This window comes from Bombina bombina, chromosome 6 (assembly GCF_027579735.1).
Source record: "Bombina bombina isolate aBomBom1 chromosome 6, aBomBom1.pri, whole genome shotgun sequence".
In the NCBI taxonomy this organism is placed as follows: domain Eukaryota; kingdom Metazoa; phylum Chordata; class Amphibia; order Anura; family Bombinatoridae; genus Bombina; species Bombina bombina.
In genome coordinates, this window is record NC_069504.1 from 209063728 (window position 1) to 209135816 (window position 72089).

At 39.2% G+C, this 72089-nt stretch overlaps 1 long non-coding RNA gene across 1 annotated transcript; it reads left to right on the forward strand.

The window, feature by feature from the left end:
- The first annotated feature begins 24121 nt into the window (after window positions 1–24121).
- On the forward strand, window positions 24122–24974 carry LOC128665006 (uncharacterized). Its single transcript, XR_008402960.1, has 3 exons — window positions 24122–24171; window positions 24692–24748; window positions 24897–24974. It is a non-coding gene; the product is annotated as an uncharacterized LOC128665006 (long non-coding RNA).
- Window positions 24975–72089: the final 47115 nt, after the last annotated feature.

Here is a 72089-nt window from a genome sequence, read left to right on the forward strand (position 1 = left end):
ACCCTTTTATTAGGAACAAAGGAAAGCCCCATATTAAGTAGGCTCCTTTCATGCTCATTGAGGGTGTGCAAGCTCAAATTGATGATTATATCTGTTTGTTCCATTACCTGCCCCTGCATGGAGGTCTGTGACCGACCCTTTGGCCTCCTGAGAAAAGTTAGTTTCCACCTCCTCCCCCCGTGATCGGGTCTGAACCCCTAAAAAAGGTCTGTTATCATCATCAGTCCTACGATTAAAAGATTGTGTTTCAGGGCTATCAAATCTCACCGTACTGGTTTCCCTCTCTGTATCAGTGGAATCTGCCCCACTAGAGTCAACAGTATTGAAAGTCACCTGTCTGGCTCTATTCCTTCTTTGTGGTCATCCCTCGTTACTATTCATCAACCACCTATATACTCTCCCCTTGTCGTAATCAGTTTTCACAGTGTCAAGTTTTCTGTTTTTAAACACAATCAATTCGTTTTTATATGTGTCAATTTGCGTACCTAATTTGTGTATCCAATCTTCCCTGGTGTCTTCTATGAGTGTTTGTGTGATTCCTCAAAAGTTCTAATCTCAGTTCTCACTAATTAGTAATAAAGATGTCACCTCCTCTACCACCAACACTGGGGTCCATCCGATAAAAATCGTCGCCCGCAAAAGTCGGCGACGCCAAGAATTGCGCGGGTTTGGTATCCTATATACGGAGTAAGCTAGAAGTTACGCGCGTAGATTTCTGGCGTCGCCCGTAGTTTTTTGGCCCATAGACTGACATACAAAACACGCGCAATTTGCTATCCAATATACGGCGTAAGGACTTACGCGCGCAGATTTCACAAAATCTACTCCATTCTCAGCTCGCCACAAATTGAAGGCGCAGGAACACTTGCACTGACTTAGAAACCAACGTAACTCTCAGAAGGCCTAACAAATGCATGCCTAACAATATACATAGCAGCAGCTTGTTCACAAATAGTTAACCTCTTAAAAGCATTTATTATTCCTGCCCCTGCAAGTGTGTCAAACCAATCACAAACAGCACAACCTCTCACTTGCAGCCTTAAAACACCTGCAAATGCACACCCTCATTAGCCACCATGTTTCCCTTGCAGTATATTGCATTTAGAGTCAGACAGCGTCGTGGGGCACAAGGGGTGCTGGAACCCCTACAAGCCCCTGTTTTGGATGGTATCCCTGCTGCTGAGGTCCCTGGTCATGGTGCTGTAGCTGTCCCTGCTCCAGCTGCTGCTGCTGCCCTCCCTGCTCCTCCTGCTGTTGTCCCTGTTCCTGGTGCTCCCCATGCTGCTGTTGCTGCAGCTGCCCATAGGCCAGCAGGGCCTATAAGACGAAGGCATCAGCAGAGGGGAAGAGCACCAAGGGTACACAGGGTTAGGGTCACCCTGTTTGGGATGACAGAAGTGGAGGTCAGGGAAAAATATCGCTTGACATCTGCAAGCCTCATTAACCTATATGAGGTCTTGAAGGATGATATTGACCCTCAAGCGTATAGGAACCGAGCTCTGACTGGTATGCAGAAGCTGTTGTGTGTTGTACACTTCCTGGCAACTGGCTCATACCAGTCAACAGAGGGGCTTGTGTCTGGCCTAGCGCAGTCTACCTTCTCCAGGATTCTAGGGGAGGTTCTGACTGCTCTAGATAACCAGACACAACGATACATTCATTTCCCCCATACCCCCCAGGAATGGAACCGTCTTAAACAAGGCTTCTATCGACTGGGGGGTATTCCTAATGTCATGGGGGCAATTGATTGCACACATGTGCGTATTGTGGCCCCACATGAGGAGACAATCCTCTATATTAACAGGAAAGGGTTTCACTCATTGAATTGCCAGATGGTCTGCGATACCAATCTGAAATTCTTACATGTGTATGCAGGCTTCCCGGGGAGTGCACATGATTCCTACATCCTGCGCCAGACCTCCTTATTCAATATGTTTGAAAATGGAACACTTTCGGGAGGATGGCTGCTTGGTGAGTACCTTCATTCTGTCTGTATATTTCTAATAAAGGGACACTAAACACATATTTTAATCTCATGTTTCAGATAGAGAATACAATGTTAAACAGCATTACAATTCACTTCTATTATCTCATTGTATTTATTCTTTATATATCTTATTTTTAAAAAATAGAAATTCACATATATGAGCCAATCATATGAGGCTTCTATGTGCAGCCACCAATCAGCAGCTATTGAGCATATCTAATATGCTTGTCATCAAAAGTTATCTATAGAATGGAGAAAATGATCTAATCTAAGTAAATTATCAAGCTGCTAACAATTGCAGGTTCTTATTAAATGGACAGTCTAGTATAAATTGCACTTCCATTATTCAGATAGGCCTTTTAATTTTAATAAACTATCCTAATTACTTCCATTAACAAAATGTGCACATTATTTGTATACTTTATATTTTTGAGTCACCAGCTCCTACTGACCATGTGCAAGAATAAGTGTGTATGCATATGTGAATGGCTGATGGATGTCACATGCTACAGGTGGATTTTCAAAATACATAACACTTTAAATTGTAATAAAAAATAACTTTGATATTAGACTAAGTGCTATTGCATTGTCTTGTTATCTAGCATTTTTGGATAATGAAAATCTACTGTGTTGACTGGTCCTTTAAAATAGATTTTTGGTCTAGACTAATACTGGCATAAAAGTAGATTGCTTATAATGCACAAATTTAATGTTTTTATTAAATCTATCTTTTATATGAGATTCATGTTGTGTCCCTTTAAAGCACATGATGTACCTGTAGTAATCCAAACACATATGTTACATGACAGGTGACGCAGGGTACGGCTGCAGACCATGGCTATTAACCCCCTTGGTGCACCCCATTACAGAGCCACAACTCAGGTACCAGGAGGCACACATAAGAACAAGGAATGTCATTGAAAGGAGCTTTGGCCTATTAAAAACCAGGTTCAGGTGTCTGGATGTTACAGGCGGAGCACTACAGTATAACCCCAACAAAGTGTGTTCCATTGTCAATGCTTGCTGTATTCTACACAACATTGCTGTGGACACACGTTTGTTGGGGGACATTGACCCAGAGCAGCAACAGCAGCTGGTTCCTGTACCTGAGGATGTGGACAGGGGGACACTGAGGGGGAATGAAGTGAGGGATTATGTCATCCGGGAATACTTCACCTGTAAGTTACTTATTCATAAGTACAGTAAACCGTAACATTCACATGTATTATGATGTTTGACAGTACCTCACCAACCATTGCATGTGTATATATCATGTCTTGCAGAATTTCAAACTTTGGATTTCCACTGCATGTAAGTGAAACTACTACATCCCAACCCCCTTCCCTTAAAGGGACACTATACCCAAACATATTCTTTCATGATTAAGGATAGAGCATATAATTTGTAAAAACCTTAAAATTTAAATCAATTACCTATTTTCATTTATTCTTTAGATATACTTTAATGAAGACATAGCAATGCACACAGTGAAACAATCGCAGGAGGCATCTATATACAGCTACTAATCAGCAGCTACCAAGCATATCTAGATATGCTTTTCAGCAAAGAATATCAATAGAATGAAGCAACATAAATAATAGAAGCAAATTATTAAGTTTTTTATAATTGTCTTCTCTTTCAAAATCATGAAGGAAAAAAATTAGCTTTCATGTCCCTTTAACAACCCTAATTACTGTATATTTCTCATTTGTTTAATTCATGTTTAGTTCACTATCATTAAGAATGAGGATAATGGATATTTATACCTTATGTTCACACCTTCTTTAAATACATTATTAGTTATATATACCAACGTGTAAATTTATATTGGATGTGAGAAACCTTGATGTACATCTTAGAAGTGAATATTACTATATGTACCGTTGAGACACAACCATGTGATGTGGTTTATTGAGCAGGAATATGTCAGAAACATTATAATAATACCTTTTTTGTCCATTTCAACACAGGTATTATATGTTTTACCAATATTACTGTACTAAAACACACCTCACATGGATGTGGATGACAATTATATGGTAAATAACAGAGGACAAGATTTTTGATGAAATAGAATAATATTTATTTTCTTTTAGGCCTCTTAGATGAGGGGCCTGGAGTGGGTCTTCTGCCTCTCCTGGGTTGTGTGGATCCAGTAGGAGTGCTGGTCACAGACGAGATGCTTGAGGCGATGTCCTGCTGGTGGGTGAAATGCTCCACCAACACACCCAACAGTTGGTTCTGTTCCCTCCATCTGTGGTCACTCTGTATTTGCATGTCCGAAATGACTCGCAGCATTTGTGATTGGTTTTGTACCATAGCTGTTACAGATGCTGCCATGTCCCTTTGCAGCTCAATGGATCGCTGTTGTAAACGCTGTTGGCTCCTATGGAACCTGCGTTGGTCCCTCTGCATTCTTTCACAGGTTGACGTTAGACTCTCACACGTCAATGTTTGCCTCCTCTGTAGGGATATGTATTCCTCACCCATGGCGGAACTCAGTGGATCCATGGGCTCTTCCCCAGCAGGGACAATAGGCACTGGTTCCATTTCTTGATCCTCAGCTGGAGGTGCAGCCACCGGAATCTCAGCTGGAGGTGCAGCCACCGGAATCTCAGCTGGAGGTGCAGCCACCGGAATCTCAGCTGAAGGTGCAGCCACCGGAATCTCAGCTGAAGGTGCAGCCACCGGAATCTCAGCTGGAGGTGCAGCCACCGGAATCTCAGCTGGAGGTGCAGCCACCGGAATCTCAGCTGGAGGTGCAGCCACCGGAATCTCAGCTGGAGGTGCAGGCCCAGGAATATGAGCTGGAGGTGCAGGCCCAGGAATATGAGCTGGAGGTGCAGGCCCAGGAATATGAGCTGGAGGTGCAGGCCCAGGAATATGAGCTGGAGGTGCAGGGCGATGGATTTCAGTTGGTGGAGCTCTTCCAACTGCTGCCGATGGTACAGATGTCCGGATGGACTGATAGTCCCATTGGCTGCTGGTGTGCATCCACTCAGCCTGCTGGTATAATCCTTGAGTGGCATGATATTCTTGTGGGGGGGTAAAGACATCTACCCTTCGGGGCTGGCGTGGCTCCCCCTCCAAGCCAAAGGAATAATCCTCCGGCCAGGGCTCCTGCCAGGTATCCTCCTGTAATGCAGGCGGCATAATATTGGGATTCTCAATTGAGGCAGTCCAACCCATGTCATGCCTGGCATACTCCTGCTGGATTATCTGGACCGGTGGTTGAGGTGGAGATATACTTTGATCCGGTGTTGGGGGATTCATGGGAGTAGGCACCCTGGTGACTGGAGGTTCTGTGGAGGAGTCAAATGATGAGAGGGATTAGTACAGTCAGATATCTATCCATGTGGGCATACAATATACATGCTAGGGCCTATCCACATTCTCATGTCAAACTCTATAACATGCATGTGCACATTGAGATTTGTGATATGATGGGTTTTAATATGCAAAGTATACATGTATGTGCTTCATACAATAGTTCTGTGTACATGTCAGTGATGGAGAAAATGTGTTCTTTAAGTGACACTATGGTTTTGATGACTATGGTGTCCATTTACTGAAAAGTCTACATGTGGCTTGTGGCCTGTGTTACTCTGAGACATGTTAGTATTTCACTATTCCACCTCATATCATGATTTTCAATGTGTTAAATAGCATTAAATGGACATGCAACCCATATTTATTCTTTCATGATTCAGCTAGCCAAGCATGGAATTTTAAACAAACTTGTAATTTACTTCCATTAGCTAATATGCTTCATTATCTTGATATTCTTAGCTGAAATGCATTTCTAGATAGGCTCATAAGCTGCTGATTGGTGGCTGCACATCAATGCCTCATGTGATTGCCTCACCCATGTGCATTGATATTTAATAAACTAAGATTATGAAAATAATGATGAAAAATAGATAATAGAAGTAAATTGGGATGTTGTTTAAAACTGTATTCTCTATCTGAATAATGAAATAAACTTATTTGTGTTTCATGTCCCTTTAATGTTAAATCTCATTGTATATTTTGTTGTTAGTAAGCAAAATACCATGCTCCTCATTGTGTACATGAATGTGTGACAATATAGGATGTTATAACTCAAATACATATAATACTGGTGTGTGGGATGTTACTCACCAGCATGCTGTGCTGATGTTGCAGCCCCTGAGTCACGAGCCCCTGGAAGTCCACGGACTGCTGTGAGGCTCAGGGACCTACGAATGAGCTCCTGCCACTCATTGTATTCCGCCTCATAGTGAGGCCCACCTCCTGTTGCCCTCTGGGACATTGCTTCCTGGCCCATTTTCTCCTTGACTCTCCTCTTACAATCATTCCACCTCTTCTTTAGGCCATCCACATTCCTCCTCTGTTGGGACACACCATTGACGGCCTCCACCACCTTCTGCCAAGCATCTTTACGCCTACGGGCAACTCCTTTGCCCTTCTCTTGTCCAAAGAGGGCATTATGGTTCTCCAGGACAGCCTGGACTAGAGCGAGGTTTTCTGCAAAACTGAAATTAGGACACCTCATACGCTCCTCGTCCTGGGCCGCCTGGCTCCCTCCCTGGGATGTCCCTGGTGTGGGTTCCTCCCTATCCTCTCCCTCCTCCCCCCTTCTATCCCCATGTGCACCCTCTATCCCTCTTCTAAGTGTGCCTGGCCTTGGGGCAACCCCACTCCCATCCTCCCTTCTGGCTCTCCCTCTCCCCACTCCGCTCACTCCCTGACGGGGACCCTGCTGCTCCTCCTGTCCATAATCCTCTCCCTGCAACTCCCCTTCCCTCCTCCCCCCAGCCCTAGCTCTCCCTGACATCCTCACACTACACACACTCACACACTCACACACAATCACAACCAGACACTCAGCCTTTCAAACTGTAAAAGATAAATAAAATGTGTAAGGTGTTATCAAAAAAAAGTGTTGTGTATTTTGTATATGTGTGTATGCAAAATGTGTGCAATATGAAAAAAAGTGTAAGTAAATGTACAGGCTTAACAATCCAACAATCCGACCTAACTAACTTAATGAAATGCTCCTTTCTCACTACTCTTACCACTAATCTCTCTACTCACTGTAGTGTGCTGTAGCTCCAAGAACCAACCAAACACACTAAAGAAATGGCGGCTGCGCAGGTGTTTAAGTATGAATTTTGAATCTCGTCATTACGTGGCGCATCTCTTAGAACTGGCGTTATTTTTTACGAGTCGTAGGCTAATTTGCATAAAACTACACTTTATTGAGACTTTACGTGAACAAAATACAGGCGCAAGTACTTGCGACGACTAAAAGGTGTATTTGCGCACATTTTGCCTGCTGGTCGGTTTTTCAGACTTACGCCAGTTTAGCATCTGACGGCGCTGAATATTGGATTGTTCGAGTTGCGAGCTGAAACTGCGGGCGACGCGGGTTACCTCGCTTGCGCCGCAAACTACGATCTATTTCGGATGGCGCCCAATATAAGATCAAACAAACATTTATTAAGAATGTTACACCACTTTCTCTTAAATTCATTGTTATCTCTACCAAATGTTGGTACATTCCTAACTCTGAACCCCGTAGGTATCTAGTTGGTACGATAGTATTCGGAAATATAACTGCCATGTAATGACAAATCTACCGCCTTCTTTTTCAATTTTAATAGAGAGAAATATACATTTGTAGGGGTCTCATTTACTGTGCGCAAAATCGGTGCAAATAGAATCCTGGATGCATCCTCTGTAGTAAATGACACTATGCCTGATTGGGCTTGCTTCACTTGAACCGTTGTATCCCTCTGACATATTCACCTCTATTCCACAGACCTTTCCAGTATATATACAATAAAATGTGTGATGTTAGACACTGGTAATCTGCTGAAATAAGTTCCTCCTTGTCAAACAATAACACAAAATCCCAACAGTCCATGACAAATTGCCCAGGGACAGAAAGGAAGATGTCCTGTGAGTCCAAGCAAATGGAGGCTCTTCTCAAACTCTATTATCAAATAACTCTCAATGTGAATCCGCCCTCCATGGGTCAACCACCTGTTGGTTCCATGTAAATAAGTAAAATCGGTGGGTAGGGGTCTGCACATGTGTGGTTGTTGGAGGTTTAAGGGGATGATTTGGATCAGTGCCAGTTCATACCATCACCCTGCATCTCTGCCCGAGACCTGCATGTTGGTTCTGGTCATCACACCTGGGGCACAGGGGGTTACCATATGCGTTCGGACTACCACATCTAATACTTAGTATACTAGGTGACAAAATGAAAGTGAGATATGGATAACAAAGCATTTAAATGTGTGCAGAAATAATATGTACTACCATGTATTAATGCGCGAAACAGTAATTATACAAATAGGTAACAGACATATATTGTGATACAGATGCACATAATGTGAAGTTTAGATTGTCTGTATACCAGATACGAGCTGATATAAGCCTCGTTTGTCTATTTATCGTCTAACTGGTGTTAATCTTTTTATAAGTTGTTTGTGATTCACTGTGGCTGTATGATTAGCACAAAATTTCATTGTATATTTTATGAGTGGTTTTGAAGTAGATTACCTGTTCATGGTGTTATTATCAAGCATATAAAGAGTTTGTTATAATGAGGTGTGTATGTACATAGCACTTAGAGATTGTTGTAGGACGAAACATGTTATCATGTTAATATCACATTTAATGATGGTACTGGTTACACACCTAGTATTTTGTTAACACATACCAGAAGAGCTTGATTAACTTCCAGATTAGGCCACACGACACAAGTGGCAAGTTGATACTGCAAAATTGTATAATTATGGTTAAGTTGTGTGAATGGTTGGGACACAGTGTATAGGAACACAATGCTGGCATGTTAAGATATTTTGTTAGTTTGAACTATGAAGCATATTTCATTTTCACAAATATGTAAACACATACCGGAAGTGGTTGGTTTGTGTATTTCCGGGTGACAATAGAGGAACCAGAAATGATGCAATGTTGGCACTTTTTTTAACAGGATGTGGGAGGAAACTGTGTATTGGTCTGCTTATTTAAGGTGGTGTGTTAGTGTACACTTTATGTTCTGAGGAAGGGGAGGTTTACTCCCGAAACATCAATAAATTTTACCCTTTTTTGAAGAAATCCTGTCTGGTTGCTGTCATTTGAGAAGGTTATTTATTTACACGGCGGTTGACCCATGGAGGGTGGATTCACATTGAGAGTTATCATATATATATATATATATATATATATATATATATATGTATATATACACACAATTTTCATAACTCTGTACGCAATCTTTTTCCTTTAAACTTGTAATACTGAACGTGAACAAAAAAACTCTAGTTCTTGCGAAGTTATTGCTTGAGCGGGAGCACTAAATAGTGCTCTAATTGTAATCTTGCCCTATGTGGAGCTGGAAAATTTTACTTTTTTAAGTAAAAAAAATAACTTAAAGGACATTATACAGTAAAGATGTCTCACCTTTAATGTGTTCTCAATTACTCATTTTACCTGCAGGAGTATAAAAAAAGGGCAGATTGAGATTGCAATATAAAATGTTTAATTAAGTGTTGTATAAATTAATTATTTATTTTGTTCATTTTACTTTGAGATTGGTTTTCCTAATTCCTACTATGTTTTCACCAAGGTTTTCCTCTTGTCTATCACTTCTGCTGTGGAAAATTATGGACAAATATAAAATAGGCAATAAAAACCTTGTGTAAATAAGACTGTGTGAAAACCCTGTTACCACCAACATATTGGTTATGAGTGTAACAATCACTATATAACCCAAAAGACTATGGTGCACAGGACAAGTCCCAAATCACGGTCTGAGTTTTGCCAACATCATCACAAGGTGCCAGATACAATATACACGGCATGTAATACAGCAAGCAATAGCTAATACCACACATCACTTGGTATCTAGACATAGCAAGGAGACAGTGATTTATCATTGCAATGCTTTGTGTTGCGGAGTTAAGTTGTGTCTTTTTTAGTTCAGCTTTATGTGTGTGGTGGATATTCTCATTTTACTGCCTATGATATGGTAGGGGGTTCGTGAAGCTCTCTGGGAATAAAAAAAATGTTTTTATATACCTAAAGAGCTGTGTCATAATGACATTGAGTATCTGGACTAAGATTGTTTTTTACACCAATGTGATGACATACAGCTCCGCATTAGGGTTTTTTTAGCTAATTTTTTGTAGTATGATTGCTGGATGTATGGGTCAGTGAATATGTTGGGGCCCTTTCTTTTTCTAAATTTGCTTTGGGCTAGGTTTGGTATATTGTAATTTTTTTTTAAATTCATTTTTATTGAGGTTGTGAGAAATGTTACAGAAAAGAAGCATCCATAGACAATAATAACATGGTAATTAGACAAACATTATCAGTACACAAACATAGCTAAAGGCTACATCTCTAGAAACAAGCTCTGGGTGTCGCTATTTGAATATAGGAGCCATGACTATGAGGTATAGGGCTATGTCCTGCATACCAACTGCCTGTATGAAGATGAAGAAAAGAAAATCTAAAGCATGAAGTAAATAAATGAAAGTGACATTCTAGAACATATTTAGCTAGTGTGTCAGTAAGAAGTTAATACAGGATATAATGGAACCTCGTTTTTATTTTCTGCAAATAGGAAAATTGATCCCCAAAATGCAATAGAGAACATTCAAGGGGTTATCTAGTCTGATAAGATTGAGGCAATGGTGAGTTAGCTTTTTGCTTTGGTCACTCTTGGACCAAAGTGTATGAGGGAGAGAGAGTTCAATGGTCAAGAGCTGCTCTGAATAGAGTGTGGGAGGGGATGGGGAGCGGAGCCATCTAGGATGCCAGAGCGGTATAGTAGAAGGGAAGAGTGGACGTCATGTTAAATGGGTAAAGAAGTGGGTACCGGGGGGGATGACTTTCTATTTATCTGATGAAAGGGAGGGGAAGGGTCAAATCAAGGTATCATAACTAATATAATAGTACTTATCCATTGCATGTGATGGTCAAAAAGAGCCCAAGATTTGATGACAGTGATCTGGTATCAGTAGGGAATTGTAAGTAACGTTCCATATGATGTGCAATGACTAAGCTATTTCATTGGTACTAGTATCTAGTATTGGGTTGCATATGATGGGTGATGATACTCTGAGGTCCCGGCCACCTACCCAGTAGTATATCACTGTAATTGTTAGGTATGATGGGTATAAGTGATTCGCTGCTACAGCGAAAGATATCCCGAGTATATATAGTGTTATAGACTGCTATCTTGATAGATTATACCACTTACCGCTTTATTCTAGAGCCCAAACCCTTGTGGAGATGGAAAGAGTATCTATCTGACTAGGGGGATCCTATAAAGACTAGTAGGTGCGACACTTTATATATAATATATGGTAATGCTTTGCACTATGCAGATCTCTTACGTCTATTTGCCTTAACACATATAAGAATATGTGGGGGGGGGGGTCAGGTCCGTCTATTAAGAGTTAAATGGGTGTGTCTTAAATAGAAATCAAATTTAAGCGTCTAACTACCATATATATGAGAAATGTGGAGATGCAAGCACATCCATACCGAATGTATACACAGAAGATATCTGTAATATAGGTGATAGGACTATATGCGCTCCCTCTATCTCATAGGGCAATGGTAACATCTAATATAAGCATGATTACAGACTGAATAGTATATTCGCTAACAGAGGTACCTTAGTTAGGATCCCACCTATCTTACTGGTGTATATAGATACTATAGCGCCGTCTCTAGCTCTAACATATACATATGCCCACCCTTATCATAAGTGATACCATCCAGCAGTCAGGATCCACCAGTAAAGATAGCCCTATGAATATGATCTTCAGTATAGCCCTGAGCAGTAAAAGCAGTACTAGTATTGGGTGCTGGAGAGCAGAGGTTAGGTAAATGAGTTGGCTAATATTTTAAAAATTGTAAGTATGGAAATCCCTCTAAATATTTAATGGGCTAGCAGAGTCAACTTATATAGTGGTGGGTCTAGGTTTCTTCACGTACCTGCTGTGTGACATTATGTAGAATCTCTCTTAATTGGTATATGCAAATTTCTCTTATATGACTCTAAGCTTAAAGGAGAGCATTGCTAAAAACATAGAACTACAGACTAAATGGTGTTCTCAGTGTTCAAGAGACCTGAAAACATATATAAAAACAAATCCTTCCGGTCCCTAAGACACATGCTTTATGCTATTCAGGTTGAGGGTCAAGTGAAATCCTTGCTGCTAAGAGATGCAGGTATACCTGAAATATATTAGGTAAGGCAAGATAACAATAATGACTCTTAGAAAGATAGGTGCTTTGGTATGTAAGAATAGGAGCAAGCAATTTCAGATAACAAATACAATTTCAGTACAAAAAGTTCACATATATTAGCTGAGATAGGGCATAGTATATGGAACAGTTTTAAGTGGAATGTATAGATAAGTCTAGAGACATTTATCTAATATGCTCTACCGCAGGACCCGTCACATCCCTGACTTACCGCCCCCTGAAAAATTAAACTGATTCTGCGTTAGGTTAAAGGTACATAAGAGAATAGGTTAATGCATGACCAAGGATAGTAAGTCATGGAGGCAGTAAACAGGAATAGGCTGAGGTACTGCCGTATAACACATTATCTATGGAACAAGCTAACAGTGAAGGAAACGTGTAATAACTACTAGAAAAAGTATAATGAGTGTGAAGGTTCAACAAAACATCCAGGTTAGAGTGACTTTTGGGCAGTATCTGCCATAGCTGTTTGGAAATAGTTATTCACAAAGTAATCATAAATTAGCTTCTAGCAATAGTATAACAGCCGTGAGCATTCAACAGATCCTCTAAGGTACAGTCTCAAAACCAATAAGCCATTAAACACTGTGAAAACTGTAACGAACCTAATAGCAATATTCAGCAATAAGTACTGAGCAGGGGGGAAAAATGTCTAGGAGGAAATTAATGCTAACAGATAGTACTTTGCGGACACTATAGGATCTAGGCAAGTGGATTAGCAGGCTGATGTCTCACTACTTATGTGTTACAAGGTGAGGAGGATGTGTAATAAGCCATACAGACATCTAGGATATATTTGCAGTAGTGCAGCCTCTGTTCCATTTCAATACACCATGGTATAATATTAGCCCATCTATGTGCCCTTAAAAAAATAAAATCTATGCCTTATAGGCTAAGTGAAATGGTGATATATATGGAAAAATAGGTAACAATAAAATCATAATATATTGAACAATGCGGTATAAGATAATTTAACATACCCCTCAGGTGCTACAATCAGACCGAAAGGCCATCATTAAAACTATACGAGAGGGAAAAGATGTCACTAAGCAACAACATATAACCAGCTTGGAAGGAGGGTAACAAAAGTCCCACTAGGAATTATATTAGTGGTAGAGTATCTGTTAGATCTTTGTTAATATGATCAATCATAGAAATCCCACTTAAATGTAAACACCTCATTCTTACGTGGCAGATAGATATAGCAGACAGTCAGTAGTGTCTATTGTCCACTGATCCCAACAGCAGTACAATTCTCCACTTGGGTAAAGGGAGGGGAATTCCCCTTTAAATCAGACATGTTAAATGCACTCTTCACCCTACTCCGACTTTAAGACAGTGAGTAGAAAAAATTGAGTGCTTATCTGAAAGTCCATAGCATCTAGTGGAGATAGCGTGCTGCGAGTCAATATCGCATGTCCGACACGAGAGTGCCTGCAGACCAGAATCTCTCAGAAGGCTGTTTTGGGGTGAAGTATGAGAGGGGCCAGGGTTGACACCGCATAGGGTTTCCATTCCCCATCTCCCAGTACCAGCTTAGTGATCTGCGGTAGTAGAGTAGCTAATAGTTCAGCGGGGCATAGATCTGTCCGTCCACTCAACTTAGAGCAATTTGAAGCCAATGTAAGACCTGTGCATGCAGTATCAGTAGGCCGTGCTGATATAGGTAGGGTTAGTATATCGGACTCCATTATTTGTATAGACCAGGTTGTTGGGTATGTTCCATCCCCATGGTGCTCAACCACATAAGGCATATTAATCTGCAGTATTGCGGGAGTACTCAGGCTTTCTTCAGTGAGCTCCATTATAGGGGCCGCCATATTGACTGTGTCTGTGGCCATTTTAGAGTTTATGCTAGCCGCTCCTACCACCAGTGAAGTAGTTTCCCCTGTAAGCTCATCTCTGCATGCAAGCATTTGGTCCAAGTACTCTCTATCAGCCCTATTTGAAGAAATTGAACAATTTATCTTGAAGGAAAACAAATTGAAGTGGGGTGTTTGGACTTTACAAAGTTATTTAAAACTTAACCTTATACCCAGAGGACTGAGATTGAATAAGTTCCCTACCTTTAGAACTGAGGATAAAGCATTTATTTTTGCATGGAATAATACACTTTCTGAATGTTCCTATAAACTTATGAATTTGTTAGTTGACTATAAGCTAACACAGATACATGAAGTTTCAGCTAAAATTGTTTAAGTTCAAGATGAATTAAACAAAAGATGTACTAACACTGATTATCCAAAAATTTGATCAATTACTACACGATGCTGTCACTGAAGCTAAGTCACTACTTTTGGAGTTAAAACGCAATAAATATGTAAGGGATCAGTTAGATTACTCCAATAATGCAGTTTATGTATGGAATAGGAGAGAAAGATTTCAGAGAAGGAAGGAAGCAAATCAATTTCAGTACTCGGAGGGGAGAGGTAGGGGCAATAGAGGACTGCGTAGGGGCAGAGGAAGGGGCAGATCCAATAGGAGAATCCAATTCTCAGTTAGTGAAAATGAGCATCCGGTAATGATGATTTTGATTATTTAACATCTGAAACAAAAACTACACCTACTATTGACACAAATAAGACCCAACAAGTAGTGAGGCCCAAGGAACCCCCCACAGCCCCAGTGTCTATTTTAAAGAAACCAAATATGTCCACTAGATACATTTTGTAAACAATTACCAATGCACAGTCAAAAGAATCCCCTAGCACTTGTGAACAACTTGAACTGAATCAGGTTTTTTTCTCTTCCCCCCCACCCCGACATCAAGTGGGGGGGGGGTGCAAGGCACAAGAGGAGCCTTCAAGGGAGGATACCCTCTGAGAACGAACCTGTGACAGACACGTTACCAATAAATAGTATAATTAACTAAACCTCCTATAGATTAAGTACAGTTGAACATAAACTTTTAAGCTTGGGTTTGGGATTTGTACCAACCTACTCGTTCAATTTGTTTAATACTCTATTTGATGTTAATAAGCTTGTAAGAAAGTTAACATTGAAGAAACATTTTGCAAACACAGATGATTCCAGCACTAGCGCAATGGGGAGTACCTTGAATCCTATAAGAGAAAATAGATCAGACACAGAGACACTTGACTTTCAGGACCTGTGTGGTCTTTCAGTATTGGAGTCATTACACACAGAAAATACTACAGATCAGCCTCCAAGTAACATCTGTACTCCAAGACTCAAGTGTCCTTCTAATTTTTATCCTATTCACAGTAGGGGCCCTTTTATAGAAAAGAGGAGAGTAGAAAGTGATCTCACAAATTTGTTCTACCGCCAAAGAAAACCTACAAATAAATTATCAAAAATTGAAAGGGAAGCTCTTGAAAAATTGAGTTCTAACACCGAGTTAGTGATCCGTGCTGCTGACAAGGGGGGCGCAGTAGTGGTGATGACTAGAGAGAATTTTGTCGCTGAGGCTCTGAGACAGCTCACAAATCCACATGACTATAAAGTTTTGGTTTCAAATCCAACTAAGCTTTTTAGCATGAAACTGAGGAATTTGGTGGACGATGGGCTGCATCAGGGTTTCATTGATAAAAATACAAGCGATTATTTACTCGTCTCCCACCTGATAACACCTGTATTTAATCACCTCCCTAAGGTGCACAAGTCTATTGACAATGTAGTTGGCAGACCAATTGTCAGCGGCATCACTTCTTGAACACCTCTCTGAGTGGTTAGACCTAATTCTGCAACCAATGGTATTGGACCTTTGGAGCTATGTGCAGGATTCTAAGCACATTCTGAATCTAGTCTCCAAGATTGAATGGAGTACTTATCATAAATGGCTCACAGACGTGAAAGAACTTTACTCCTCGACTCCACACGATAAGGGTCTGTTGGCATTTGCCTATTTTTTGGAAAAATACTCCTGATTTTTGTGATTTCATACTGAGGGTAACAGAATTTCTGTTGCACCATAACTATTTTGAGTTTGAGGGGGTTTTCTACCTCCAGATGTGTGGTACCGCTATGGGGGTGAAATTCGCCCCCTCCTATGCCAACCTCTTTATGGGGTGGTGGGAGCAGGAACACATATTTGGGGGTGGGAACCCCTTTGGCTCTAAAATAGTTATGTACAAAAGATTCATAGATGATCTTTTGTTCATTTGGAGAGGTGACCAGATTGATATACAGTTGTTTGTTCAATATCTTAACACAAATGACTTTGGGATTAGCTTAACTTCTGAATGGGATCCAAGTAGTATTAACTATCTGGATTTAACATTAAGTGGTATATGTGGTCAGTACATCTCCACTTCAGTTTACAGAAAGTCAATTTCAGGTAATACCCTCTTGCACGCCTCAAGTTGCCATCCTGAGAGTGTCTTCAAGGGCATTGCGAAGGGACAATTCATTCGGTTAAAGCGAAATTGCTCAGAGTATACGAAATTCCAAAATGAATCAGCAGAACTTTCCAAAAGACTAGAGGAAAGAGGCTATCGAAAAAATGTAATAGACTCTACTAGGAAGTCAGTAAGCAAAATTAATAGGTCCGATTTACTCAGAAATAAGGGACACACAACTCAAAAACAGGGCTTTGGACAAAATAACATTTTGTTCATTACAGAATACTCTGAGCAGTATAATCAAATTTGTGACATAATTAGGAAACATTATCCAATTTTGAGAGCCGATAATGGGCTGGCCAGCTTATCAAATAAAGATTGCAAATTTGCTTATAAGAGAAGCAGGACTATTGGAAATTATGTCGCTCCCACTAAACTACAACCCATGGGACAAAGCAATTCATCTTGGCTGTCCTCTATAGGGATGTACAAATGCCACAACAGTTCATGTGTGGCTTGTGAAAAGGTTGAAACAGGAATTGTGTTCAGATCCTCAGTTACAGGACAGACGTATCAAAAACGCTCGTGCCTTAATTGTAGGTCCACTTTTGTTGTGTATATGATTAGTTGTGTAGCATGTGACAGGCAGTATGTAGGTCTCACTACACGTGAGGTGAGAACCAGGATTAGAGAGCATCTCTCTAGTATCAAATATGGTACTGCCAGTACTCCATTGGTACAACACTTTACTCATGAGCACAACAAAAGCGCGGATACTTTCAAGTGGTCATGCATAGAGAATATTCTTCCCATGAAGAGCGGGGCAACAGGGAAAAGATGTTGGGTAAAAGAGAGATCTTCTGGATCTTCAAGTTAAAATCTAGATTTCCAGAAGGATTCAACTCAGATTATGACTTAATTAATTTCTGGCAGTAATTTTCTCACTTTTGACCAGGAAAATATATGGTCATTGACACAATCTGATTTTGCTCATATAAAATTGTGTTTCCTGAACCTTTTGACCCATGAAATAAGCACACTCTAATCTGACAAGTTGTTAAAAACCATCATGTTTCAGGTTAGCACCACATTGAGAGTTTTATAACGATATATACCTTGATGTAATCTAATTAAAATTGACCATAAAAAGGCACAAATAATGATGATATTAATTCAGCTTTGTTTTTCTCTACATTTGTATTGAAACAAATGTTGTATTTACGGCATTTTGCAATGGTCTTTAATAAAGCTGAAGTAATCTCAATCATTTGGCTTTTTCTATTTTGTTCACAACTTTGTATTAAAATCCTTTGTTTATATAAAAAAAATCAACAATTGAGAAGTTGATGAAATTATGGAAAAGAAATGTTTTGGTTCACCATTTATCTGTGTATATTTTGTTATCATTTATTATTGTGTTTTTTTGCTAGCATCTCATATTCATTATATACAAAATACTGTAAGGTTTTGTGGTCTAATTCATCTGGTGTTATTAAGCACATATTATTATAAATGTATTCAAGTGTTTATGCAAATACTCATTGACCAATAGGAGGCAGCTTAGGGTTTTATAAGAATTTCCTAGGGAAAGTTTGTCAGCTTCGACTACGGCTCCATGCCGAAATGTGTCAGCTGTTTGCTTTGCTGACCTCTCTATTTTACTGGCCTGATATCCTTGCTTTTTAACGTATGTTGCAATAAAGTTTTGTTAATTTTTAACTCTATACTTGGCTGGTGCTCCTTTTCTTTGTGCTTTTAGGTCAGTAAAGCCATGTTGCATCTTCTCTGCAAAGTTGTCAAGTAGCACCTGCACCTGTGAATAAAATTCCTCCATACTTGGTGGCTTGGTAACGATTTCCGAATATATCAGGCTGCTTATGTGAGGCCCACTACCACCATGAAACAAGATCTCACCCTTTATATCTCTAAAGTCTGTTATCTTCTAGGAAAGCCAGATGTCGTGTGCTGTTTTGTGTGCAGGGTAGCGTAGATATCGTTGATCAGGGAGAAGGCGGCCATATGGGTCAGTTTCTCTTAAATGTCTCTGCTATGGATAACTTGTTCAGATAGCGGTTTTCTTAGGACCTACGCCTGTCAGTGTAATGCTCAGGCTTTCTGCTATCGGATGGTGCTATTTAGGAGCCAGTATCATGTTGGGGTCTCCAGTACTAGTGATCAATGTGCTTTGCAGCTACGGAGCATTAGGTTTCAGTGGCCATGTTGGTCGACGGCCGGCTAATATAATATTTTTCTGATGCTGGGAGTATTATGTCCTCTTAGACAGTTAGTTTACAATCCTATATTCCACACCGCCTTGTTTGCAAACTCTTCTATTGCCTGTTTTAAACGTGTTCCTAATTGTCTTCAAAAGAAGAAATAGATAAGAAAAACCCCTAGGTTTCAACCGGGGTTGCCCATTATTTTGTAGAAACTAAAGTACTTTTCAGAAATTAAACCTTTACACTTACATCTAAAAATTTGTATTTCTAAAAAATAAATCTACATATCCTCTAACTCATCTTTGCTTTCAATAAATAATTATATCTAACTTTTATTTACTGTTTAATATCCCTTTAAATTGTGTAGAAATAGCTTTTCTTATCTGTAAAACTGTACTTATACTGAAAATATAAATACTGCACTATTCTCTGTAGAAAAGCTGTGTAAACAAGAAGTAGCGGCAAAATCATCCTGCCAACTTCTTGCCTGATTACACTGGGCTTCATTTATTAAGCAGCAATAGCTGCTTTGGAGCACCGACGTTTTAGACTATACTGAAACGATAGTTAAGTAGCAGCAGTTTTAAGACCGCTGCTGCTTAATCTATCCACAACATACAAGGTGGAGGATTGAAATCATCCCGATCTGATCCAATCCGGAGGATTGAAAGCCCCTGCTAGCTGTTGATTGGCTGCCAGAGAGCAGGGGGCATCATTGCACAAGCGTTAAATGTGTACACAGTCCACTCACAGTGAAGTCTGGTAGACCTGATTCGCCACCACAAACCATGTCTGCCCAACCTATAATAAATGGAGCCCATTATCTTAATGACCTGCTATACCAGCTGCATAGCTAGAATAAACTTTTAGATTTATTTTAGCAATTAAAAATGGAAATTTCAATACCTAAGCATTGGTGTTTGCATTGCTTGTATTGGTATTTAAAGGCTAGCTTACGAGCGGCGCGCTAAGAGTTACGCACAAGCAATAAGGGGTTTATCCTGGCTGTTTGCACACATCGAATGTAGCAAGCATATTACAAGTTGAAAGTAAACACAATCGTTTGAGCGCAATTAAATTTAACGCGCGTTGCGATGGCCCGACCTCAGAGCTCTGGTTAACTGTTATGCTCAAATAAAAAGGGTCACATATTTTTTAAAATATATTGCATTAAAAAAGTTATAAGGGCTCAAAGGTCTCAGGTGTTGGAAAAAAGGGATTTAACATAGAGATACATACACATACATGTCAAAATATAAATATATATATTCATATATGTGTGTACATATGTATTTATGTGTTTATATGTGTATACATGTATTTACAGACATAAGTACACATATAATCCTATATATATATATATACATACACACACACACAAGTACTTTGCAGTTAAGTAGATGAAAACATGAAAAATCATATCTATATATATATATATATATATATATATATATATACATACACACTGTAGGTGTGTGTGTATTTATTAATAAATAAATAGAACATATTCTGCTATGTGAAGAACATTTGAATGGGAAATATTCATAGTTTCATGTTGGCAGCACAGAGGTAGGACCAGCACACCTGCTCTCATCAAATGTCCATAAGTAACAAACATATAGAGCCAAATCCCAGAAGCTCAAAGTAAATATCCAAAACAGAGAATGTTGCACTCTTGAATGTGAAAGAATGTTTATTAAGTGAACAGCTGTTCACTTAATAAAAGTTATTTCACATTCAAGAGTGCAACATTCTCTGTTTTGCATAGTTTCATGTTGGGTCAGCGCACTTGAGAAAATTCAATGCAGTGTTATTTTTTCCCCACTTTTTTCACTCCATTGACTTCTATGGGGGAGTACGTTAATGTGCTGGCGATATTCTGTCTTCGGCTTTTTGCGAGTATCAGGGTAGCGTACAAGCAAAAACTTTTTACTTTCAACTTGTAATACGAGCGCTACCCAACGAGCACAAAAAGCTTACTTCAAGCGAAGTAATCGCACAAGCAGGAGCACAAAATACTACTCTACTCGTAATCTGGCCCTATGAGAAAATTCTTTAGAACAATGAGTTGAGATTTCAATTAGCAAAAACAGCTTTTCAAATACAAAAATAAGTCTAAAGGAGCAAGTTCCCATACATTTAGTACCCTGCTGCTGGTATAAAAAGTCTTAGGAAACTAATTTTACAATATGGTGTCCCTTTATGAGTCCAGTAATTTATTTTTTTGTTATACTTTATAACCTGTCCATTAGCTAGCCTTGGTATTTTTTTTCCAGTGGTGTGGTATAATCTTTTCGTTTATGTCAGTAACAGAGAAGCTAAGCAGACACACATCCAAAATCAAAGAAAAAAACAGACTCCCTTAGAAAATCAAAACCATGAAACATCACCACATTTAATAAAATCAAGATCAAAGGTAAACAGTTCAGACAGCACTGTACATCTGTGTTTTTAACTATCATATTTAACAATCATTTCAAATAATTGCTTTAGATGTATTTAATATATCAACCACATAGAAACATGGAGCACTATTGTAAGGGATGCTTTTCATAGCAAAAGATTTTGTGTGTGATAAAAATAATTATTTAGAAGAATAATATGTACAAAATTCACTTCATAGTGCTGGATATCATAACTTGATAGATTCACAAAAGATGTTTCATTGATGGTCTGTCAAAGAACGCCACATTCAACAGAAATTGTCATAGGAAAACAAATACTTCATAAACTGCAGATTTACCTTTAAACTATGGAGTAATCCCATAGAAAATCTAATGAAATGATTTTCTACAGATAATCCCATACAATTCTATGGGGTGTATCACAGCATTGAATGGGATACATTTTTCTAAAGAATAGTGATCGAACCCTAAAATATGATTTGACCAATTCTAGTTTTTTTTCCATTTAAATTCAAATAGTGCAATACATGGCATTCTTAACTCCTTTAAGAATCAAGCACATAAATCTCATTTATACTGTTTGCCAAGAACATAACCAAAATATGCTGTGTTGAAATAGCTGATAAATTGTATTTAAATTTTTTTTAGCGGCTTCAATCTGATACTTCCATTACCTTTTTATCTGATTACCTCTAGTAAATAACTAAGTCAAGGCAAATACGGTCACTCATAGACCTGGGGCTCCATGTACTAAGCCGTCAATTCATCCGTCATTTTAGACGCGGCTAAACTCGCCGTTACTCGCCACGGGCGAAATGGTGTCCGCTGTAGCTATGTACTAATAATACCACAATAAATAGACACGTCTAGCCCGCCGCGAGCAGTGGCGGAATATTGATAAATTTGACGCCTCGCTCGCCGCGACTAAGCTGATGTACTTAACTTTCAGTTAAATTGTCTGGCCAATTGTTAACACGTGACATGTAAGGTGTCATGAACGTCATAGTAGTCGCGGGAATAGAATTTTGCTCCTATAAATGTACAACTTTTCTAAACAACTTTATTATTGTTCCAAAATTTTTGGAGAGTAATTACAGAGCGCTCGTTTTTGTGATCTTTATTTACAATTTCGATATGGCTTCATCTGGATCTGAAACCGCTTCAAACTCCAAGAATCCTCACTTTTCTCATCAGCAAAACGTCGTTTTGATTGACATGATTATTGACTCTTATGATTATTTGTTTGGATGTCGTGTCAAACAGACAAATTTTTCTAGGAGGAAGCAGATCTGGCAAAGGATCAGCGACGCTGTTAGTGCCCAGGGTCCAGGAAAAAAGGATGTCGATCAGCTGAAGAAGCGTTACAACGACATTAAACGCTTCACCAAAGCTAAATTGGCCAGAGAAAAAAATTCGGCACGTGCTACCGGAGGTGGACCAGCATATGTGGCAGACCTCAATGATTATGAGCAGAAGCTTGTTCAGCGTCTGGGACCAGAGATCATCACTGGCATAACGGATGATTGTGACAGTGATTTAAGAGGTAAATGTACAACATAGTTGACGTAAATGTTTTTTTTTTAAATTATGATAGGTCATTGTCTCCAATATATATTGCTTTAAAATAATATTATCTGACTTCTTACGCTTCAGTATCCGAATCTATATAGGCCATTTAGGCCCCAAATACTGTAATCATTTATGTCGCATATATGTATAAGGGATTGTACAAGCCATTTAGGCCCCAAATACTGTAATCATTTGTGTCGCATATATGTATAAGGGATTGTACAATAATAGGGTTGTTATACTGCCTTTTTTTTAAAGGTCTAACGGAACTAAAGATTTGTTGATTATTAATATAGTGATCCCTAAAGATAACACCCATGTGTTTATTTTAAAACCAGTATTGCATAGAAACCTTAAAGAGATAATGACAATAGAAATAATGTAATTGGAAACTATTAAAATAATATTGTTGTATGTCCGACATTAATCATGAGACTAACCCCAGATCACATGCCTTCTTACATTTCTGATCTATTGACTTCCATGTTGCGTTATTTGACTATACAATATTATTTTTAACATCTTTCAAAATTGTTCTCCGCTTTATAAACATATACTTTTTTCAGATATAGCTATGCACATAGTTGACGCAGTCACATGAACCATCTATGTGCATCAACCAATGATCATTTACTGTGCCTGTATAGATTTGCTTTTCATCAAAGTATAAAAATCCAATGAAGGCAAAAACATAATACAATTAAATATTTTTGAAAAAGCATTATCTTATGCAATTTGTAAAGGAAATTATATTTGTTCATGTCCCTTTAAAGGGCCACTAAACCCCAAATCTTTTTTTAATGATTCAGATAGAGAATTGAAATTTAAACAACATTACAAATTACTTCGATTATTTCTTTGGCTTCATTTTCTAGATATTCTTAGTTGAAGAAAAATAAATACACATGTTGAGCCAATCACACGAGGCTTCTTTGTGCAGCAATCAAATGCTTTTCAACAAAGAATATCAAGAGAATAAAACAAATTAGCTAATATAAGTAAATTATAAAGATGTTTATAACTGCATTCTCTTTCAAAATCATAAAAAAAGGTGGTTGGCATGTCCCTTTAATGATTGAGCCTGCATTCACTGCTGTAATTATTATTATTAACACTTTTAGCTTTCAGTTTCAACTAGAAATAAAAATAAACCTAACGTTTTTTTTTTTTTTTTAAAGCGACGCCAACAACACAAGCGGAGCCTGTGAGGAGTAACGAAGTGCCCACTTGTTCTACTTCATCTTCTGCGGTTTACAGACCACCCAGTTCAGCTGTTTCCAGACCTTCGGCCAGTTTTACACATGGACAATTAATACGCTCCACATCTAATGTTACACACACAGCTTCCTCGGTGGACACACTTCCTGATCTAAGGACCAGCACTCCAGAAACTGGTGTTGGTAGAGCAACTGGTAAGTACTTTACAAATGAATAATTTCAATGTTGTGTGTTTTATCTCTTTTATCTCTCAATTTTTTTTTTTTATTTTTTTTTTTTTTAAATGTCAAATGTCATTATTGACATATTCTAGTTCGAGATCTTTTACAGATGGAATGTAATTTGAAGGACAAATAGCAATGATCATAGATTTTCATGAAAGGGACACTGTACAAATTTTTTTTAAATGAGGATTCGTGTAGAGCATGCATGCAATTTTAAGCAACTTTCTAATGGTTTTAAAATTTATCATTATTTTCTTTTTGAGAATTGATCATAGTATTACATAAGAAAGTTGATTGAAATTCCATGCTATATATCTTATTCTCAAAAATATTAGTTTTACTTCAGTGTCCAGTTAATTGCAAAGTACATTTCCATTAATAATTTTCAAAATAGAAATTTCACTGAATGTAATAGCGTTTGAATATATGGTTACATTGACTAAAAAAACTTTTTTATTTATTTATTTTTATGTTATTTATTTTTTTATAGGTGATTTGGGACGTCTTTTCCAGCGATTGACTGGACATTCATCTCCATTATTTGATGGTATGTATCACATATGTATATATATATATAATATAACTTAAATTGGTGTATGACGGTTGTATCTGCTCTCTCCTTCTATTCTATTTCTACAAGTGTTTTTAGAACATTTTATTTTTATTTACTAACAATTTGTTATGTCTTGATCTAGAAGAAGAAAACTCATCAAGGGAGATCACTATCAATCTCATGCCGATAGTGGAAAATCCCATTCAAGATGAACCACCAGGAGGGCATGATGGAAGTGAGACTCCAGATATTCTTGAAGATTTTGGAGATGCGCAACCAGATGAAATTCACACACCGGAAAACCTTGAGGAACCTGTTGAAACACAGGCACCACCAATTGCACTGCAAACAGGTGGTCTAAATATTGACAATACACCGGCAGAAGGACTATTGGTCGATGTTGGATTGAGGGAAATGTTGACACTTGCAAGGCAATACAGAGAGGACCACAGAGAACTGCAAAATATGATTAACACTAATATTGACCGCTGGGCTGCTCTGTCCGAAAAAAATGTTGAAATAGAAATTCAAAGGAATGAGATTGAAATGCAGAAATTACAGCTGCAAAGAGAAATGTTCCAGTGGCAGAGGCGGATGGATGAAGAGAAAAACCAGCAAATTAACAGAGCTTTAACCATCAGTGAAAGGACATTACAATCTCTGTTGGCTATTGTCAGTGAAAGGAAGGGTACAACAGACCCAAAGAGGCCACGTCTGGAGTGAACATTTAATTTATTATTTATAACACTATATTAGTCACTGTTCATTTTTTTCATCGATATATTGTTTAATAAGTTATTTTTTGTGTTCTTTAAGTTTAAAATGTTATTATTTAATAAAGACAAATTTTTTTAAGCCCCCAAAAAAAGTTTATTTACATAAATTCAAAATAAGTTTTGATTCTTCAACACAAAAGTTTTTCTCAGTTATTAATTGTCATTCTTCTGACAATCATCATGACAAAACAAAAAATGAAATCAAATAACATATTTACGGTATAAAAAATCTACTTGCTCCATTAACATTCCCAAAGTTGCCCTAATTTTAGAAATTTTTTGTTTAACATGATCTTCAAGACAACTCTGAGTACTTTTGTCTGCAGTTTCAATAGTTGATGTTGAAGATAAATCTGTAGAAAAATAAATGCAAAGCAAATTTTAATTCAATTTTCATATACATATTCAATGTATGATAGGGTTTTTCATCACAAATATTACCTCCTGATGTGCTGTTATCTAGGTTATCTACTATATTAGCTTCTACACTTATGTCCACTCCTTTAAAGCTTTCATCTGAGCCAACTCCTATTTGAAATATACAATATGTATTAGTTAAAAATTTGATTTTCTTAGATTTAAGATTACTGAGTATGAAACATACCTTTATCTACCATCATTGTTGGTAAAACTTCTATCCTTGGTTGAGTGTCATCTGAAGTCAAGGCTTCAAATATTGGCACACTATCAGGATTTTGAAATTCTTCCATTTCCATACTATTTTCCATGGTAATATCTATGAACGTAATTACAAAGATAAAGATAGAAAACTATTAAATCAAAAACCTAGGATATATTATTTAAAACAATAATAATAATCATTAAAAGGGACATAGAACCCAATTTCTAAGTTTCATGATTCAGATAGTGCATGCAATTTAAATAAACTTTCTATTATACTTCATTCTTTTTGTATCTTTATTTGAAAAGCAAGAATGTAAGTTTAGATGCCAGCCCATTTTTGGTGAACCAACTGTGTTGTACTTGCTAATTGGACAGAACCAATCAAAAAGTGCTGTCCATGGTGCTCAACCAAAAATTGGCTGGCTCCTTAGCTTAGATGCCTTCTTTTTCAAATAAAGATAGAAAGATAATGAGGAAAAAAATGATAATAGAAGTAAATTAGCAACTTGATTAACATTGCATGCTAAAACTTTAAGCCAAAACCTAAAATATATGATTTAAAATTTAAATAATAAGTCATTACCTGTCTGTGTCTTTTTATGAAAAATTTCATATGGATTTGGAGATAATTCAATATCCAATAGTGTTATTGGCAAAGGTGGAGAAAGAGCTTCACTTCTGGGTGTTTGCACCAACATTGACCTTAGGTAGCGTGGTGGGTGTGCACACTTCATTCTCCTACGTCTCATATCTATAAACATATATATAAAAAAAAACATAATTTATGCTTACCTGATAAATTCCTTTCTTCTGTAGTGTGATCAGTCCACGGGTCATCATTACTTCTGGGATATTACTCCTCCCCAACAGGAAGTGCAAGAGGATTCACCCAGCAGAGCTGCATATAGCTCCTCCCCTCTACGTCACTCCCAGTCATTCGACCAAGGACCAACGAGAAAGGAAAAGCCAAGGGTGAAGTGGTGACTGGAGTATAAATTAAAAAATATTTACCTGCCTTAAAAACAGGGCGGGCCGTGGACTGATCACACTACAGAAGAAAGGAATTTATCAGGTAAGCATAAATTATTTTTTCTTCTGTTAAGTGTGATCAGTCCACGGGTCATCATTACTTCTGGGATACCAATACCAAAGCAAAAGTACACGGATGACGGGAGGGATAGGCAGGCTCTTTATACAGAAGGAACCACTGCCTGAAGAACCTTTCTCCCAAAAATAGCCTCCGATGAAGCAAAAGTGTCAAATTTGTAAAATTTGGAAAAAGTATGAAGCGAAGACCAAGTTGCAGCCTTGCAAATCTGTTCAACAGAGGCCTCATTCTTGAAGGCCCAAGTGGAAGCCACAGCTCTAGTAGAATGAGCTGTAATTCTTTCAGGAGGCTGCTGTCCAGCAGTCTCATAAGCTAAACGAATTATGCTACGAAGCCAAAAAGAAAGAGAGGTAGCGGAAGCTTTTTGACCTCTCCTCTGCCCAGAGTAAATGACAAACAGAGAAGACGTTTGTCGAAATTCCTTAGTTGCCTGTAAGTAAAATTTTAGAGCACGGACTACATCCAGGTTGTGCAGTAGACGTTCCTTCTTTGAAGAAGGATTTGGGCATAAAGAAGGAACAACAATCTCTTGATTGATATTCCTGTTAGTAACTACCTTAGGTAAGAACCCAGGTTTAGTATGCAGGACTACCTTATCCGAATGAAAAATCAAATAAGGAGAATCACAATGTAAGGCTGATAATTCAGAGGCTCTTCGAGCCGAGGAAATAGCCATTAAAAATAGAACTTTCCAAGATAACAACTTTATATCAATGGAATGAAGGGGTTCAAACGGAACGCCCTGTAAAACATTAAGAACAAGGTTTAAACTCCATGGTGGAGCAACAGTTTTAAACACAGGCTTAATCCTGGCCAAAGCCTGACAAAAAGCCTGGACGTCAGGAACTTCTGACAGACGTTTGTGTAACAGAATGGACAGAGCTGAGATCTGTCCCTTTAAAGAACTAGCAGATAAACCCTTTTCTAAACCTTCTTGTAGAAAAGACAATATCCTAGGAATCCTAACCTTACTCCAAGAGTAACCTTTGGATTCACACCAATATAGGTATTTACGCCATATCTTATGGTAAATCTTTCTGGTAACAGGTTTCCTAGCCTGTATTAAGGTATCAATAACTGACTCAGAAAACCCACGTCTTGATAAAATCAAGCGTTCAATTTCCAAGCAGTCAGCTTCAGAGAAGTTAGATTTTGATGTTTGAAGGGACCCTGTATCAGAAGGTCCTGTTTCAGAGGTAGAGACCAAGGTGGACAGGATGACATGTCCACCAGGTCTGCATACCAAGTCCTGCGTGGCCACGCAGGTGCTATTAGAATCACTGATGCTCTCTCTTGTTTGATTCTGGCAATCAATCGAGGAAGCAACGGGAAGGGTGGAAACACGTAAGCCATCCTGAAGTCCCAAGGTGCTGTCAGAGCATCTATCAGGACTGCTCCTGGATCCCTGGATCTGGACCCGTAACGAGGAAGCTTGGCGTTCTGTCGAGACGCCATGAGATCTATCTCTGGTTTGCCCCAACGTCGAAGTATTTGGGCAAAGACCTCCGGATGAAGTTCCCACTCCCCCGGATGAAAAGTCTGACGACTTAAGAAATCCGCCTCCCAGTTCTCCACTCCCGGGATGTGGATTGCTGACAGGTGGCAAGAGTGAGACTCTGCCCAGCGAATTATCTTTGATACTTCCATCATAGCTAGGGAGCTTCTTGTCCCTCCCTAATGGTTGATGTAAGCTACAGTCGTGATGTTGTCCGACTGAAACCTGATGAACCCCCGAGTTGTCAACTGGGGCCAAGCCAGGAGGGCATTGAGAACTGCTCTCAATTCCAGAATGTTTATTGGCAGGAGACTCTCCTCCTGACTCCATTGTCCCTGAGCCTTCAGAGAATTCCAGACGGCACCCCAACCTAGAAGGCTGGCGTCTGTTGTTACAATTGTCCAGTCTGGTCTGCTGAATGGCATCCCCCTGGACAGATGTGGCCGAGAAAGCCACCATAGAAGAGAATTTCTGGTCTCTTGATCCAGATTCAGAGAAGGGGATAAGTCTGAGTAATCCCCATTCCACTGACTTAGCATGCACAGTTGCAGTGGTCTGAGGTGTAAGCGTGCAAAGGGAACTATGTCCATTGCCGCTACCATTAAGCCGATTACCTCCATGCATTGAGCCACTGACGGGTGTTGAATGGAATGAAGGGTGCGGCAAGCACTTTGAAGTCTTGTTAGCCTGTCCTCTGTCAGGTAAATCTTCATTTCTACAGAATCTATAAGAGTCCCCAGGAAGGGAACTCTTGTGAGTGGAACGAGTGAACTTTTCTTTTCGTTCACCTTCCATCCATGTGACCTTAGAAATGCCAGCACTAACTCTGTATGAGACTTGGCAGTTTGAAAGCTTGAAGCTTGTATCAGAATGTCGTCTAGGTATGGAGCTACCGAGATTCCCCGCGGTCTTAGTACCGCCAGAAGAGCACCCAGAACCTTTGTGAAGATTCTTGGAGCTGTAGCCAATCCGAATGGAAGAGCCACAAACTGGTAATGCCTGTCTAGGAAGGCAAACCTTAGGTACCGATAATGATCTTTGTGAATCGGTATGTGAAGGTAAGCATCTTTTAAATCTACAGTGGTCATGTACTGACCCTCTTGGATCATAGGTAAAATTGTCCGAATAGTCTCCATCTTGAACGATGGAACTCTTAGGAATTTGTTTAGGATCTTTAAGTCCAGGATTGGTCTGAAAGTTCCCTCTTTTTTGGGAACCACAAACAGATTTGAGTAAAACCCCTGTCCCTGTTCCGATCGTGGAACTGGATGGATTACTCCCATTAACAAGAGCTCTTGTACGCAGCGTAGAAACGCCTCTTTCTTTGTCTGGATTGTTGACAATCTTGATAGATGAAATCTCTCTCTTAGGAGGAGAGTATTTGAAGTCCAGAAGGTATCCCTGAGATATTATCTCTAGCGCCCAGGGATCCTGAACATCTCTTGCCCAAGCCTGGGCGAAGAGAGAAAGTCTGCCCCCCACTAGATCCGATCCCGGATCGGGGGCCCTCAATTCATGCTGTTTTAGGGGCAGCAGCAGGTTTCCTAGTCTGCTTGCCCTTGTTCCAGGACTGGTTAGGTTTCCAGCCTTGTCTGTAGCGAGCAACAGCTCCTTCCTGTTTTGGTGCAGAGGAAGTTGATGCTGCTCCTGCTTTGAAATTACGAAAGGAACGAAAATTAGACTGTCTAGTCTTGGCTTTGGCTTTGTCCTGAGGCAGGGCATGGCCTTTACCTCCTGTAATGTCAGCGATAATCTCTTTCAACCCGGGCCCGAATAAGGTCTGCCCTTTGAAAGGTATATTAAGCAATTTAGACTTAGAAGTAACATCAGCTGACCAGGATTTTAGCCACAGCGCCCTGCGTGCCTGAATGGCGAATCCTGAATTCTTCGCCGTAAGTTTAGTAAGATGTACTACGGCCTCCGAAATGAATGAATTAGCTAGTTTAAGGACTCTAAGCCTGTCCATAATGTCGTCCAGAGTAGCTGAACCAATGTTCTCTTCCAGAGACTCAATCCAGAATGCCGCTGCAGCCGTGATCGGCGCAATGCATGCAAGGGGTTGCAATATAAAACCTTGTTGAACAAACATTTTCTTAAGGTAACCCTCTAACTTTTTATCCATTGGATCTGAAAAAGCACAGCTATCCTCCACCGGGATAGTGGTACGCTTAGCTAAGGTAGAAACTGCTCCCTCCACCTTAGGGACCGTTTGCCATAAGTCCCTTGTGGTGGCGTCTATTGGAAACATTTTTCTAAATATCGGAGGGGGTGAGAACGGCACACCGGGTCTATCCCACTCCTTAGTAACAATTTCAGTAAGTCTCTTAGGTATAGGAAAAACCTCAGTACTCATCGGTACCGCAAAATATTTATCCAACCTACACATTTTCTCTGGTATTGCAACTGTGTTACAATCATTCAGAGCCGCTAACACCTCCCCTAGTAATACACGGAGGTTTTCCAGTTTAAATTTAAAATTTGAAATATCTGAATCCAGTTTGTTTGGATCAGAACCGTCACCCACAGAATGAAGTTCTCCGTCCTCATGTTCTGCCACCTGTGACGCAGTGTCTGACATGGCCCTAATATTATCAGCGCACTCTGTTCTCACCCCAGAGTGATCACGCTTACCTCTTAGTTCTGGTAATTTAGCCAAAACCTCAGTCATAACAGTAGCCATATCCTGTAATGTGATTTGTAATGGCCGCCCAGATGTACTCGGCGCTACAATATCACGCACCTCCCTCTGAGCGGGAGATGTAGGTACTGACACATGAGGCGAGTTAGTCGGCATAACTCTCCCCTCGTTGTTTGGTGAAATTTGTTCAATTTGTACAGATTGATTTTTATTTAAAGTAGCATCAATACAGTTAGTACATAAATTTCTATTGGGCTCCACTTTGGCATTGCAACAAATGACACAGCTATCATCCTCTGAATCAGACATGTTTAACACACTAGCAAATAAACTTGCAACTTAGAAATACAATTCAATTAGAATAATATTAAAACGTACTGTGCCATTAAGAAGCACAGAAGATCTATGACAGTTGAAAATTAATAAATTGAAGCAGTTATAGCCTCAATCCTTGTAAACAACACAACTTTAGCAAAGGTTTAATCCCATTAGCAAAGATAACAAATTCTGAAAGCAGGAAACAAATTACAGAATAAACGTTTTTTATCTCAGTCAAACTATAATTCTCACAGCTCTGCTGAGAGAAATTACCTCCCTCAAAATAAGTTTTGAAGACCCCTGAGCTCTGTAGAGATGAACCGGATCATGCAGGGAATACAATGAGTTGCTGACTGAAATATTTGATGTGTAGTAAAAGCGCCAAAAAAACGGCCCCTCCCCCTCACACACAGCAGTGAGGGAGAACAGAAACTGTCAGAAAACAGATTAAGCAACTGCCAAGTGGAAAAATAGTGCCCAAACATTTATTCACTCAGTACCTCAGCAAATGAAAACGATTTTACATTCCAGCAAAAACGTTAAACATAATCTCTAGTTATTAAACAGCTTTATGTATTTCTTACAGTGTAATTCTAGTGAAGTACCATTCCCCAGAATACTGAAGTGTAAAGTATACATACATGACATTATATCGGTATGGCAGGATTTTCTCATCAATTCCATTGTCAGAAAATAAAAACTGCTACATACCTCTATGCAGATTCATCTGCCCGCTGTCCCCTGATCTGAAGTTTACCTCTCCTCAGATGGCCGAGAAACAGCAATATGATCTTAACTACTCCGGCTAAAATCATAACAAAAACTCTGGTAGATTCTTCTTCAAACTCTGCCAGAGAGATAATAACACACTCCGGTGCTATTTTAAAATAACAAACTTTTGATTGAAGATATAAAACTAAGTATTATCACCATAGTCCTCTCACACATCCTATCTAGTCGTTGGGTGCAAGAGAATGACTGGGAGTGACGTAGAGGGGAGGAGCTATATGCAGCTCTGCTGGGTGAATCCTCTTGCACTTCCTGTTGGGGAGGAGTAATATCCCAGAAGTAATGATGACCCGTGGACTGATCACACTTAACAGAAGAAATTGGGAATAAATTTTTTTTTTAATTATTCCAAGTAATTTTTTGTTTTCAAAACATTCAGTTCTGCATGCTTACTTTTCTAACATGTTTCAATGGTATATAGTAATATATTTATATTTTATCCTACTAACTCAGTTCTGCATGTTTCAATGGTATATACTAATATAGTTATATTTTACTCTACTAACTTTTTGTATGCTAAGTTTTCTAACCTTTCTAACCCTTTAAGTAGTTAAATTTTAATCTACTAACTCAGTTTTTTGTAACTTTTTGCAATTGTATATACTAATATAGTCAAAGTAACACTCAGAAAATAATATTGTCCTGGATTCGTCAATGATGACGCAGTTCAAAAATAAACCCTTTTTTTATATTATAAAAAATTATTTCATATATAATTTTGAAACTTACATGTCCTTATCAATCTTCGAATCGATTTATAGTACTTCGGTTCTCTTCAAATCACTATATTTTCTAAGACACTGTCGTCTTGTTCTTTTAATTTTTGAAATACGATGCATTCTTCTCAGCATCTCGTATATAATTTTGTCTCTGCATTCCTGTCTCACTCCCCTCACACCACCAATCCGTTTAGGGAAATATTTATCCATGGCATAAACTAATATCACCAATTCTCCAGCACCAAAAGGTTCAGGACGCGACATGTTTGACGATGACGTGATTAATCGTTATGTCAATCATTAGCGCATTGATATAGATATGTATCCCTGAAAAATAGAAAAAAATATAATGTATATGTAGATTAATGTATTTTATGAAGGTTTGTAAATATCGATGTTTATAGTTATTACAAATGATATTTGGTTTCTATACATTTTCTTTGTTTCAGATGTGTTGATATGTATTAAAATTTACTTTGCTTTACAATTGTTATTTTGTTTCTAAACATTTTCTTTGTTTCAGATGTGTTTATATGTATTAAAATTTATTTTGGTTTACAATTTTTAATTTGTTTCTAAACATTTAATTTTTTTAAGATGTGTTTATATGTATTAAAATGTACTTTGGTTTACAATTGTTATTTTTTTATAAACATTTTCTTTGTTTCATATGTGTTTATGTATTAAAATTTATTTTGGTTTACAATTGTTATTTTGTTTCTAAACAATTTCTTTTTTTTCAGATGTGTTTATATGTATTACAAGTTACTTTGGTTTACAATTGTTAATATATAATGTTTAAAGATTGTAATTTTGTAATAAAATAATTTATTTGCCATTATTTTCTATATGCCACTATTCTTTTAACAAATCTTGAATGGAAAAATATATTATAAAGGTTAAGAAAATAAGTGTTAAGAGTAAGCCCTTAAGGTATTTATTTGAATATGGGAAAACCTAGTAGCTGTTAAAAATTGAGGTTAGAATAAAACAAATCAAATTAGCAAGTCTTTTTTAACTCAAAAATCCTATCTGATAACATAAAGCACTGTTGAATATACTGTCGCTTGTTACAGCTACAATTCAATGAATTAGCATCAGCTATGGAGGGATTACATTACACTAATCACATTATGTAAAAGAGTGAGAGCAGCTGTAGACACTAGTGTGATGTCACAAAGACAATGTATTACCTATAATATATTGTCTGTAATAACTTTGATCATAAACTTTATTTATTTGAAACCTTTGATAATTGAAGAGCAACAACTGTTATGTATTTAACTGTTTATCATGAGTGATTTTTAATAACCTTAATTCTTAAAAAAAAATGGAGACAAGTTAATAAAGAAAGTTTTTTATTGATCAACTGAAACTTTAATCTTCAAAATATTGTTCTGAAACCATGTCCCTTGTTGCATTTCCACGCCTATTAGCTTGTTCTACACATATTTCTTCTGGTAAATCATCAGCATCTATTGGATCTTCATCTTCTAATGGACAGCCTCTTTTAATTGCAATATTGTGCAGTATGCAGCAAACCAATATAATTTTTGCAACTTTCTCTGGTGCATACTGCATAGCACCACCAGAACGATCAAGACATCGAAACCACATTTTCAAAATACCGAAAGTCCTCTCAATAATCCCCCTGGTAGATCGGTGAGCTTCATTGAAACGTACTTGACTTCTGGTCTGTGGGTTGTTATAGGGAGTCAACAGCCATTCTGTACATGAGTACCCTCCATCTCCTAATAGAAGATATAATAAATATAAATATTAATATAAGAATAATTATAAAGATTCAGAACTATACAATACAAATTTAAACTATACAGATTACAGTCGACAAATTGGGCGCAATTTTTGTACATTGAAATGAGAGACAAATTAGACGCCAGTTATGCTTACCTAGAAGCCATCCGTCAGGCATATTTCCGTCCTCGAACTTCCAGTATAACCCAGTCTGCCTTAAGATGTAAGAATCATGACAGGAGCCAGGAAAGTTAGAACGGACACTGATAATCCTCATGTTGGGGTCACAGACCATCTGGACATTCAAGGAATGGAAATGCTTTCTATTCCTATAGATCTCCTCATGAGCTTGAAGTGGTCTTACAGCAACATGGGGACAGTCTATGGCACCTAGGACATTGGGCATCCCAGCCATCCTATAGAAATTTGACTTGATAGATTGCCATTCTTCAGGGATAGATGGCAAACAAACATATCGATGAAAAATAACCATCATAGCCCCTATTACTTTGGATAAGTGGCGTGAAAAAGCAGATTGACTCATTCCAATAATGACGCTAGAAACTGCCTGAAAGGAGCCTGTTGCAAAAAAATGCAATGCAGCTAATAGTTTCAGAAGTCCCGGAATAGCTTGTGAACGAGCAGTCATCGGCTCCAAATGATCTTCAATCTCTCGATACAGGTGTAATATCGATTCACGATCAAGCCGGAATCTTTGTATGATCTCTCAGTCAGAAAGGCTGTGCAAACCAACCCGTGGAAGGAATACACGGGGGACACGAACTCTCCTTCTTCTAATGATAGGATTAGCTACATTTCCAGTATTCTGTCTTCTAGCCCGGATTTGCATCAAACGGAGAATAAACAAAAACAGAATTCTCTCCATAGCTGCTGAAATGAACAATGTAAGTACAATGCTGATATTACTTCCTTTTATATATGTATAAACTGGCGTCTAGTGTGGCTTTCCTATTGTTTTGTACCTTGCCCGCCACCTAAAAGGTGGCGAGGCAAAAATAACGAGGTGGGGGCGGAGATTGACGCAAGCGTACAAATAGATTTTTTAGTACATTCGTTTTTGGCGAGTTGGTGGTCAAATGTGTCTAATTACAGTAAAAAAATGGAGAGGTAGCGAGGTTTGGCGGATAAGTACGCTCGCAATTTTAAAGATGCGAGTTTTAACATAATTGACGGCTTTGTACATATCAGTTTGCGAGTTTTGACGCGAGATTTGTTGCGGGTAGCTCGCTGACTGCTTAGTACATGGAGCCCCTAGAATACTCCATAGAGGTATTTCTGACCTAGATTCATATAGTCAAAATAGGAAGAGTATACTGCAGCTGGCTTTCAAGATACAAAACCAGCAGAAATCCCTCAGCTTCTGTGGCTACTGGCATCTCTTTCTACTGTCATAAATAAAGGTTGAGTAAATATATTATAGGAGAGTATTCCTCAAAAATTGAAATATTATATTATTTGAGGAAGTGGGTTATTATCTCCAAAATAAGGTATGGGAACCTGAGCAGTCCTAGATGAAATACTAAACCATGACTATAGGATATTCTAGTAAATAAACCCTGTGAGGCAGTTTAACGAAGCTCAGTGGAAAGGTACTGTGACTATGCACAAACTGAGTAAAACTACTAAATTGTATAAATATTTTTACCATTAACAGTGGTATCTTGCATATAACAGACAAATAAGTATACAGGATTCTGTGTAGAAAAGCTTGATTAGGTTGACAAGTAACCATTAAAAACGTAACAGACTCCAGTTCTGCGAGATGGCCAAAACAGTATATATTTACAAAGGCAAGTCACTGACAATAGAATCTATGGGGGACCAGGATAGTGGAAGAGTAGTGAAAGACCCAAATTTGTAAGTAATCAAATAAAACAGGGGATTATAGGAGCAGCACGGTAGTTCTGATTGCCCCGCTTCTGTATAATGGAGATACCGGCAGAGGAAACACTCACTCCTACTTTTGGCAGGCAAAGGTCACACTCCGGGGAGCCAGCCGCAATCCCCCAAGTGTCAGGCCATATTCCACTCCTAGTACGCTCCTTTTCTGTATTAGTCTTCCGTATCGTAGCGGCTCCACCGCCATGCAGGTCCTCATCATCTGCTCCTGAAACTGCCCCTTCTACAGCTGGGCTGCATCTCCGGAGGGTTGTGGTGGCGGGAATTCCCGGCTCCAACCTCTGCTCATAGAGACTCCACTTCCCTCATTCCATCTCGTCCTTGGTTGGCATAGACATCTGCAAGCAGGTGGGTGGGTGAAAAGAAAACTTCTCAGGGACTTTTTTCAAGTGCACAGTCATGCCTATTACTTTCTTGCGAGGTTTCAGATCTTCTCACAGCCTCCACTGAAAGTATGACATCATCCAGTCTCTTGCAAAACTCTCTTTCAAATTCTTCCATAAGAGTCTATAAAGTAACAGATATTTCCTCCATGATAATAAGTGAGAGATATTAGGTAATCGAAAGATAGCAGACACTCTTTGTCTACTTTACCGGCGAACCGGGGGAGGTGTTGAGATCTGTGAAGAGGCCGCCACTTAAGATCCAGTGGCCCAGATCAGTCTGTGAGAGGTGGAATGCAGTAAAAAGTATATATTTATGTTCAGCTCACTTTTCTAACTACAAAGTTCTTATTTTCAAGCTGTGGTGGTAAAGTATTCCAATGATAATTTGCGGATCATCATGCACTCTCTCACAGCTTCTGATTTTCAGCCTCTCATGGCTGCTGCCCAGGCACGCCCCCCCCCCCCCCTCCACATTTCTGCTTTTTAAATATAGATACCAAAAGAAGGAAGAATCATGAAATAATTTTTTTAAAAGGCTAAGTGGTGAATTGGTGACGTCTGGAAAGGTCTCATTAGTTTTAAAGTCTGTAGAAAGATGTGAATAATCAGTAGTAAGGTTAATATGTCCTAAAAAGGAACAGCCAATTGGCACACACATACACACACACACACTCAAACACAAACTTGCATACACCCAAGGAAACACCCACAGAGACATCCTCAGAAAACACACAAAGAAATACCCACAGAAAACACACAAAGACATACATACACACACCCTCACTGAGACATCTACAGAAAACACACAAAGACATGCACACACATCCTTACAGAGACACCCACAGAAAATGCACAAAGACATACACACCCTCACAGACACCCACAGATATATGTGCACACCATTACAGGGACACTCACAGAAAACACAGACATACATTGAGTGAAAAATATTTGATCCTTTGCTGATTTGTATGTTTGCCCACTGACAAAGAAATGATCAGTCTACAATTTTAATGGTAGGTTTATTTGAACAGTAAGAAACAGAACAAAGAAATCCATAAAAACGCATTTCAAAAAAAGTTATTTCACTCATTAAAATGCAAATCAATTTATAAGTATTTGATCCCCTATCAGTCAGCAATATTTCTGGCTTTCAGGTGTCTTTTATACAGGTTACCATCTGAGATTAGGAGCAATCTCTTAAAGTGAGTGCTCCTAATCTCAGCTTGTTACCCGTTTAAAAAACACCTGTCCACAGAAGCAATCAATCAGATTCCAACTCTCCACCATGGCCAAGACGAAAGAGCTGTCCAAGGTTGTCAGGGACAAGCTTGTAGACCTGCACAAGGCTGGTATGGGCTACAAGAATATCGGCAAGCAGCTTGGCGAGAAGGTGACAACATTTGGTGCGATTATTCTCAAATGTAAGAAACACAAAATAACTGTTTCTCCCTCGGTCTGGGGCTCCATGCAAGATCTCACCTTGTGGAGTTTCAATGATCATGAGAAGAGTGTGGAAGTGGTGGTTTGCAGCACTTTGTCAGAGGACCCTTTGCCTGACTGTGGTCTACCCCTTGTCTCATCTGGATATTCCCGTGTCTCAGGAGCTACAATTCAGGGTAGAGCAACCGCGTGAAAAAGACAGGTACTCCAATGAATTGTTATCTATTTGCACTTTACACATGCCTGTGAAAAAGACGCGGCGAGGGTAAGCTCCCCTTGACTCCTGATGACCTCACGCTACTATGTACATTTAGACACGAAGGGGTAAGACTGTATCCACTTGGTCTGTGCATCTTTAAGGACATGCACTACACTGCGGATTACAATTATATATCACCTATACATGCAAAGTGACGAACATTTGCCTATTTTTGTATACTGGTGCACCAGTCCCCTGCACGGCCCATCTGACATTTTTATGCATCTTCTATATCCCTGTATGTATGTGATTGTATGTTTGGATGTATGCACTTATTTAATGTAACTTTATTAAATTTATTTGTATTTCAAGAATTCGCCCTAGTCTTTTACTCATTATATACAGCTGTGCTCTCTTTTGCCTAGACTTTTAGTTACCTGTATTTTAGGTTTCTACTCTCTTATTTACGTTGTTAGATATTCACTTTTCTAGGATGCACCTGTATCTTTTATTGACTAATTAAGAGTGCTACTCACCCTGTTTTTCTTGTGTCAGCCCAGAACTACACAGGAGGATCTTGTCAATGATCTCAAGGCAGCTGGGACCATAGTCACCAAGAAAACAATTGGTAACACACTACGCCATGAAGGACTGAAATTCTGCTGTGCATCAATTCAACTCGCCGTGTTTGGAGGAGGAAGAATGCTGCCTATGACCCCAAGAACACCATCCCCACCGTCAAGCATGGAGGTGGAAACATTTTGCTTTTGCAGTGTTTTTCTGCTAAGGACAACTTCACTGCATCAAAGAAACTATGGACGGGGCCAAGTACCGTCAAATCTTGGGTGAGAACCTCCTTCCCTCAGCCGGGGCATTGAAAATGGGTCGTGTATGGGTATTCCAGCATGACAATGACCCAAAACACATGGCCAAGGCAACAAAGGAGTGGCTCAGGAAGAAGCACACTAAGGTCCTGGAGTGGCCTAGCCAGTCTCCAGACCTTAGACCCATAGAAAATCTGTAGAGGGAGCTGAAGGTTCGAGTTGTCAAACGTCAGCCTCAACACCTTAATGACTCCTGAGATGTGTGCCAACCTGGTGGCCAACTACAAGAAATGTCTGACCTCTGTGATTGCCAACAAGGGTTTTGCCACCAAGTACTAAGTCCTGTTTTGCAAAGGGGTCAAATATTTATTCCACTCATTACAATGCAAATCAATTTATAACTTTTTTGAAATGTGTTTTTCTGGATTTTATGTTGTTATTCTGTCTCTCACTGTTCAAATAAACCTACCATTAAAATTATAGACTAGTCATTTCTTTGTCAGTGGACAAACGTACATAATCAGCAGGGGATCAAATATTTTTTTTTACCTCACCGTATGCACACACACTCACAGAGGCATCCACAGAAAACACACAGACATACATACACACTCACACAAACACCCACATAAAATGCACAAAGACATATGCACACACCCTCACAGAGACATCCACAGAAAACACACAAAGACATACACACTCACCCTCAGAGGCATCCACAGAAATACACAGACATACACAAACACACACACACACACACCCTCACAGAGACACCCACAGATAATGCACAAAGACATACGCACACACCCTCACAGAGACATCCACAGAAAACAGACATACAAAGACACCCTCAGAAAACACACAAAGACATACTCACACACCCTCACAAGGAGCCACAGAAAATGCACAAAAAAAAAACACACACCCTCAGAGATATCCACAGAAAATGCACAAAGACAGACACACACACCCTTTCAGCGAGACCCACAGAAAAAAATACATACACACTCAAAAATACACCAACAAAGCGCAAAAACATAAACACAGACACCCACAGGAGGTACAATTTCTGCACATTGCCATCCCCTAAATCAACAGCGTGTGACATGCATGATAAAAAAATAGCAGAAATGAAGAGATCACTTTTTAAAGAATCATATTTGTAAATTTGCAAACAAAAATACTTCTGTGAATTCAAAATTATACATTAAAGATCTGTAAAAATAGGTAGATGAAGAAAAAGTAATTTTAAAAGGTTGACATATGTTTGTTTCCCCCCCCCCCCCCCGTCATTTTCCCCCAACCAAGAGCACCACTTCAAATCTGGTGTACAAATGTTCCCAACTTTCAGCTGTACTTATAAATTTTGAAAATGCTTTACTCTACATGGTCTTAGTGGAACCATAAGCTGTGGTATGTGGTCTCATACCATTAGATTTGGTTAAATGCAGGATTTAGGCTTGTTTGTATGTATTTAAAAATTAAGTCAGCTGTAGTGTAAACTGAACAGTGTTAAGTTAACCTGTCTTATTTCAAACACTGAGCAATCTTACCCTGAGAGTATAACATTTTATGCAGATGTAAAAATATTAGATAAAATGCCTCCTGGCATCTGAAAAGTCCTTGCATAAAGGGGCAGTAAACTGGAATGTAATTAAAAAAATATATAAATTTTAAAAATCATATCTGCCAAAAGAGTACCTACCATTTGTGTATTGAGGAGGAAACATTTCTGCATGGTTTTAAATATAGTATTTCTACAGCATTGTCAAATAATCATAAATACACTGCTGAATATTGTTTAAAAATGTGTTTTTATGGACCCCTGGCCTCACCATACAACTACCTCACTGAAGTTACAATCTGAAATTGCACATAGAAATAAACAACATTTACTAAGTAAGTCCTACCTCCTCTGCAAATGAAAGGGATCTGCCGTCTGACTCAGGAACACACTGTACAAACTAAAGTGCCAAGTCTGTCTCCCACTGTGCATAGTGGTTTAGTGCACACTCAAAAATCCTCTCAAATGCTAATGCTTTACTCCTTGTAATGACATTTCCCGCAATCAATAGAACTCTGATGTGTGCCCTCTGTTGGCTGCCAAAATGTATTTTTTTTTAAATAAAAGTTGTGCTTGTCTCATGGGCCCCCCTGGGCCAGTGGGCCCCTGGCAGGAGTCACCACTTTCACCCCCGATGGGGGCCTGCGCGTAACTGTTAATATGCTCCATGTAATGTTGCCCTTAAATGGTGATGATAGTCACCTGTAGTGTTTGTGAGAGTAATAAAGGAGAGAAGACGGGGCAATTTTTGCTATATTAGAAGATTCTTTGTTTCGGGTTGTTGTCTTCACTAGGTTAGCCTGATAACTTGCTGTTAGCTCCCTACCTGTCAGGGCCTTTGTGGGAAAATGGTACTTCCAGACTTCAGCTCCAACTCCTGAGCCAATCCTTCTCACTACTTCATATATGGACCTTGGTGTAGCCAAACCTCTTTAAATTTTTCCACACATTTTGTTGTACAGTTTTCATTTGTCATGACATAAACATAAACTATTAGTATAGTTTGAATCTGCTCTGTCTGGTAAAAAAATGTGATGTGTCTCATATCTAATGATCTGGGTAATTCTATGCATTTTAATAATTTTAGTTAGTTATAAATTCTCAGATTCCCCACAGCTCCCTATCCACCTAATGCCCACCCTCATGACACACCTGACCTAGCCCATAGACCACCCAAGCCCACCCACAGATCGCTTAAACCTTCCCCATCAAGGCCCCTTTCACAGAACATTAGTGGGCCTCTGGCAAGTGCCCTCTATAGGAAAACCTGGAGACATCACTGCTCGTTACAACATAGTGTATATACTAAGCAACACACACTTCTACGAGAATATGTTATTCACTTTGAACACTTTATTAAATGCAAAATCCAGAGGGACAGATTACAAGAGGAGCATAAAAGTGGTACAAAATGTAATCATCAATTCCACCAAATCTATAGGGCTTATATTTGTACACTGAAAGGACAAATTGGTTATTTTGTGTTTTGCAGTAATTTTGTCATCAGTGTAAATTGCGCTCCAGCTGTATGTCTAGTTTAGGCATGATTTGGGCTGTGCCCCATAGTTCTAGTAAAGGGTTATCTTAAAACTACAGGATATAAAGAAATGTTAGACAATTGGGTGCTTCTAACTTTGTGGCAATAGTTTGTAAAATGTGCTCTCTTGTCCCAGCATGACTGTGCCCCATGCTTTACTAAGGTCAGTGAAGACATGGTTTGATGAGGTTTGGTATGCAGAAACTTGACCTTGTTGTCCAATATCAATATCTTAACTCACAAATGCTCTTTTGCTGAATAGGCACCCCCCCCCCCCCACATACACACTCCAAAATCTTGTAGAAAGTTAAAGCTGCAAAGGGGGGAGCAACTTCATATCAATTCCCATGGTTTTGGAATAGGTAGTCCAACATGCTTTTATATGTGTGATGGTGAGGGGTCCACATACTTTTGGTCATTTGCTAGCAAGGGAAGAGGACTTAACCTTTCTTATGTATAATATACATTGAGAACACACAAGGAAAAAAATCTGTGTGTACACTATCTGTCAAATCACACAATGAGACAGTGTGTGCACACTATTTGTGGTTTATTTTGCTATGGACCAGTAAAATAACAATATAAAGCGAAACATTTAACTATACAAACATCTTCAGCAAAAATCCTCACATGTTTAACATGTAAGGTGTTCTTGTCACATTAAAGGGACAGGAAACTCCAAAATTTTCTTTCATGATTTGGATAGAACATACAATTTTAACAACTTTCCAATTTACTTCTATTATCAATTTTTTTCATTCTCTTGTTATCATTTGCTGATGGAATAGCATTGCACTACTGGCAGCTAGATGGAAACATCTAGTTAGCCAATCACAAGAGACAAATGTGTGCAGGCACAAATCAGCGGCTAGCTCCCAGTAGTGTAGGATATGTGCTTATTCTTTTTCAACAAGGAAAACCAAGAGAAGGAAACACATTTGAAAATATAAGTGAATTTAAAAGTCTTATCTGAATCATACAAGTTTAATTTTGTCCTTCCAATGCCTTTAAATTCACTAAATTATGAACCAGTTACATCTAGGGATACTAAGAGAATGAAGCCCATTTGAAAATAGAAGTGAATTTAAAAGTGTCTTAAAATTACTTGCTCTATGATGGCTTGCATTTGGATGTTAAAGGAACATAGTATCTGGGAGAGGAGTTCAAATGCTTTATTAGAAATCATTTAAACTAATAAAGGTGGGTAGCATTAATATATCCACCTGCCCCCCACAGCATGCCAAAACTGTTAGTCCAAGTAACAATTCTAGAAATTCTAGTAGAAAAATTCTTCGTGCCATGAGCACAAATGCTTGCAGCTTAGGAAATAAATTACCTGAACTCATTTCAATAATGACTAGGGACAACTTGGATTTAGTAGCTATAACAGAAACATGGTACAATGATTTGCATGACTGGGACATAGTCATACCTGGATACAGGTTATTTAAAAAGAACAGTAGGAAAGAAAGGTGGAGGAGTTGCTCTGTATGTAAATGAAAATATAAAGGTTACTGAAATTGTAGGAACAAATGATGAGGTGGAAAGTATTTGGGTGACTTTGGAAATTGGAGATAAAAATGTTTTTAGAATAGGGGTTGTATATAGGCCTCCATTGCAGGATGAAAAACTGGACAATCTGTTATTAGAAGAAATAACCAAAATGGCCATGAAGGGTAAGGTTATAGTACTGGGGGACTTTAATTTGCCAGATATAGACTGGAAGATTCCTTCTGCTAGATCAGCTAGAAGCAGGTATATTCTTGAATCTCTGCTAGGGGAATAACTTGAGCAATTTGTAAGTATTAGATCTAATATAGCTTCCTTATGAGTTGGTCCCTTGACTAACAGTGATACAGTTTCAGATGTGTCTGTAGGTGAGAACTTAGGATCCAGTGATCATCAATCTGTTTGGTTTAGTATTCATGTGCAGGAACTGTGCACCCAGACTAAAACAAAAGTTTTAGACTTTAGGACGGCAGATTTTTCATTAATGGGAGAATACCTAAAAAAACGATTTAAAAGGGAAAACTCTTATTACAGGGGTTCAAGAACAGTGGGAATTTGTGAAAGGTGCCATTTTAGATGCAACCGCTCACTATATTAGACATGTCTGTAAAAGTAAAAGAAAGCGGAAACCAATTTGTTTTCCAAAGTAGCACATGCTGTAAAGACAAAAAAGATAGCTTATAAAAATTACAGACACACACAAGCAGATGATGATATGAAAATATGGAGACTCCAACAAAAAAAGACTAAGCAGTTAATTAGAAAGGTTAAAGCTGATGCAGAAGAGAAGATAGTACAGTCAGTAAAACATGGGGACAAAACATTATTTAGATATATCAGTGAAAGAAGAAAAAATAAGGTAGGAATAGTAAAATTGAAATCAGTTGATGGTGGAATAATAGAAGGAGATAAGCAGATTGCAGACTGTCTCAATGATTACTTCTGTTCTGTTTTCACAAAAGATTGTGAAGAAGATACAATGTCTACATTAAGGGATGCTACGAAAAATAGAAACAAGCTTAACAGTAATCTTTTTACAGAGGATGAGGTTTTTATTATCAAAAATAAATGTTAAAAAGGCAGTGGGTCCTGATAATATGCATCCAAGGGTTTTAAAAGAACTCTGATCAGTGCTAACTGTCCCATTAACTGATCTGTTTAATCAGTCACTATTAACAGGAGCTGTCCCAGATGATTGGAGAATAGCAAATGTAATACCTCTTCATAAAAAGGGCAGTAGAGAAGAATCTGGCAACTACAGGCCAGTTAGTTTAACTTCAGTAGTAGGGAAATTAATGGAAAGCCTCACATAAAGACAAACAATTTAGAGGACCAAAATCAGCATGGTTTTACTTCAGGGAGATCATGTCAGACTAATCTAATTGACTTCTTTGATTATGTAACAAAAGTATTAGACAAGGGTGGAGCAGTTGATGTAGCATATCTAGATTTCAGCAAAGCATTTGACACCGTCCCACACAATAAACTTATTCACAAACTGAATCTCCTTGGTCTAGATTCAAAAATTGTGAACTGGGTGGAATGCTGGCTTAAGGACAGAAAACAAAGTGTCTTAGTAAATGGAGTTCATTCAGCAGAGGGGGCTGTTAATAGTGGTGTTCCTCAGGGGTCAGTTCTGGGGCCTGTTTTGTTTAACATATTTATCTGCGATATCAGCAAAGGGCTACAGGGGAAAGTATGTCTCTTTGCAGATGATACAAAAATGTGTAACAGAGTGGATGTTCCAGGGGGGGTAGACAAAATGAGAAGTGATATACAACAATTGGAGGATTGGACAAACAACTGGGATCTAAAGTTTAACACAGCAAAGTGTAAAATAATGCATTTAGGGAAGAAAAATCCAAATGTTAATTACAGACTCAATGACACTTTACTGACTGTTACAGATGAGGAACAGGACTTGGGAATTATTATTTCAGATGATTTAAAACTTAGTTAACAATGTAGTAATGCAGCGAGTAAGGCTAGCAGAATGCTTGGATGTATTGGTAGAGGTATTTGCAGCAGAAATAGTAAGGTTCTTATGCCACTTTATAGATCATTAGTTAGGCCTCATCTTGAGTATTGTGTGCAGTTCTGGAGGCCATATCTTCAGAAGGATATTAACAAACTTGAATCTGTGCAAAGGAGGGCTACCAAATGGTATATGGTCTAAAAAATAAAACTTACCAGGATAGGCTCAATGACCTAAATATGTATAGCTTAGAGGAGAGAAGGGAACGAGGTGATATGATAGCAACTTTCAAGTACATTAAAGGGTTTAGTAAAACTGAGGCTGTGGGTATTTTACATAAAATGGAAAATTCAAGAACAGGGGGCCATGAGCTCAAGCTAAAGGGTAGTAGATTCAGGAGTAATTTGAGGAAGCACTTCTTTACAGAAAGAGTGATTGATTTATGGAATAAACTTCCTCAAGAGGTAGTAGCAACAAACACTGTGGGAGACTTTAAAAATGCATGGGACAAGCATAAGGCTATCCTACGAACTAGATAAGTTTATACTGTTAGGTAAGGTCGGGCAGACTTGCTGGGCCTATGGCTCTTATCTGCTGTCAATATCTATGTTTCTATCCGATTCATGCAAGTTTAATTTTGACTTTCCAATTCCTTTAAATTCACTAAAACATGAACTAGTTAAAGGGACACTAAACCCATTTTTTTTTTCTTTCCTTATTCAGATAGAACATGCAATTTTAAGCAACTTTCTAATTTACTCCTATTATCAATTTTTCTTCGTTCTCTTGCTATCTTTATTTGGATAAGAAGGCATCTAAGCTAAGGAGCCAGCCATTTTTTTGGTTCAGGACCCTGGACACCACTTTTTTATTGGTGGGTACATTTAGACACCAATCAGAAAGCACAACCCAGGTTGTGAACCAAAAATGGGCCAGTTTCTAAACTTACATTCTTGCTTTTCAAATAAAGATAGCATGAGAATTAAGAAAATAATAGGTATAAGTTAGAACGTTGCTTAAAAATGTCCCTTTAAATGAGCTTCTACTAACTAGATTTCATAAATTGCATTCAATTTCTTTATACAGAATTCTCAAATCAGATAATTTTCAAAACGAGCTTTTGTTATTAAAAGCAAAATAACTATCACCATTTAAAACACCTTAATTAAAATGTATATTTTTCTTCATTGTAAAATGTTACAAATTTTCATTAGTTTGAATGTATTAGCAATAATACTTAATACAGTTATGAAAAACAAAAACAAAACAAACATTAAGGTTTAGTGACTAGTAAAAAAACAATCCCTAATCATCTTATTGACAAAAATGATTTAAAAATAAATCTCCCACTGGGACTCCAATATCAATGAAAAGATGGAGAAAACAATTGGTACGATATATTACAGCATCCTTTTTCAATGAACTATGTTTAATTCTTCTCTAACAAAAAAATATAGGTAGAAATTATAGATAAAGAAATAAAGGAAAAACGGAGGGAAAATAAATAGGGGATTAGGGCACAATCTTCTACCAATAATAAAATATAAACCTTTATTAGTATTAGTTTAAAATATTTGTAAAATCCTCAATGAAGGGACCACAATATCCTAACACCAGTGGGGAAAGAAAGATAATAAATATGGGGATTGTAACTAAATGGCAAGGTAAAACCCATTAACCAAACCCCCATGCATAGAGGGTGTGTAAAATCATGTGACGAACGTCAAGAGGAAATAAGCAAACCAGATTGGTTCAATAGGAGATGACTAACTTAGAGGAGTGGCCTGAAGTAGATGTAAATATCTGGGTGATCGAGAATCACTCAGGTATCGTCTGCTGTACTACTCACATTGAGAAAGGCCCGTTTATGGGCCGAAACGTGTTTGTGTGTGTTTTTCAACTCACTTGTTTCCGCTGTTACACACATCTTCAGACTGACGCAGAGGTTCCAGTGTATTGGCCAGGGATACTTGGGGGATGCATCTGTCACGGAACAAGTGTTTAAGGGAACGTATGATTGCGTATGGGGGTTGGGTTAATGCTTTTTACCTTGCCATTTAGTTACAATCCCCATATTTATTATCTTTATCTATCCCCACTGACCTTAGGATATTTTGGTCCCTTCATTGAGGATTTCACATATATTGTTAACCAATACTAATAAAGATTTATATTTTATTATTGGTAGAAGAGTGTGCCCTAATCCTCTATTCACTTTTTCTCTGTTTTACCTATATTTTTTTTATCTATTATTTCTAAATATATTTTTTTTGTTACTTATTTATGGTTAGGCAGGAAGGCTGCTCCAGGGATAGAAGAGGAACATTGTTTTTCTCCTTAACCGTTATCTTCACCTATTTATCACACAGTGCCAGTTATTTATCTATTCTAATAATTCTTCTCTAATTCATAACAAGAGTCCATTTGAATTACAAAAGTCACTTGAATTTAAAAAAGATGCAACAGCAAAGTCTAGAAAAGCATGATAATTTTGAAGAAACAGGTTATCACATGCTTTTCAAGCATATTTTTCCATGAACATTTTCATGGAAGCAAAAAATAAAGTGAAAGTAAAACATTTCAGTTAATTTAATTGCGGTCCTCTTCATTTACTTTCATCTTCTATCTTCCATCCAATCCTTCTTCATGCAATCCCAACCACACACCAAACTTAAATGTGAGGTTCCTCCTTAGATAGGGGTGCCCTTGCAATTCTATTGGCTGAATTTTGAATTCTTATAAGAATCAACCAATAGAATAAAAGCTTTTTCTATTGGTTGATTGGACTGGGAATTAAAAAAATCAGCCAATAGAAAAGCAAGGGCACCTCTATATAAGGAGGAACCTTGCATTCAAGCTTTAGTGTCCGCTATGACTGAATGAACAGGACCTCTGCAAAAAAATAAGAAGAAAAGAATGATAGTGGAGGGCCCTCTAGTGGGCCTGTAACAACATTAAGGGATTACCAATTTGAAGTCTGGAGAAATGCTAAGTTGTGTTTGCTACAATGTTGCAGGTTGGGAGGCGGTGTTTGTTCTTACCTTTATAGGGTCCTGCACCAGTGAGTTCAGCCTCTTTCGGTTTCCAGACTTCAAGGAGAAGGTTTTTGAAGTTTTGCTGTGAAGAGTAGAGCATGGAGAGAGCCAGGAGAAAGTCTGTGCCTCCCAAACAATACAGGAAGGTGGTGGAGATGTCTGCTAGGAAGAAGGGACCTGCAAAACAGAGACAGGAGCCTGAGTCAGAGGATCTGGTACCCCCCACGCCCCAAAAAGTCACCACCCGCTAGGAGATTTAATAAGGGAAAGGGCAAGAAAGGGGATGGGTTGGGGGAAGACAGGCACCAGTTCTCAGGCCCAGGTTAGCAAGGGGATGGAGATAGGCCCCAATTTGGAGCAGCAGGCCAAGGGGGTTATTGAGGCAGTTAGTGTGGAGCAGGGAGGGTCAGTAGGTGGCCCTGTGGTCTTGCAGGGCAGTTCTGATCTGGTGGCAGCTACTGATGGCATTTTAGGCCAGTTTGTGGCCATGGCGGTGGTCCTGGCCCTAGCACAGACTCTGTCTGGTGTGATGGCCCCTTTGGGCCAGGCGCAGGGCACGGTTGCCGCCGGGGCTGCCGGTGGTGAGGCAGGGGGGCTCCAGGCCTACCATACATATTGCAGAGTGCGCAGCGGTTACGGCTCCCTCTGATGGTGGCTCACGCGATATCTCCTCCTCTGAGAGTTCATCGGAGGAGGGGGAGGAGCATCAGAGCCGCCATCTTGGTAGCAAGGCCGCACGGCGAAGGACACCCTCACAGGTAACTTGGGGAGGCTACCGGTTGTGGGAGGGTCATCACAGGGGCCAGCGGTGCATGAGACTGGGCACTTACCTTGCGCGTGTGAGGTGTCGGGTCCGGGTGTTGCGCGGAATGTGAGTGACGCAGATGGAAGGCAGACGGTGAGGCTGGGTCCCAGTGTGCAGGCGTGGATCCCGGTCAGGGGCGAAGGTTGCCTGATGAGGTAGAGAGAGTAGTTGTAGTGGCTGGGAGTCCGATGGAGAGGCCTTGCACTAGTGCGCAAGCGTGCGCGCAGGAGTATATTTGTGAGGGGCGGAGGCCTGCAGAGGTTGCGGTGAGAGTGAATGATACCTCCGGTGGACCGATAGGCAGGATAGGCATGGGTGCGCAGTCACTTGTGAGAGATGAGGATGGATGGATGCAAGGGCACACAAGGGAAACCGAGGGGGTTAATAGGCCTCATGATAGGCCAGATTACCAGTATGGGGCACAATTGAGTTATGTACAGCACAGGGGGCAGGGCCATGCGGGGATAACGCATGGTTATGTGCAGTCAGGTTGTGTCTGGGGGCCATGTGAGACAAGGGGATACGGAGTGTGGCAGGCAGTACGATAGGGTTCAGATCCAGAGTGCTGTGAATGAGGACACAATTAAGAGGGCAGTAGAGGCAGCGCTGCGTGAAGTAAATAAAGTTAGACCCCTGCCTGGGTACAGTGATCACGTCAGGGAGGAGAGCATGCAGGAGCATGTTATCAGAAGTGCTGTGGCTAGTGCTTTGGGTATGACTGCTGGGGTGGGACAAGGGGGAGAGAGGGTGGGTGGTTCTGTTGATGCACCTCCTGTAGACCGGAGTACTCCCCAAGTTGATTTGTCCCAGCAGGTTCCGGAAAGGCCAGCAGCGACGATGGCATTGGGTTCTACGAGTGCCTTGGTGGTTGCGGGGCCCAGCAGCGGGCACATGGGTTCAACTCCACAAGTGCCAGCAGGAGCAGAGATGCCAGGGGAAGGTGAGTGCCATGCACCTGACACTATGCACACTGACACAGGGTCTTCCACGAGTGGGTCAGGTTCTGATAGCGGGGAGGACCTTGGATTAGTGGGAAAAGGGCAGCACAGAATGTTCAGGTGGATAAAGAAGATGGCGGCGGCTCAGCTGAAGGACAGGGCAGGCGTTAAAAAGCAGGCAATTGAGGTTCAAGGGGCCCAGGGGCTAGGGGGTGCCATGGCCTCGGCGGGCCCTGTGCCATGTAAAGTAGCTGCGCAAGGGGACACGTATCCCTGTTTAGTACACTCGCTTTATTGCCATCTTAAACCAAAGAATGTAAAGAAGATTCAGGAGGTCAAATACATCAACGTGTTTGACCTCTCCCTGGATGCATATAGGGCGAAGGAGAGGGCATCTGAAGGTTCAGGCCCAAAGAGGGTGCGCAGGCCTGAGACATACGAAGAATGGCTGAAATGCTTTCGAGTCCAGGCGGCGTGCTATGTGGACAGGTGGCCCCTGCAGGGGCACAACTTGTTTAAGTACCAGGATACCATTGAGGATATCCATACTAGATTTAAAGAAGGCGCATGGCGGGAGTATGACATGGCCTTCAGAAGGAAAATGGTGGGTAACCCATTGTTACATTTTGGCACACAAGATATGCACTTGTGGTCCAAGCTGGGTTTGGAGGGATGTACGCCCTCCCCCGTAGCGACGCGACAGCCTCAGCCGTGTCAGGGGGCAAGGCTTGGCAGGCGAGGTAGGGAGTGTTGGAAGTATCAAGAAAAGCAGTGTGACAGGGGGAGCAGTTGCTCCTTTCGTCACATCTGCAAATTCTGTGCGGGGCCCCACCCTGGAGCAGAGTGCGGGCGAAGAAGAGAGCAGGTCCAGATCAAACCTGCTCCCATATCGGGAGTTACGGTCAAGGGCACCAACCCCGCTTAGGTTGCCAGCCATGTTGATATGGCTGGCAAACTACCCCGATCGGGAGGCAGCGGAGCTGCTCAGGTCGGGGTTGGAGGGGGGTTTCGTATCCCAGTTACCGGGAGGGTTGTGGGCTCACCGGTGCATAGGAGCTTGAAAACAGCTTACGAATTCCCGCAGGTAGTGCGGAAAAAGTTGGCTAAAGGAGGTGGCGCTGGGCAGGGTGTCCGGGCCGTTCGCGGTTTGCCCATTAGAGGATCTTGTGATCTCGCCATTGGGGGTAGTGCCCAAAAAGGAGGAGGGGAAGTACAGGTTGATACATCACCTGTCCTTTCCAAAAGGTGGGTCGGTCAACAATGCAATCGACCCTGAGCTGAGTTCAGTACATTATCAATCTTTTGATAAGGCACTGGACATTGTTAGGGCATGTGGGCTGGGTGCGCTGTTAGCAAAGCTAGACATTGAGTCAGCTTTTCGGCTATTGCCTTTACACCCCTTAGCATTCAGACTAATGGGCATGAAGTTTGAAGGGGCATATTATGTGGACAGGTGCTTGCCGATGGAGTGCTCCCTGTCTTGCTCGCTGTTCGAGTGTTTCAGCTCGTTCCTCCATTGGGTGGTGTACAAGGCCTCAGGCGGGGGCACATTGGCCTACTACTTGGATGATTTTCTATTGGTAAGTAGGGCAGGCTCCACGGATTGTGAACAGCTCATGGGCGTTATGCAGGATATGATGAAGCGTTTTGGTGTCCCGCTTGCGGACGATAAAACACAAGGGCCTTGCACGTGTCTCACCTTCTTGGGGATAGAAATAGAAACGGTACAGGAGGTATGCAGGTTGCCTATAGAGAAGGTGACGCCAATGCTGGCTTCTGTATGGGCAGCCAGGCGTAGGGACAAAGTTCCCATCAAGGAGGTTCAGTCATTATTGGGCCTGCTTAATTTCGCGGGATGGGTTATCCCTATGGGAAGGGTTTTTTATCCGTCGTCTGGAGGGCCTTTTGAAGGGCCCTACTTGTAACGTGAAATGGGTAAGCGTAACTCCTGAAGTGAGAGAGGACCTGGCGGTCTGGGATAGTTTCCTTGAGAATTTTAACGGAGTATGCTTATGGAGACGCCCGTCGGTATCTAACCAAGTGCTGAACCTGTTCACAGATGCAGCAGGTGGGTATGGTTACGGGGCGTACCTTGATGGGGTTTGGAGCGCAGCTCCGTGGCCACGGGAGTGGGTGGTTGCAGGTTATATAAAAAAACCTGACACTTCTGGAGCTATTCCCTATCGTAGTTGCTGTTGAAATTTGGGGGGACAGGTTGTCCAATAGGTCGGTGGTGTTCTGGACGGACAACCTGAGCATCATGTACGCTATTAACAGGCTTTCCGCGGCATCACCAGCTGTAGTGTGTTACTTGAGACGCTTGGTGTTGCGCTGCTTGCAGTGCAACATCTATTTCACCGCCAAACACGTCCCGGGAGTGCAGAACGTTATTGCTGGCGCACTCTCTCAATTTAAATGGGGGCAGTTTAGGGAAGCAGCACCCATGGCAGCGAAGGAGGGTCTAACATGCCCGTCTTCTCTTTGGCAGTTGTTGAAGATTGGGTGAGCATCCTACCCTTAGTTAAGGCATCTTTGGCACCAAGGACGTGGTCGGCCTACAGGAACAGCTGGGAAGCCTTCTGCCTACAGAGGGCAGTGCAGGTACAAAGGGCTACTGGTTAGCGCAGCTGAGGCATGAAAGGGTCAGTAGGGCAGGTGCTGCCAGAGGCTATCGGCTGTTGCCTTCTTTAACAAAGCATTGGGTTACACGGACCACTCTGGAGCCTTTCTGTTGAGGATGGTGTTAAAGGGGTGGGGAAGGCTGGCTCCCCGGCCTAAGGACCAGAGGGAGCCTATCACTCAAGACAGGCTGCGGCTGTTAGCGTTGAGCGTGGCCTCTGTGTGCAAGTCAGAATATGTGTGGCTGCTATTTAAGACAGCATTCCCAATGGCGTTCGCTGGAGCTCTCCGTGTGGGGGAGCTTGTTTCGTCTGCTAAGGTGAAAGGTTCAGGGGGAGTGCGGTCAGAGCATGTCCGGTTGATGGATGAGGGGCTCCTACTGTTCGTGCCTAGGTAAAAAACGGACCAGGAGGGCGCAGGGGCCTGGTTGCCCCTTACAAGGCAGGAATGTGAGGATTGTTGTCCGGTGCGTTGTGTGGAGCAATACCTTAAGGTACGGCCGGCAAGAGGTGAGCTGTTCTTGGTTCACGAGGATGGGACGGCATTGTCGGCTTTCCAATTCCGTAGGGTGCTTGCTAAGGTGGCCGAGAATGCGGGGCTGGACCCAAGCCAGATTGCTCCGCATTCCTTTCGGATAGGCGCAGTGACCAGTGCGGCGCAGAAGTGCCTACCCGCAGCGTAGATTAAGCTCTTAGGTAGATGAAAATCTTCCCAGTATAAAACATATATTAGACCAACGAAAGGGCAATGTTAAGATGCATGTCATGGCACGTTTATTGTTACGTTGGTCAAGTTGTGCGGGTTTGATAGTTCATTATGGTGTACTCTGTTTTTACCAGGTGTTGTAAATGAGAGACCCCCTCCAGTTCGCGTGTGGATTGTAGGGCATTCATACATCCACTGGGCACATATCAGGGCGCTGCGGTCGCCGGAGGGACAGCAGCTTGGATTCCCAACGTCCAAGGCAAGCTTCCGGTGGTTAGGGCGCAGGGGATTGTTATGGGCTGATTTGCTGGCACTTTTGCAGGAGGCGCACAGAAGGTGGGGGCGGCCTAATATTTTAGTGCTGCACTTTGGGGGGAATGATTTGGGGGCACTGCCCGCATTGGACCTGGTTAAAAGAATGGCAGCGGACATGCATTGGGTGCATACGTGGCTGAAGGTTGTGACGTTAGGGTGGTCGAATGTGGTTGCGCAACTGCATTGGCGTCACATCGTTACTCAGAAGGCTGCATATAATGTGCGCAAAAAGGTCAACAGGGAGATGGGAAGGACGGTCATGGCCTTGGGAGGATTCGTGATGAGGCACAAAAATATCACGGCCGACAAAAAGGACCTATTCAGGCCTGACTGAGTCCACCTGACGGACGTTGGGCTGGACATGTTCCTAAAGGACGTCAGGGGAGCCTTATTTAATAGAGTTTTGAAATGCTGATATGTTGCATTATGTTATTCATTGTTATTGTTATGATGTTATGTAGTTAATAGGTGCCTGCTGGTTTTTTGTTTGGCGGCAAGAGATCGCTTGGCTCTTGTGGCGGGTGGTAAGTGCCCTGGGGAGTGGGCACGAAGAGAGAGCTCACAGCTCTCTCTGCGTGCAATTGGGCGTGTACAGCCGGGTGTCACGCTGCAGGTATCGGAAGGGGCCTTGACCATCTGCTAGTAGGGGCTAGGTTAGGGTGAGATGCCGCCAACGATTTTTGATGATTACGAACTTGTTGCCAAGTTTTGATGTTAGGTTGATTAAGTGCCTAAGGGTAATTAGAGTAACGCTTAGGCACTAGTTAAAGTGTTTATTTAATAAACGTGGACCGTGACCGGTTCTTTCTCCCAACAATTGTGTGTGTTGTCTTATTTATATAGAGATAAGGTATTAGACAGTACGGAGGACGGAATAGCGGGTTTAGACCTTAAAATGCTTCTTATTAAAATTTAAATGCACTTATGTACAGACCTTTTCATCCCTAATAGTTTTAGTATATAATACTTATGGCTTATACTAAGACACCAATATGTACTTGATTATGAGGTGAGCCACTTTACAGCTGCCAATTAGAGATTACAAATAAAAGCTCTTTAAAATAAGAACAAAACCACTACTGGTCTGAATAAAATGCTAAGTAAAATGCTCTGTAAAATAACTATTTAATTCCATTAAAAAACATGTAAACTCTCAAACACCCACAGTGCGTCTCTTATACTATACATCAGAAGTTAATTACTGCATGGCAAAACATCAGCATATAAAATAAAAGTTTTTAAAAAAAAATTAAAACTGCCATTTTATTAGCAAATGTACATTCTTTTGCATTCCAGTGCTTGATCATCTTAAAGGGCAATGAAACACAAAATTAATGTTTAATTGTTCAGAAAATGCATATCATTTTAAGTTACTTTAAAATTAACTTCAGTTATTAAATTGAAATTGTTCTATTGGTATCCTTTGTTGAAAAATATATGTACATATCCTCAGCAGCAGCAATACAATACTAGGAGCTAGCTGGTGATTAGTGGATACATACATTTGTCTCTTGTCATTGGCTCACCGGATGAGTTCAGCTACCTCCCAGTAGTGCACTGCTGCTCTTGGGCTGATTTTAATAACTTGAATCTATTTGCAGGGGTTAAACACATTATATACAAGCAACAGAATAATAACACATGCTGTAACATATTAGAGCATTTTCTTTTTGCACTATGTCCCTTTCAGTGTTGTTTATGTGATTTTCTTTTATGTGGCCAGTTTTAGGCAGAGATAAATAAGCTTGTATAAATAGCAAACAATCACTTTGCAGCATGTGGGAGTCTCAGGGTCCTAATGTTCATGGAAGTTATCCTAGAAACTCTAGGGTCAGTGGAAAAACTAAAGTTTCCAGATTTAAATAAAAGGAAAACTGGAAAAATAAATAATAAAAATTAATGTTCCTGTAAAGTGTAAAGGGACACTGAGCCCAATTTTTTACTTTTGTGATTCAGAAAGAGCGTGCAATTTTAAGCAAATTTCTAATTTACTCCTATTATCAAATTTTCTTCTCTCTCTTGCTATCTTTATTTGAAAAGGAAGGAATCTAAGCTAAGGAGTGAGCCAATTTTTGGTTCAGTTTATCCACCAATTAGAAAAAAAGAACACTGAACTATATCCCAAACAAATGACTTGTATCTGTGTCTAACACAAGCATAAGGGAAAATGATGTGTTTTGATTCTCTTCAATCAGGGCAGCTGTATTCATTCAGAGGTTGAACAGGTATAGTAAATGTATACAAAAAAATATATAAAGTTCCAATGACTCCTGTAACCCCTATTTTTTCACAGCCCCTGTTGTTATCAAACAGTATAAAGAAAAAATCCCACTGTATAAATGTGTGGTGATGATTTTTATATAGGAAGTCCAAACAAACACATCTAAAACAAGTTGCTCACTCACCCTTCTTCTTGTATATGAGAACCGGGTTGTTTAACTTTCAGCAGTCACTGGTGTGTAGCGATGCTGAAGATCACAGCGAAGTTGGAAATGCCTCCTGTAGTATACACGTTGTGTAGTGCATCCAGTGAGAGAGAGTACTTGTGGAGCTGCTGGGAGCAGTTTGAAGCCAGGACAAACCGCCAAAAAATAATGCAATCAAGCAAACGAAGCATTGTAAGTGTATGACACACAAGTCGAATTTAGTAAACTGCTCCTTATTGGACAGAGTAAAACTGCTAAGTTTTGATTGGACCTGGTATGTATTTAACAGGTGAACAGTTAACCCTTTACTATCCCTGACGAAGTGCTGTACCAGCACGAAACATGTTGGTCTGTTAGATATAGAGCTTTTGGGCTGACAAGCTTACTGGCTGTGATATTGTAAGTCTTTTCTGTGATTTTTCACAGTACACTTTCTACGGATACTAATAAAGAAATTTTTAAACTTTCTATCTCGATCCATTTACTGCTGGAACTTTTTCACCTGTGTGGAAGTACCTTGATTGCATTTATCCACCAATTAGCAAGAACAACCCAGGTTGTTCACCAAAATTGAGTCGGCATCTAAACTTACATTCTTGCTTTTCAAATAAAGATGCCAAGAGAATGAAGACAATTTGATAATAGGAGTACATTAGAAAGTTGATTAAAATTGAATGCTCTATCTGAATCACGAAAGAAAAAAAAAAATTGGGTTCAGTGTCCCTTTAAGTATGGTTAAATTTAGCTGACCTTTTAATGTTCTACCCAGTAATTGGTAAACTCAGAGTTTTCTTATTGGTCACCACAAAGTAGACCAGGAACATTAATTCCACAGGGCTTTTCACGTGTGTACCTGAACTGTTCTTTATTTGCATAAACTTAAAAACACTTCCATTGAATGCAGATCCTTTGAAATGCTGTGTTAAAGGGGCAGTATTACAATTTCATGACACTGTTGCCTTGCTATAGAACAACATATAAGCCCAGTCTAAATATTTTTTTGAGACAAATTAACACCTTGTTTACTGCAATAGCTTTCTAATAGCCATGCTCCGGCCAACACTTACCTTATTTGGGACAGTCAATCTGAGCTTCAGTCTGCAGACAAAAAGGCTAGACACGGTCATTAAAGGGATAGAAAGGTCAAAATTGAAATGTGCAGGGGTTTGATTTTTAACAGACGTATTTTTGCAATATACTTCCATTAGCAAAAATGCTTCTAGTAAAAGTTTTTACTGTTTTTCTACGGCATATTCACATATCCACTTAGGGCTTGTGCACATGTACTCAAGCTCAGAGAGCTGAAGATGGTGTGTATTTAGGGTTGCCACCCAGCCGGTATTTTACTGGCACATCTGGTAATCAGTGATTAGGAGCTGGCATTAGTAAAATACCGGCAATGCAAAAGCCGTTTCTTTTTTTTTTTGCAGCCGTCAGGGACCTGACCGTCGGTGGTGCATGTCAGGTGTGCATTGCGCCTGTGTGCGGCACCACACTGTCGCGGTAAGAAAATCATCAGTCCTGCATTGCCCCAAGGATGCTGCACTGTGGAGTTTAAAAAAAAATAAATGACTTCCTATTGGGTCCTTACATTATGTGATGCTTGCACCCAACAGCATTCCTGCTGAGTGCATGTAGCTTAAGTCAGTTGTTTTTGGAGCATGTGATCACACCGGATTTGGCTCCTTAGTGGCGCTGTTACAAGTTATGCATGCTGCTGGAACTCTGTCTCTCTCGACAGAGCTCAGGTGGGTGCTTCTGAATGGTACCCAGTGGTAGTGCACGCGGTGTCTCACTCAGAGGGTTTAGATTTGAGGACACTTTGGGTCCTCCTGAGTTTGTTGTATAAGACTCATTGTGCACTGTTTGTTGTGTGTGTAGTTAGTACTACCCTTAGCTAGCTCTCTCGCTCAATAGCCAGTAGTCCTCAGCACCAGGGAAACTAAATATTTAATGGCATGAAGCAGCGCAAGTACCGAGGGTCCCTGTGGCACAGCGTCAATTAGATATGTTTAATGCTACTGATACCTAACTACTTTGGAAGGGCTGGGGACACTTCATTATTCCAGTTTGTAAACTTATAGATCAGAATAGACTTTGATGAATTATTTTTTTTTTTCTGGCAAACTAGGCTTAAAATTTAGTATTAAGGTAATATTTTGGATTTCCACTGGCGCTTATGAAATAAGCTAGGATTTAAGCTACCATTATATGTGTAACTTATCTAAGTGAGATATTATAAGTGATTCTGATTTTTATCAGGTGAAAAAACAATAGTGTCTCAGTGTCTCAGATAATGGATATTTAGGATTTAAATCCTATGTGTTGACTGGTATAAAATATTTCCTTAATATTTTGTGTTATATAAAAAATAATAATATAACTAAATCTGTATTTACAGATGAAGTGGGTAGTGTTCGTGAGTAGGTTATGAAGAGTAAATAAGTGTAAATGAAGCTAGTGACGATCCAATTGGCAGTGATTAGACATAGATATAGATATATCCAAATAATAATGATAGATGTATAAGTGTTAAAACTTTTTTATTAAACTAAAATTACTGTTAACATAACTAAAAAAATATATATGGCAAATAAAACAAATAAAAGCAAATAAAACAAGGGACGTCTCCCTATGAATTAGTCCTCAGTAAGTCGAGTGACTTGACAATATATGGTCTCTGAATATGACTTGATAAACAAAAAATGCCACCTTGGGATTAAAGCAAGCTGTAAGGTACCTTACAAATGTCTGTTGGGAATCGTATTAGTGCCGATGTTCTGTGAGCTTCCTTCTCAGTTTTGTTCCTTCGCGGCTTAACGTGAGATAACAAACAAGCCTCCGTTTCTGATTGGTGGTTAGGGGTCACACCTCTCTTAGGATAGGCTGTGACTGTGCACGCTGGATGTTTAGCGTGTTCAGATGTAAATGATCTTTTTCAAGATGTTTGAACTGCAGCTGTAAAAAACTTTTTTCTTCTGCACTTTGGTGTGCGGTGTTGGAGATCCACTGTTAGAAAGAAAAGCTGTGCTCCACTTTCTCGCTGTTCAGATCCTTGGTCCTCCTTGTGGTTTTAGCTCCTAAATCATGGAAATTAGAGAGTCCACTTGAGGGGCTGGATCGCAGCTTGTTGGAGTTTGTAAGACTTTCTTTAAACGTGGTTGTAGAAAAGTAGTGGTAGAAAAGTCTGGAGTAAGATCTACACGTTTCACCCTCTGGGGGCTCGCTCAATAGCCAGTAGTCCTCAGCACCAGGGAAACTAAATATTTAATGGCATGAAGCAGCGCAAGTACCGAGGGTCCCTGTGGCACAGCGTCAATGAGATATGTTTAATGCTACTGATACCTAACTACTTTGGAAGGGCTGGGGACACTTCATTATTCCAGTTTGTAAACTTATAGATCAGAATAGACTTTGATGATTTTTTTTTTTTTCTGGCAAACTAGGTTTAAAATTTAGTATTGCTAGAATTGTTTTCTTTTTTGGCATATAGAGTATCTGTATCCTTGCAGTCCCACTTATGGACACAATTTACATGATTTTTACCAGGATTCAAACTCCCTTTACAGACATTTTATTTTTATTTTTTATTCAAACTGCAGTATACTGTGTGTGCCAACACCTAAAACTAAACATCTAGTAAATCTGCCTATTTTTGGCCCCGCCCTTTTGTGGCTCCGTCCTCACCCCTGGCCAGTGTTTTTTTGAGGAAAAGGTGGCAACCCTATGTGTATTGCTTCTGTGAAGACTTAAAGAGACAGTCTACAACCTTAGTCATCTTAAAGTCTTACTTTAGATTAAGCTGTAATATCCTCCTTCACCCTATATATCATGCAGCAGTAACAGTAAAAAAGTTATTTTAAAATGACTATTGTTTCTGTATAGCGTTGCCAGTCTGTTAAATCCAATTAGTGAGTCTGTTGTAACTAGAGAAGCCTTTAATGCAGCCCAGATCGTGATGTCATCAGTGGGCAGAGCTTGGCAGCCATTTTAAAGTGACCAGAAACAATATTTATTTTAAAATAGCTTTTTTACTGTTACTGCTGCATGATCTAGAAAGGGTGCAGGAGGCTATTTGCAGCCTAAGACTTTAAGATGACAAAGGCACAGACTTTCCCTTTAATTTGTGTCATATAAGCCACTACTAACTGTCTGAGAAGGTATGGCATTTTCACACTGGTACACGGGCCCTCACAGAATATGTGCGTATGCCACTGGAAAGCAGTAATAGCTTTCACCAGAAGCATTTTTGCTAATGGAAGTATATTGAAAAAATGCTTCTATTTCACATTGAAATGCACCCATGCACATTTCAGTTTTGACCTTTCTATCCCTCTAAATTAAAATGAACTATTTTGCAGATTTTACCAGCTAAAGTCCATTGGGGAAAATGATGTAACAAGTTAAGCCCCTGGACAAGTCAACAGGGAATATTTCCAGCTCTGAGAATTTGACAAAATACACAATTATTAAAGCTAAATTACATGAAAAGAAGGCAAAAAAAACACAATGAAAATAAATTGCAAAAGTTGATTTACTTAGCCAAACTAAACATTTTATATTAAAATCACATGGTGAATATTGTACTTTTAATTGCTTATATATTCTATTTTAAAAATGCCCTTTTTATTAGTCAAGCAGTATATTCCAATGTAAAACTACACATCTGAAAACACTATACATCTAAACACCAATATAACGCATCTCAACAGAAATCTCCTGTAATGAATTAAGATTGACGCAAGATGGTTTGATGTCAGTGTTTGAAAACACTGAAACAGCAAAGTTAGCACAGAAATACCAAATTAAATTTGCAAGCGATTAACATAAAACCTTCTTTGCATTTCAAAAGCATAGCTTTATTTTATTTTTTTAAATTCAACGCAGCTGGCATTTTCTACAATGCAAAAAATAATATTAATGGGAAATGCTGTGCCATCCTAAAGGTATTTAATGCTTTACTGAAAATGAGACGAAGAACATCAATATTTATGTCAACAGCAATGCTGTCAAGTGCTTGTCAAAACGTAATATTAAAAATAGATACCATTTCTTCTTTCCTTTGTTCAAAAAGCTTTGAGTCTGTTCCTTCTTATTGAGTGTTTTCAAAACAATGGGCCATCTCTTAGTTTATTGTTCAGGTGCTGAATATTAAATCTAAGAAGCTCGACAGTTTAATTTACTTTTGTAGGAATCTTTAATACCTAACTTATCAGTTCTTTCTGTTAGGCATTAACTTGTTAAATGAGTCTTAATTATACATAAGCAGATGGAGATTTGAATTAAAATTACCTTACACTCGAGTGACTTTAGTTCATTATAACATATCTTCCTCTTAATCATTTAGGCAGACTCATCATCGTTCATATAGAAAGTTATTAAAATCTTATAATTTCCATATTTCATCTGATAGATCCACTATTAAATGGCACAAAACCCACATTACCATCTGATTTGCACCAAGAAGGAGTGAATTATTCATGTTGGTTGTAGTTTTTGTACTTTGTCATCATCCCAGTTTTAGTTTAAATATTTCACATTTGCTTAAATGTTGTATATCACCTCATTAAGTTTTTACTGTAATTTTTAATACAAAGCCATTTTTATGTTGTTCAGTTGAGCTCTATAAATTAGCTGCATTAAATATGCTTCCTCAAAACCAAGTACAAAGAAACAGGTTTACATTAACTTCTCCATTAATATCTAAACTCAACATTCAGCTTTAAACCATTATCATTAACATATAGTTTGCCCTAAAATGTAGCCATTGTGAACTTAATTTACATATTGCTACCCAGAATTGCTAGTTGCAGTGATAGCACTATCTGGTGGGTAAATAAAGGATGTGTAATTAACTGTCCCGTAAAATTAATTATTAAACCTAACAACTTTTTAGTCCCATGATGTGTGTTGACACCTTATGTTGAAATGACATTATATATATATATATATATATATATATATATATATATATATATATATATAGATATCCTCCTCGTGTATCTGCACTCACAATTTCCATGCGTCTTCAACCAGGGTGCAAAGTCAAAATATCAATAAACATTCAAAGCATGGACTGCACTCACTGGGTTTAGATAAATAATGTGTTATTTATTCCGTGGTAACGTTTCAGGGTTTGCAGACCCCTTCCTCAGACCAGACAGTGAAAGAGTGATACCAGTGCAATTTAAACATGCTAAGCCCCACCCCCAATTAGTTCAAAAATTGCATCAAAACTGTCACCATGGCAACCCAACAACAGTTGCCTGGTTACAAGTATATACAAAATACAGAAGAATATATTCTTAAACATATAGTGCTGAGTGCATACATAAAAAATAAATTAACTTAACTTCAACATATCATTATCAGCAATTGTCATCAGCATATGTAACATATGATTACCATCATGTGCCATTATTTGCCAGTGTTTATAAACAGCAGGTTACATTCCCCAGTAAGTTTAACCATTCCAGACATTTAATAGTGTTTAACAAAGTCTAAACTGGAAAATATGGCTAGTATCATAGACAGAGTAGCTAGAAGGCACATATCTGGTAAAAACATCATCTACGCAATCTAATTAAACGTATTTACCTTAATCCAAATATACTGGTATAGGACATATTATTTAGGCATATAGAGCTTACCCCATATAGATTATCAAGGATTGTGGTGGTTTTCATGTCAGAAGTGTTAGTTCATGGGTAGGGTAGTCTTTGATGCTTTGCAACATATCATTTCTGTATTGGGATTCACTGTCAGTCCTGTGAGCCTGTTACGTCTTGTACTTGAGTTGCGTAGCAGTGTAGCGTGTGTGCCATTTTGGCCCGCCCCTCTCAATATTATACACATGGCTAATTAGCATATGTGTGATCTGTGAGTTTATCGGGCCTATTTATTAATGTCCGAGCGGACATGATACGATGTAGCGTACGATGTAGTTCTAGTGAACTGCTGGTGCAATGACGCCCCCTGCAGATTCGCGGCCAATCAGCCGCTAGCAGGGTGTGTCAATCAACGGCCTCAGAGCAGGCGGACAAGTTATGGAGCAGCGGTCTTTAGATCGCTGCTTCATTACTTCTGTTACCGGCGAGCCTGAGCCATTCGGAGCTTGATAATTCGGCCTCTATGTCTGGTATTGTTATTTGTGTGAGTCAATAGAATAACCTGCTAGTATCTACATATATGGTCAGTCCAAATATAGATGTGTGAGAGGTCGAAGAGAGTCTACATAATACATCTTGAAATTAGTTTTCTAGCAATTGATCCCAAGTTAAAGAACGCTGTATGTGTCACTCAACAAGGACGTATAGATCCCAATTGGATATGTGCCAATATATTAATGTCATGATAATACACCTAGTCCTACATGTCTAAATTGACTGGCTTCTCTATAGCTGGCAATATGTGTGTGAATGGTTTGCATCCTATACCCAGCACAGTAGTTGTGGCTCAGAAGAGATCATACACTATGTCAATATACTGTGTACCGTATTAGTCTATTAGGAATACATAGTAGAAATACACAGTAGAGCTAAATGTATAAACTGAAAGGGCTTTATAATGACAATGGGAGGATTACAATAGCGCATATGTGTGGCCTATATGTGTGCAATCCCTACACAGGTGCACATTGAAACAGGTTTATATTCACTTCTCCATTAATATCTAAACTCAACATTCAGCTTTAACCCATTACCATTAACATATAGTTTGCCCTAAAATGTTGCCTTTGAAAACTTAATTTACATATTGCCACCCAGAATTGCTAGTTGCAGTGATAGCACCATCTGGTGGGTAAATAAAGAATGCGTAATTAACTGTCCCCTAAAATGAATTATTAAACCTAATAATTATTTAGTCCCATGACTAAATAGTTTTATATATATATATATATATATATATATCTAAAAAATATATATATATATATATTTATATATATATATACATACACACAATAGGCTTGATTACAGGTGGAGCATAGTCTGCTATCTTTTGTGAAATCTTGCACAAAGAATAACCTATTTTAAGTGGATGGTTAAATATTTTAACCAAATCATATTAACACAGCTGAAAGTGCTATTAGCTAACTGTATTTGTATGATGAGTTAAGTGTTGCTTTTCGTGTGCTCCCATAGAAGTGTATTATGTGACCGAATAAACGTTCTAGATTAGAAAATAACTTTGGACTTGTAATATGAGTGCAAAAATATAATTGTTATTAATTGCACTTGAGCCATGTTATCTAGGGCTGAAACAATTATTTTCTAGGTTTCCTCTGCAAGCAAGATTTATGGAGCCCCCGGTATAAAAGAGGTTGTGTGTATATTTATGTATATATATAATGTATATATATATATATATATATATATATATATATATATATATATATATATAAATATACATAAAAATATAAATAATGGCTAATGTTTATCAGTGCAGGGGGAAAAATACTAATCCATCTTAACACAGGTACAGAATAAAAAGATTGTCACCTTAAAAGCCAACACATTTACAGAAAGAGAAAAAAAAAACTTTAAGACTGAACTGTAAAAAAAAAAAAATAAATCCCTTGACTAACAGACAGGGTTCATGAACCATAAACATTGTCATACCTATCTGGCAGTTAGGTGGTTCATAAACATTTTGTTTAAAATTGTAAGTGTGACTTACTTCCTATATATCAAGGGGATTACAGTGACTGGAGACCATCAGCTCATCTGGCGGTGTGAGGAAGCTAACTGGCATTTTAAAATGGAAAGAGAGCTTCTCTTCCTTCCCTCAGAGGCAAAAGTCAAAATGGAAGGGAAGTGGAACCTAGGAATGACAAGATAATTGCATTGGCTGTGAGAAGCTGGGATAGGAGGTGGCACTGTGCTGCAACTAGTTTGCTTTAGTACAGTGACTTGCACCGTGATCTGCTGGTGTCATGCGCTCTGCTGCTTGTTTTATGCGCTCGGCGCGCTGCCCCAGGGGACGTTCTGTCCGCTAGCTGCTGAGAGGGACACATACTGTTATAAACAACGTTGAGTGGACAGTCACAGATGCCAAAGGGGAAACTCTAGCCAGGCTGCAGGACCCTCTTACCTGTGGGGTCTGCACTAATATTCTTTAACTTTATTTGTAATCTAGACCGATCTACATCAAAATTAAAGGAACATGAAACCCATGTTTTTTTCTTTCATAATTTTCCAATTTACTTATATTATCTAACTTGCTTTGTTTTCTTGGTATCATTATTTTGTTAAAGGGACATAATACTCATATGCTAAATCATTTGAAACTGATGCAGTATAACTGTAAAAAGCTGACAGGAAAATATCACCTGAGCATCTCTATGTAAAAAAGGAAGATATTTTACCTCACAATCTCCTCGGCTCAGCAGAGTAAGTTCTGTGTAAAAAGTTATAATTCAGCTGCTCCCAGCTGCAGGTAAAATAAATAAATAATGAAGAAATGAACAGCAGCCAATCAGCATCAGCAGTGCTGAGGTCATGAACTCTTACTGTGATCTCATGAGATTTGACTTAACTCTCATGAGATTTCATAGTAAGCTTCCTTTACCTGATTGGTGAAATAATATGAGAGTCCACGATGCTCATCCTTTCAGATGTCCCAGGACAGACACGCTAAAATGCTGCTTAGAAATCCTTTACAATGGGAGGTGGCTACTGAGGAACTTTTGAGGTAAAATATCTTTCTTTTTAAAATAGAGATGTTCAGGAGATATTTTCTAGTCAGCTTTTTACAGCTGTGCTGCATCACTTTCAAGTGTTTAAACATTTGGGTATTATGGCCCTTTAAGCAATGCACTACTGGTAGCTAGCTGCTGATTGATGGCTACACACATATGCCTCTTTTCATTGAATCCCCCAAGGTGTTCAGCTAGCTCTCAGTAGTGCATTGCTTTTTTCTTCAGTAAAGTAAAATAAGAGAATGAAACAAACGTGGTAATAGAAGTAAATTGGAAAGTGTTTTAAAATTGTATGCTCTATTTGAATCTTGAAAAAACATTTTTCGATGTCATGTTCCTTTAAAGAACAAACAAAAAATTATGTACAAGCAATAGTGCTATAATAAAATGTTCTAACTAAGACATTATAACTTTTCTTTTCGCACTTTTTATTTCCACTTAAGGTTCCACTTCATTGTTGTAACAGAAAAAAACTCACTAAGCACTAGATTATTTTTAATAGAAACCATTGCAATATGTATTATGCAGCATTTCAGGGTCCATTACTTTGTGTCACAGCCCGACAATGGGGCTGTGGTCTCTACAGGAAGGCAAAATGAGGAGCTTCCCCTTTCCAAATGCTTGCTAGGAGAAACATAAACTAGCTAGAGATCCCTGTTCCAGTACTTTTCTTGGCCATGCTCATTAGAGGACTTTTGCTGCGAACATAATGTGACAGGATGAAAAAAAAATCAAAAATGATTATTGTACAAATACCACCTATTCCTAAAATAGACAATTTAAAGTATGTACTACTACTAAAAATGATTGACCATTTTTTTATACACTTATTTTCTGATCCATGAACTGCCTATCAGAAGATGCAGTAAAGAAGAAACATACATAAAAATTAAAGATGTAAGTACAATATAAAATACAAATTTAAAAATACATTTAGTAGTACCTGAAAATTGGCAAAGAAAGCACAAGTCTATGCAGCAGCAGTTGATTTAGGTTCTGCAGGAGCTTGTTGTCATACATTTTCTACTAGCAGACATGTGAACTAGAATTCACTGAACAGTAACATGAAGTTAGCTTTTTTGCCCATGCTCAGAAGAGGAAAGAATCCAACGTGAGTTTGCAGCTCTCTTATGTCAGTAAAGGAGTGACTACATTGAGAATTTCCAAGAGCTCATTTTGCAATAAAACAAGTGATTTTTTTTAACACAATCTGTTTCTTTTTATGTTTACTTTGATTTAACATATGTGTTCAGTAAATGAGCACAGTTTCATATCCCTTTATTTTTTAGACATCCAGACATATTTCATTAATAGTTAATTAGATTTTTTTAATCTTCCCCATGTAGTGAACTCATTTTTTACAAAGCAAAACTTATCATGAGAAAAAAATGATGACTTTAATGCTATAGTGCATTGATATTAAAAAAAGATTTGGGGGCTGGGGAAATCCCAAATCAATTTTTATCCTGTCCCAACTAAAATGGCGAGAAAATGAATTACCGTAAGCCCTTTATCTGATATAGATAAGTGAATTCTAATATCCCTTCACACATCTCTGTGACAACATGATCAAAGGAACATTTTATATATATATATATATATATATATATATATATATGTGTGTGTGTGTGTGTGTGTGTATATATATATATATATATATATATATATACATACAAACACATTCAAGTCATGTATATAGCTTATATCAGTTGTGCCAGCCTGATTTAAGAGAGCTTTTTGAAGGGTGTCATACAAATTTGTTGAATAATTAAAAGGCCATATTTTTATTTATTTATATACGCCTAGATTTAGAGTTCTGCGTTAGCCGTCAAAACCAGCGTTAGGGGGCCCTAACGCTGGTTTTGGCCGCCCGCTGGTATTTAGAGTCAGTCAGGAAAGGGTCTAATGCTCACATTACAGCCGCAACTTTTCCATACCGCAGATCCCCCTATGCCAATTGCGTATCCTATCTTTTCAATGGGATCTTTCTAACGCCGGTATTTAGAGTCTTGGCTGAAGTGAGCGTTAGAGAGACTCCAGCCGCAGAGAAAAGCCAGGAGTTAAGAGCTTTCTGGGCTAACGCCGGTTCATAAAGCTCTTAACTACTGTGCTCTAAAGTACACTAACACCCATTAACTACCTATGTACCCATAAACCGAGGTCCCCCCACATCGCCGCCACTCTATTAAATTTTTTTAACCCCTAATCTGCCGACCGCACACCACCGCAACTTACATTATCCCTATGTACCCCTAATCTGCTGCCCCTAACACCACCGACACCTACATAATATTTATTAACCCCTAATCTGCCCCCCCCCCAACGTTGCTGCTACCTTAGCTACAATTATTAACCCCTAATCTGCCGACCGGACCTCACCGCTACTCTAATAAATGTATTAACCCCTAAAGCTAAGTCTAACCTTAACCCTAACACCCCCCTAAGTTAAATATAAATTTTATCTAACGAAATAAAATAAATCTTATTAAATAAATTATTCCTATTTAAAGCTAAATACTTACCTGTAAAATAAATCCTAATATAGCTACAATATAAATAATAATTATATTGTAGTTATTTTAGGATTAATATTTATTTTACAGGCAACTTTGTATTTATTTTAACCAGGTACAATAGCTATTAAATAGTTAATAGCTAATTAATAGCTACCTAGTTAAAATAAATAAAAAATTACCTGTAAAATAAATCCTAACCTAAGTTACAATTAAACCTAACACTACACTATCAATAAATAAATTAACTAAACTATCTACAATTATCTACAATTAAATACAAATAAATACACTAACTAAAGTACAAAAAATAAAAAAAGAACTAAGTTACAAAAAATAAAAAAATAATTTACAAACATTATAAAAATATTACAACAATTTTAAGCTAATTACACCTACTCTAAGCCCCCTAATAAAATAACAAAGCCCCCCAAAATAAAAAAAATGCCCAACCCTATTCTAAAATAAAAATTGTAAAGCTCTTTTACCTTACCAGCCCTTAAAAGGGCCTTTTGCGGGGCATGCCCCAAAGAATTCTGCTCTTTTGCCTGTAAAAAAAAACATACAATACCCCCCAACATTACAACCCACCACCCACATATCCCTAATCTAACACAAACCCCCCTTAAATAAACCTAACACTAAGCCCCTGAAGATCTTCCTACCTTATCTTCACCACGCCGGGTATCACCGATCCATCCAGAAGAGGCTCCAAAGTCTTCATCCTATCCGGGCGATGTCTTCATCCAAGCGGGGGCTGAAGAGGTCCATCATCCGGCTGAAGTCTTCATCCAAGTGGGGGCTGAAGAGGTCCATCATCCGGCTGAAGTCTTCTATCAAGCGGTATCTTCAATCTTCTTTCTTCCGGCTCCATTTTCATCCCGCCGATGCGGAACATCCTTCTTCACCGACGAACTCCCGACGAATGAAGGTTCCTTTAAGGAACGTCATCCAAGATGGTGTCCCCTCGAATTCCGATTGGCTGATGGATTAAGGTAGGAAAATTCTGATTGGCTGATGGAATCAGCCAATCAGATTGAAGTTCAATCCGATTGGCTGATCCAATCAGCCAATCAGATTGAGCTTGCATTCTATTGGCTGATCGGAACAGCCAATAGAATGCGAGCTCAATCTGATTGGCTGATTGGATCAGCCAATCGGATTGAACTTCAATCTGATTGGCTGATTCCATCAGCCAATCAGAATTTTCCTACCTTAATTCCGATTGGCTGATAGAATCCTATCAGCCAATCGGAATTCGAGGGACGCCATCTTGGATGACGTCCCTTAAAGGAACCTTCATTCGTCGGGAGTTCGTCGGTGAAGAAGGATGTTCCGCGTTGGCGGGATGAAGATGGAGCCGGAAGAAAGAAGATTGAAGATGCCGCTTGATAGAAGACTTCAGCCGGATGATGGACCTCTTCAGCCCCCGCTTGGATGAAGACTTCAGCCGGATGATGGACCTCTTCAGCCCCCGCTGGGATGAAGACATCGCCCGGATAGGATGAAGACTTTGGAGCCTCTTCTGGACGGATCGGTGATACCCGGCGTGGTGAAGATAAGGTAGGAAGATCTTCAGGGGCTTAGTGTTAGGTTTATTTAAGGGGGGTTTAGGTTAGATTAGGGGTATGTGGGTGGTGGGTTGTAATGTTGGGGGGGTATTGTATGGTTTTTTTACAGGCAAAAGAGCAGAATTCTTTGGGGCATGCCCTGCAAAAGGCCATTTTAAGGGCTGGTAAGGTAAAAGAGCTTTACAATTTTTATTTTAGAATAGGGTAGGGCATTTTTTTTATTTTGGGGGGCTTTGTTATTTTATTAGGGGGCTTAGAGTAGGTGTAATTAGCTTAAAATTGTTGTAATATTTTTATAATGTTTGTAAATTATTTTTTAATTTTTTGTAACTTAGTTCTTTTTTTATTTTTTGTACTTTAGTTAGTGTATTTATTTGTATTTAATTGTAGATAATTGTAGATAGTTTAGTTAATTTATTTATTGATAGTGTAGTGTTAGGTTTAATTGTAACTTAGGTTAGGATTTATTTTACAGGTAATTTTTTATTTATTTTAACTAGGTAGCTATTAATTAGTTATTAACTATTTAATAGCTATTGTACCTGGTTAAAATAAATACAAAGTTGCCTGTAAAATAAATATTAATCCTAAAATAGCTACAATATAATTATTATTTATATTGTAGCTATATTAGGGTTTATTTTACAGGTAAGTATTTAGCTTTAAATAGGAATAATTTATTTAATAAGATTTAATTTATTTCGTTAGAATAAAATTATATTTAACTTAGGGGGGTGTTAGGGTTAGACTTAGCTTTAGGGGTTAATACAGTTATTAGAGTAGCGGCGAGATCCGGTCGGTAGATTGGGGGTTAATACTTGAAGTTAGGTGTCGGAGATGTTAGGGAGGGCAGATTAGGGGTTAATACTATTTATTATAGGGTTTTTGAGGCGGGAGAGAGGCAGATTAGGGGTTAATAACTTTATTATAGAAGCTGTGAGGTCAGGTCGGCAGATTAGGGGTTAATAATTGTAGGTAGGTGGCGGCGACGTTGGGGGGGCAGATTAGGGGTTAATAAATATAATATAGGGGTCGGTGGTGTTAGGGGCAGCATATTAGGGGTACATAGGGATAACGTAGGTTGCGGCGGTGTACGGAGCGGCAGATTAGGGGTTAAAAATAATATGCAGGG